Source organism: Cibotium barometz, chromosome 19 (genome assembly GCF_041138505.1).
Source record: "Cibotium barometz isolate CiBa-2024 chromosome 19, ASM4113850v1, whole genome shotgun sequence".
Lineage (NCBI taxonomy): Eukaryota > Viridiplantae > Streptophyta > Polypodiopsida > Cyatheales > Cibotiaceae > Cibotium > Cibotium barometz.
Window position 1 is genome coordinate 4,336,439 of NC_141064.1, and position 72,089 is coordinate 4,408,527.

At 43.6% G+C, this 72,089-nt stretch overlaps 2 protein-coding genes across 3 annotated transcripts; one reads left to right on the forward strand and one right to left on the reverse strand.

The window, feature by feature from the left end:
• Positions 1-10,420: 10,420 nt before the first annotated feature.
• Positions 10,421-54,954, forward strand: LOC147628120 (Mitochondrial import inner membrane translocase subunit Tim17/Tim22/Tim23 family protein). Of its 2 annotated transcripts, XM_086813142.1 has the most exons (4): positions 10,421-10,760; positions 52,847-52,960; positions 54,014-54,118; positions 54,333-54,954. In XM_086813142.1, exons 1-4 carry the CDS (start codon positions 10,613-10,615, stop codon positions 54,659-54,661), a joined length of 696 nt encoding a protein of 231 aa, XP_086669268.1. In that variant the 5' UTR covers positions 10,421-10,612; the 3' UTR covers positions 54,662-54,954. The 2 variants fall into 2 exon arrangements, with proteins under 2 accessions (XP_086669268.1, XP_086669269.1); XM_086813143.1 differs by lacking the exon at positions 52,847-52,960.
• On the reverse strand, positions 16,497-22,765 carry LOC147628121 (uncharacterized). The gene has a single exon (XM_086813141.1). The coding sequence runs from the start codon at positions 21,854-21,856 to the stop codon at positions 19,898-19,900; it is 1,959 nt and encodes a 652-aa protein (XP_086669267.1). The 5' UTR covers positions 21,857-22,765; the 3' UTR covers positions 16,497-19,897.
• Positions 54,955-72,089: the final 17,135 nt, after the last annotated feature.

Sequence of the window (72,089 nt, forward strand, 5' to 3'; positions counted from 1 at the left end):
CTCACAACAAAGAGAGCAGTAGACCTTGTAGACAAGAACATGCTAGGGGTGAAAGCAGCAACAACCATTGGGATATGGAGAGATTTTGTCCTCATTGAAGAGGCAAAAGAGGCTCCTCTTCATGGAGAAGTTGCCATCTTCATTGCAAATTTAGGGTAGACAAAGAAGGCCAAGATGATAGTTGAGGCCCAAAATGCTTTCATATATTGCTGCATGTGTTCAACATCTTGTAGGTGTTTGTTGAAATATGTTATATTATTGCAATTTTTTTTGAAATATAACAGAAGTTTCATCTCTCTATGGTGTATTTGTGAAGAAGTAGCAATGATAGTGGCCCATGGAAGTAAAGAACATTGTGCACACACATGCTTTCATGCATTGTTGCGTGTGTTCAACATCTCGGCCAGAGTTTGTCATGTAATGATGTGGTCTTGTAAATTTTCTTTGGAATACAATGGAAGTTTTAGATCATAATATGGTGTCTTTGTAAATGAGTTGCAATGATAGTGATCCATGGAAGTAAAGAACATTGTGTACACACATGCTTTCATGTATTGTTGTGTGCATTCAACATCTCGTAGGTGTCTCATGTAATGTTGTGGTCTTGTAAATTTGCTTTGGAATATAATGAAAGTTTTAGATCATAATATGGTGTCTTTGTAAATGAGTTGCAATGATAGTGGCACATGGTGTCTAGTGCTTAATATCTCATAGAGGGAGAGGAGTAGATGGACACAAGAAGGATCTAGAGAAAAACCGCTTGACTTAACACCAAAAAGCGCTCACTAAAAAATGCTACCAAAAAAATACACCCCACCCCAATGTTCATGCCCCATCTAGTAGATCCAAAATGCCTAGATAACTAGGTTTTATCAAAGAACGTCTTCTCACATACCAAAGCTATAGCATCTCTCATCCAAAAACATTGAGATGAGGCCAAGTAAAGAATGTCCCATGAGAAGCCATACAATAAATGTACTAATCCGTGAAGTGAAAGACCATTTGTTATCTATTGTAAACCTAGGTTGAACATACATGTGAGCCAAAGGTATCCTTGAAATAAGATAAGGGTCACCATGTCATAAAGACCATCCTCATCACCGTAAAAAAGCTTGGTATACTCATTAAACCAACCACATCATAAGGTTCATTCATGGTCATGCGATCATGGAGAGGGATATCTATTCTATTAAACTTGAACTTGCACATTTCAAAATAACCACACAAATACTAGAAAAACTAGTATACCTCAAGGAAAATCAATTGGACAAAGATCCATCCTCTACATTCAGATAACTATAAAGCTATCGCATATGACTATAAAGAAATCACATCAATGTATCAAATCACATACATGAATCAGTCTTGGTTGTAGTCAAGACTTATGTGGGATCCCCATGGCTTTGACTTATGTGAGCCACAAAATTACCACTATACTTGGAGCCCCACTAAAACCCTAGCAATGTAAATGTGTAACCTCTACCAAAGGATGCTCAAAAAGTACCTCCAAGGGTATCATACAATAGAAACGTGCCCAATCTCCTCCATGATCCCTCTTTATTAAAGGATGGTCAAAAAGTACCTCCAAAGGTATCGTACAATAGAAATGTGCCCAATCTCCTCCATGACCCCTCTGTACAATAAATAAGACCTCAGGACTAGATTGTAAAACCAAGGTTCCCTAATCAGTAGTGCCAAAACATGCAAGATCAATAATCGTATATGAAAATAATAGCAACTACGAATAATCACTATGCAACTAGTTATTCATCAGCACTCAGCTATGACAAACATGGATTGCAGATTGAAGTGAAAACCCTGACAAAATTTTTGCTACAAAGTTCCATGATCATTATCCCAAGAATCATCTATGTCTCTAGTTTGCCATAGTCAAAAAATAGATGTGTTTGAAGTGTCTCACCAAGGTAACATTTTCTAAGCAACAAGCTGATGAAGATGCTCAAGGTGAATGCTATCATGTCTTCCTCTATCAAAAGTCCAAGGAATCTAGATAGGTACTGGTCCATTTGAAAGAGAAATTCCGTAAAATACTATAAGTTTTAGGTCACAAACCATGAGACAAAGTTATATCCAAATATCGTATGCTAAATTGCAAACTTGGCTCAGCTTTGACACTAGTTGCTGCTGTGAGACCTCTACCCTCTAACTATACAATAATTTGGCATCAAGAATTATACTAAGGATAGAGTGACTCACTCGGGGTCTCATATCACAATATCTTGACTCTTGGCAATCTCATCAACTCTCCTTAGTTTGACTAGAATAATCGTTACATAAGGAAAGATGAATAATTCCACTGGGTGTTTTCCCTTCATAATTCTCACAAGCAAGTTTCATCGAGCAACTCCCCTCCTCAAGGCTCAACAAGATGTCTTGACTCCTCGATTATGAAGGCAATTCCTCTATGTTTTTTCATGACTTCTAGTCTAGACTACTCTTCCCAAGTTTTGCACTATAAAATAAAATTTGGTTTCGTTTTGGAAGCTTGGTCCACCCTACCACCTACTTACCAATGTTTGATACTTTTACTACTTAGACCAAATCCATAGACTCAGCTTAGCCTAGCCCCACCAATACCATGGGTCTAGCCTCCTATGCTGCCTGACCATTAAGCCTATGGTGTGAACTCACACACCCATAGTTGAAATTATCTTTTTAACTCACACACACTACTTCACAAAGTTTACACACACACACACACAGTCCTCTAAAAACATTTCTTTACATAAAAACATAACATCATCATCATACAAAACTCACACACACTCCTCTAAAAACATTTCTTTGTAGCATAAAAACATAACATCATCATTATATAAAACTTTCACATAAGCAACCTGGTCGGAGAGACCTTTGGGTTTAGCAAGCCTTAAACTTGTTAGGTAAAGAAAAAACTCCAGGTTGGATGGGTTATATGTGGAGTTTTTTCTAGCCTTCAAGGATATTCTAATGTATAACTTTAATAGGGTTTCTTTCAGGGCTTAGGGATTTAAAGCAAGGGGCGATTAAACTTATCCCTACGTAGATTGCGTGTGACACTTTTTCTCATTAGAGCTATAACTCTATTACCTGTCGAGTATAAAATTTTGGCCAAGACCATTACACTCAGATTAGCCCCCACTCTACAAGAAGTGGTATGTAAAAGGCAACATGGATTTATCAAAGGGCGATCCAATTATGACAATATCCTAGCTGCCTTGGTTGGAAAGGAGTTAGCTATCACTTCTAAGCAAAAGTGTATTATGCTTCAATTGGGCCTTGAGAAGGCTTATGATAGAGTGCATTGGTCATTTATCTCTAGGGTAATGGAGAAGATGGGGTTTAGTTTCAAGATGGCCATTTGTCTATACACTCTCACATTTAGTACCTTTTCTCACTTGCTTTGAGGTTAGGAGATCTGCTAGACAAGGGTGCCCCCCTAGCCTCCTTATTGTTTGCTGTGGCTAATCATCCTCTAACCTTGGCCCTTGAAGTGGCTGCTAAGGAAAGGAAAATTGTGGGTCTATAACTTTAGGTAGGGGAACAAATTCTCATCCAATATTTTGTTGATGATTCTCTTCTTTTCTTGCAAGCTGATAATGATAATGTCAAGATTGTTTTGGCTATTGTTCAAATGTTTACAGATGCTTCAGGGTTTGAATGTAATATATTCAAATTCAAAATAATTAATCTGATTAAAGATGATTCTTTTAACATAACTAGATGGGGTTGCCAAGTGATCAACAACGGGAAAATATTTAGACATTTGGGGGCTCCTCTCGGAGTTAGGGTTTATGCCAAGGACTTGGTCAAATGGGTGTGCTTGACAAGGCTATTCTTAAAATAAGGAAGTGGGAGGGGTTGTTTTATCATTTCATTCTAGAGTGGACTGAATTAAATCCTTTCTTAAAGCCTATATTTTGTTTTTATGTCTAGTAATTGAGTTTAGGAGGAGTGTATATTAGAATTGTTTTATGCCTCACATTATGAGGTTTTCATGGAAAAAATCAAAAAAGTCAAAAGAAGTATACTTCTGGGTGGCATGAAAAAGGTTGTGCATGCCTAAGGAATTGGGGGGATTAGGGATTTTATTCTTATCCACTCATGCTAAGGCTATGCTATGTTTGCTACTCTCTTGCCTAAGTTTTTGAACCAAAGTGAAAGCTAGTTCAGGATGTTGAAGCAGATAGTGGAAGGGATCAGTGTAAAATGCGAAGGGGCTTGGAAGAGCCTTTCATGGATCGATAAGTTATTTTCTCATGCTCCTCTCAAGTGGGTGGTTTCCCCTTTTGTAATTTCTTACGGAAGGCCTAAAAGAGGCATTGGGGCTTCTCTCTTGGAATGGATCTACCAGAGTGAGTGGAAATTCCATTTTTCATTTACACCTATGGTGGTCTCACATGTTTACTCCTCCCTAGGCTAAATTGGATGTTGCAATTGCCAAAAGGCTGAATAACAAGGGAATCAAATACATTGGAGATTTGTGTGATGGACCCTTGCTAGGATGGCGGGATGAAAAATAGCTAGGGTACATGTACAACATTAATTCAATCTACCTGCTGTTAGTCAAACATGTGCTAGACCTTGTAAGGAGACTTGAAGTCTCCATTGCCATCAATAAGAATGATTGGTTAAAGGATTGGTGCTAGAAGAATGGTGCCCCTTTGGATCATCCAACAACCAAATTTATATATAGGGAGTGTAGTGCCTCTGGCAAGAATGTTTCTTATTGTAATCAAATTTAGCAGGTAAAGTGGGGGTTGTATACTTGGAGGAAAAGGTGGCAACTATTGGGAAAACTGTGAATCCCCAAAAGATGCATAATATTTCTTTGGGAAGATAATAATTTGGGCCCTTACTTTGGGGTGGAAACTTGAGAAGAGAGGAATTTTACCTTTGGGGCATGTCCTATATGTAGTGTTTCAGTGGAAGATGGGTGGTCTGCCTTTTGGAGTTGCCCTGAAATAAGGGGGTTCTGGTCATTAATGACTGGATGGATCAGAACCATGTGATACATCTCACTTGGTGCAACTGGCTAAATAGAGATAGGGGTTGAGTTGACACTTATGATTACCATGATTACGATATTCAAGGCTATGGGAAATTTGGACCTTAAGAAAGGCCAGGGTTTTTCAATATGCGTTGACCAATGGGTGGATTTTGAGCATGTGCCAAAGTAAGCAAGGCTAATTGTGTTGATGTATTGAGTATTGAATGCTAAGGCTGAATTGTTCAGAGGTTGTAATAAAGGGTAGATAGAATAATATGAGGTATGGGGGAACTTTGGCACATACAAAGGGGGTAACCCTGTTCTCCTATTGGTAGTTTTGTTAAACTTAAGATATTGCACTGATAGTTGTGCATAAGAAGAGTATGTATATACTATTGGTTTTATATATATATATATATATATATATATATATATATATAAGAATCTTTGACATTATTTAATTGAACATATGATTAAAATGATTGTAGGGAACATAATGACTAGGATCCAAACTTGCTAGTTACAAGGCTTAGGGTATGGATCATTTTGGCAGCCTTAAAACGTTTATCTATTTACATATTTACACTAATAAGGCACCCAAATCCTTTATCCTTTTTGCAATATTTTATTTTCTTGGGGCAAGCTAAAGTCGGAAAGTGAACTATGGTTGATGAACTATAGTTCGCTCGCTTTGTTTTTTTTTGGTGATTTCTTTCTACTTCTCAAACTCTAGTTCATGGCTTTCCCTCCTATTTGCATGGTTCGCTTGGAGGTGGCCTTCCCCTTAACTTTTAGTCATGTGGCAACGTTATGTCTCTGATTTTCTGGGATCGAGGCTGCCATTTTGTGTTTGTGGTCGCGGATTTTGTTCCGTCGTCTCGTGGGGCATCCTGTGCGATCTTGCCCACCTCAGTTGTTGCTGGTTTGTTCTCTATGTTCCTCATGATGTTCATCATTTCTCCTTGTGGTTGACATGGCCGATTTCTTCTCCCTTGAGATTTGTAGGCATGCAGGAGGCGTGGTCATTTTTTTGGGGTATATTGTTACTTCCTCCTTAATCTGTGTGCTCCAGCTTCTACCGAATTATTGGTCGCTTTGTGTCGCCATCCCTTACACTTATGACTTGGGAGTTTATAGCCGATTGACAGTGCATGCATGCATTGTCGTCCATACAGTATCGTTCTAGTGTATGCTTCGCCTGTTACGTGTTCTTGCGAGCTTGTCGTAGGCCTGAAGCTTCTGGAAGTGTCGCCCTATTGCGCTGCATGACAATCCTTCATTTGATTGTATGGAGTTCACATGTATATTACAACGTTACGTGGTGTGTCTATCCGTCCTTTCAGAGTGGTGGTTCTTTATACATATACCCTCATGTGCGCGGTTTGTTCTACACGACATTACCAGTACTGCACCACGTCGTGTTTCCACTTCTCTTATAACGGAACCCACTGCCACTCCTATTCCCCTGCAGCTGGACGGATATTGACCCCTCCTGAGGGTCGTGTATGCGTTTGTAATCGCAAGGTGCTTGTTCTTTTTTTTTTTGTCGTACACACCCGGGCCCACTCAAGTGGGTGGAGCCGATTTCCCCTTCCAACAATTAGCCAATTATCATGGTCGAACTCGGAGCCTCTCGATGGAGTGCGTGAAGGGAATGTTTGCACTAGAGACAAGCGGGATCCTCGCTCATCTTCACTTTTAAATGGTCGTTTCTATCTATCATATAAGTATTGGAAAACTTATTAAGAGATATATGCATTGGGATTTGTTTATGAGGTTTAGTTATGGTGTAGAGGATTACGTCAAGTGCGCATGCACACTTTTTGAAGGCATGCTCGGGTACTGTAAGAAAGACTTACATAAAAATCACTTTAAGTTTTTCTGCCACAATGTATCATCACAAGAAATAACTCGTGTGTTGGAGTTATATCCTCTCTATGGTTAGTGTGATCTAAAGAATAAGGTTTGTTTGGGTCAATCTTATTGAGCGCACCTATGTGTTCATGGAAAATTATATTCTAAATAAATTTGGAGCAACATTGGAGAGCACCCTTCCTCGAATGATCCAAACAGGGAAATACTATCTTGATGATCTTGGATAATACCCAAAACTAGAAATAGTATGGATAGGAAAAGAGCTTCTGCAATTTGGAGGGTTATGAAGATTCCACATTTGATCACACTATCTTCTACATGGATACACAGGAGAGAAGGTACTTCTATTTTTGGGAGGTTGATCTGTTATAAAAAGGCTCAGAGCCTGAGTCTTCCTTGCGGGTGCAGGAAGGGAGGGAGGAGAGATGCAAAGGAGGGGGGTGTAATTTAAGTATGTATTAATCAATGCCACATTTGTGTAACGTGTACACACACACACACACACATATAATTCACCCCTTACGAAATGTGATTTTTTTTCGATGGTGCTTATTCACTCTAACACATTCATTAATATTTTTCGATGGTGCTTATTCGATTTCAAAAAAAAAAGGTGTAGACTTCCTAAGGTCATAAACATTAGTTTTGAACCTTAGAAAATTCCAAAAATAAATATCAAGGTTATTTGCAAACTTAAAACTCATTTTTCAACAATGGTATAAAATAAGAGTGGGTCTACATGTCAATGGTGAAAAAAATTACACATGTTATTTATAAAGGTTTGAACCAAGATAAGAGGGCATACAGACAAGGAAAGCCAAGTGTACAAATGAAACCTGGAGGAAACAAGCTTCTTCCTCACTAAGACCAACAAATTTACAAACTTTTGGCAAGAGTGGCACAAATTCATCTCCATCGACAATGGCTTTTTTGAATTTCTGTGTTCTCTCCCATATAGAAAGATAAAATGTGTTGTAGTCGTGTGGTGATTGGGCCTCTTGATCATCATCAATGACGATGGGATTCCCATGACTCCCTAGCTCTGTAGTGTGGTTGCCATGCACGTTTTGTACGCCATCACGATCTTCACTTTCATCATCATCATCTTCTCTGTCTTGGGACTGGATTGAAATATCTCACACAAGGAGTATCTGCAAAGAAAATGTCTTCTATGTCTATGCACTGGGTGAGGTGAGGAAGCTTCATAACTTTCCATATTCCAGTAGCAAATCTTTTCCTGCTCATACTTGAGCCAATCTTTGGAATTATCCATGATGCTGCTAGGTAGTATTTTCCAGTGTGGACCATTTTCAGGAGAGTGCTCTGGAGTGAAGCACCAAGTTTGTTGGCTATATAATTGTCCATGTATATATAAGCTCGCTTAAAAAGATTGATAGACGACAAGCACACGTTATTCTTTCAGTTAGCCTGGCCATATAGAGCGTACAGCTAATGCCCTCTTATTATCTCCTCACTAGAGATATTGTGCGAGAAGAACTTGAAATGCAGCTTGTGTAAGTCTTTCATGATGCAATACCCTGTCATGCCTTAGAATGTATGCATTTTGATTTGTCTAAGACCTCTACACATCACTAAAGGAACCCTCTGGTTTGAAAAAGTCCTACCCTAAATATCGTTTTATGGTTTTGCCTATACCTATGAGGTATGGAGCCATTAAACTCATGACCATTGGAAAATGCAAGTGGTTCAAAGTACCACCTTTCTCTAGTGCAAAGAGCCCTTTTAAACAATCCATTCTTATAAACTCTTCTGGTGGCTCCCATAACATGACATTTTTATGTCTCCATTATCGATAGCCACGGTCATTAATACTTTGAAGAGATTTTTTTTCTTCTCTGGGGGGGGAATCCAGGCATCTTGTGGACAGAAGACTCCGACTTTGCATTTCTCTCACTTGTCAATGGGTTGTTTGCCTTTGCTGTCACGCTATCTGGATCTTACACAAAAGAGGGAATAAGCAATGTAATGTACAACTAATAAGCACCCACAACGTTTTTTTAGGTTGTAGACTAATATATGACTAACAAGCAATGAAATAAAGTATCATTCGTCAATTATTTATATCGACGACTATACAGAATGCAACGATGAGTACTACAGTAAGCAAATGCTTATGTTGCATGTGGTTTTTATGCTTATTAATTAATCACATTATTCACTGTTTATGAGTTATCTACACCGAGTACTACAGTAAGTGCCCAATACTATAGTAAGCGCATGCTTATGTTGCATGTTATTCTTATGCTTTTTAATAAGAAAAAACGTTGTGTTTGCTTGTGCATGCTTATTATTATTATTTACTGTTGTATTTAATGAATCTTAGCAACGCCCAATAATCAATATTAATTAAAAAACGTTATTAACAGTGCAAATAATCTATCAATAAGCACCCACAAGCAAATGCGTCCACATTGTTTAATCAACGAACATGCTAACATTTAATTTATCCAATGTGCGTAAAGAGAAGGACTATTGTTTTTTAACGACAATAGACCAGAAGATCGAGCTCTCTCCTTGATCGCATGCAAATTATGAATTGTGGAAGGCCCTTCAGGAGGAGACAGAACGTGACTCGGCACACAACCACCTTGTTGTTTGGGCACAATGGATGTCGATGGGCACTGCAAAACTGTTGTAGGTCGTATGGATTGGAGGTCGATGGACCAGCTTTATCACAGGGGAAAGATGAAGGACGGCGATCGACTTGCATGATATTCATGATGTTAATATGCATGGCTTTTCTTTTAGGAGCCATAAGACTCACGAGCAAGACAACAAAAAAACACAAAGTAGATAGAAAAGCACACGAACAAGACAACCCGCACTATCATTAAATAGGTGAGCAGACCATAACTTGCCATACAATAGAAAGCATCGAGAAGGCACGACTGTTGATGATAGAGCTCTAGAAGCCGAAATTGCATCCGATATACACATGCACTTCTAGAACGAAGCCACAAACCATCACGACTAGAAGGTGTTTGAAGCAATGTGCCCACCAAAACGGGAACTAACCAGAAAGAAGTCGCATGCACTTCGAGAATAAACCCGCCAACCATAAAAAATGCCTTAGAAGGACCATGGCCACGAAAACAAGACGAATATAAGGCGTTCGAAGTGTTGTGCCAATAACCATAGCATAAGCACGAGGGTAGCCTTAGAAGGACCATGGCCACGAAACAAAGAAGCATCACACGGCATGGGAAGAAGATGCAAAGAATTAGGGCCTGGGCACCACATCATGGGAAGAACACGACATTCGCACGAAAGACGAACAAAAAGAAAAACCATCGACAGAAAATACGGAAGAAAAAAGGGGCAGCATACAGAGACACGTGCCAAATATTACCTTAGACGCTTATCACTGAATAATTGATAACCCAAAAAACATTGTGGGCTCCACGTGTCAAATATTACCTTAGATACTATCAGTGAATAATAAATTAATAACAACCCAAAAAACGTTGTGGGGGCTTATTTATTCACCCTTACTAAAGGCACCAAAATGCTGGTTTGCTATTAATTAATCCTTTACAAAGGTGAATATATAAACCCTTACCTATTTACACTGCTACATTATTTTAAGAAACTCTGTTGTTTCCATTCTGCGATGTTTTGGGATTTCCGGAATTGGCTTCCATTAAAATTCTAAGGGTTTTACACACATACATATACACAGATGTCATGCTTGTGATTCCTCGCAAGTGATGCAGGCCGTTGTAGGTAATGGCAGCAGATGATCAGGGCGATCGCGGGCTGCGCAGGAGAAGGTTTCCACAACAGAGAGAAGGATTTAGTCCCGGGGGTAGGCCACTAGATTATCAGGGGAGCCGAGGTTGGGCAGCTCGAATCACCACTCGCACCCTCTGTGCAGGTTGTTGATCTCTCTTAAAATCTCTTTTGTTTTTATACAAGGAAGTCTTTGTTAAGAGACCTTGGCTATGGCATGCAATTTACATGCTAGGAAATGAAATCTGAGATTGCTTTTCATCCCCCATCAAAGAGTTGCATGGCTTTTGTCAATCAAAATTAGGGAATTGGTGTTGGGCTTAGTACTTACCACTCTTGCACCTAATTCTGCCCTATGCAAACCGAACTTAACCTCACAGTCAGCTCAACGGCCGTTGAGATACTGCCCGGCTGTCTTGTCCCTTGCTTAAACTATTGGCTTTGAGATAAAGAATTACTAGATCCGGTTGATTCTCCTCACTGCCGCAGCAATATGGGGTTGGAGGTGATAGACATTTTTTCTCCACGTGCTTCAACTTCTATCAGGATGTCCCAGTCACCTATCTTCAACTTAACATCTTTTCTATGTTTGTTTCCCTTGTACGTGTAACTAGTGTGGTAGTCAATAATACATTGCTTTACGGACTAATACCTCTTCATAGTTTTCGGTGACCACTTACTCTATTAGACACATGAGCTAAGAATCACCTACGAAATGCTACTTTATACAGTGTGCAGCATGAAAATCACCTACGAAATGCTACTTTACACAGTGTGCAGCACGTAGTGGATGAGATGGTATCATTTAGAGTTGCTTGGAGTAATACTTACCATCTATTCCGTTATACAGTTTCCAGGTGGGTTTTCTTTGTTTTCTTGTATGAGGCATGTTGCTATTTGATAGCAATCGCATTTTTAATAAAAGAAAAAAATGGAGCTGAAAAAAGAGGTATAAAACGTCCAAAACGTTTCATACTTTTCCCAGGGCACGAAAGCCGTTTTGTGGGAACTCTGTGGCAACACTAAGGGGGTGCACATTAGTGCTACCTAATTTCTGTACAATGGGAACGCTCTATCAATAACACCGCTCTTGGTCATATAGGTGTGCGGGGTTGTTGAGGTGAAGCAAAATGTTATGTAGCTTACTGGGAAGTGCAAGGCAGCAACCATGCTTTTCCTTTCGTGGTAGGGGTGTGTGTTATTTGGAGGAGAAGCTCCCTTTCATACACTATATAATCAGCCAAAAAGTGCTAATCAGATGCATGAATCCTCAAAGCGCCATGGCTTCATGAGGACATGTACATTGTATACATAGGCTTAGGGGTAGCTTTATGGTTCTGTAGAGAAGCAGCCCATGTTGTGTGCTCTAATCCATAAAGGGATAAAAGAAGCTATGTGTGAATACAATTAGCTCAAAATGCTAATGTGACTAAGTTAGCCCATTAATGGGCAGACTTCGTTGGCCTACTTTTTCTCGAATCCCTCTCTCCATTCAACACATATTCTACAAGCCTTTTGGTAGCAGCTGTTGTGAAGAGTAGTACATTCAGCTTGAACAACCACAATCAATGCAAATCACTCCAAGGGTTCCAATTCAGTAGACTGGGAGAAGTGTAGAACACTCGTGCCTCTGTGATAGGTTTTTCAGAGGTAGACAGAGTGCAGCAGAATCACACGTACAACATGCGAAGAGACCTAAACTATTGATATGTATCACGTAAACGAATTAATGTAATACAACTAAATATAAAAGATCACTGAGAATGAAGACGTCCGTTCTCAGTCCACACATTGCCAGCTTGTACCACAGAGATGCTCTGTATGCCCTGTCGCTGATAGGAATGTTTTTGCCCATTTTCCTTGGCAGGCACTCTCTCTCTCTCTCTCTCTCTATATATATATATATATATATGTATATATATATATATGTATATATATATATATATGTATATATATATATGTATATATATATATATGTATATATATACATATATACATATATCTGTATATATGTATATATAGATCATGTATATATATATATACATATATATATATATATGTATATATGTATATATATACATATATATATATATACATATATATATATACATATATATATATATATATATATATATATATATATATATATATATACATATATCTGTATATATGTATATATAGATCATGTATATATATATATATATATATACACATATATACATATATACATATATCTGTATATATGTATATATAGATCTTGTATCTCATGTACAAATTAAGAAAGTAATGAAAAAGAATATTTTTGCGTACTTGATTTTTGTACGAGATCCTGTTGAGGAAAATAATGTACATGTAAACACTCTTTGTAATGATAGGCTGAAATTTTTGTAAGAGCACAATGATTGTTTTGCTGATGAGTTATCAAATGAGTTACCACCTGTACTACCGGAAGATCATCGCATTGATCTTGTGCCGGGTAGCTCACCACCTAATAGGCCAGCCTATCGTGTAAGTGTATCCCAAAAAGAGGAGATCATGAAGCAAGTAAAGGAGCTTCTTGAGAAGGGTTTGGTTCAGCCAAGCTCTTCCCCATATTGTTCACCCGTCCTCTTGGTTCAAAAGAAGGATGGATCCTTTCGTATGTGTGTGGATTATAGAGCTTTGAATAAGCTTACCATCAAGAATCGGTTTTCAATTCCACGCATAGACGACATCCTTGACAAGTTGGATGGATCGGCATGCTTTAGCCGAATTGATCTCAAGAGTGGATATCGTCAAGTGCGTGTAGTGCCTCAGGATGTACACAAAACTGCTTTCAGGACAGCATTTGGGCTTTATGAGTATCTTGTTATGTCTTTTGGTCTTACAAATGCCCCGGCTACATTCAATAGAATGATGGATCGCATATTCCGTGGGTACAGGAAATTTACAGGTGTCTTCTTTGATGACATCCTAGTCTTCTCGAAGACCGAAGAAGAGCATAAAGCTCATTTCGCTATTGTTTTTGAAGAGCTCCATAAGCATAAACTCTTCATAAATGCAAAGAAGAGTGAGTTCTTCTTGTCAGAGATACATTATCTTGGGCATATTGTGTCCAAAGATGAAGTGCGGATGGATCCTGCAAAGATTGATGCAATTCGGAATTGGCCCGAATTGAGTTCGGTGCATGAGATCCGTAGTTTTCTTGGATTATGCTCTTACGACCGCAGGTTCATTCGGCACTTTGCATGGATTGCTTCTCCTTTGCATGATTTGACAAAGAAGAAGACCGTGTTCAAATGGACTAATGTAGAGAGAGATGCATTCCTCAAATTGAAAGATGCAACTACTCATGGTCCAGTGTTGATCGTTCCGGATTTGCAAAAACCTTTTTATGTGGAATGTGATGCATCTGGAAATTGCATAGGGGTTGTCCTTAATCAAGAGGGTTGCCGTGGCTTATGAGAGTCGTAGATTGTATGATGCAGAGCTATCTCTTGGCATTTATGAGAAAGAGCTCTTGGCTGTAATTCATGCACTTACTATGTGGAAACATTACCTTCTTGGGACTGATTTCACTGTGAAGACAGATCACCAGAGTTTGAGGTATTTTCTTACTCAAACTAAGTTGTCAGAGAAGCATATGAGGATGGCCAATTTCCTCTCTATGTTTCATTTTCAGATCTTGCACACCCCGGGAAAGAAGAATGTAGTGGCCGATGCATTGTCACGAAAGCCGTATGTAGCTGCTATCTCGGTTCCCTCTCATGGGGACTTGTCTACCATGCGTGATTTGTATCATACAGATGCTGATTTTGCCACTAATTGGGCTGATTTGATGGCTGGTCATGCACATGCCTCATATGTGATCAAAGAGGGTTATCTCATGAAAGATAATTGCCTATGTGTGGTGTCGGACATGAGGCAAAAGGTTTTGGATGAGTGCCATGCTCCTCCATATGCTGGTCATAGAGGCATAATGCCTACTACGCACATGATTGAGCGGTATTTCTTTTGGCCAGGTATGCGGAAGGACATAGAGGCACATGTACGTGCATGTATCACCTGTCAAAAGGTCAAATTTGATAGGCAAAAGGCACGAGGTTTGCTTCAGCCATTATCTATTCCCACACAGCCATGGAAAAGTATTACAATGGATTTCATTATGGACTTGCCACGTACCCAACAGGGTAATGATGCAATTTGGACAATTGTGGACAGGTTTAGCAAGCAAGCTCATTTCTTGCCGGTCAAAAAGACCATCAAAGCTGAGCATATGGTTAAAATATATCTTGCACAAGTGTTCAAACATCATGGAATGCCGAAGTCCATTGTGGGGGATAGAGATCCAAGGACTACAAGTCTCTTTTGGCGGGCCTTATTTGATAATATGGGCACCAAATTGGACTTCTCATCAGCTTATCACCCTCAAACGGATGGGCAAAGTGAGGCTGCAAATTCAACCGTGTTGGATCTCTTGAAATGTTATGTGGCGGATCAGAAGTCTTCTTGGGAGAAGTACTTACCGCGTGTGGAATTTGCATATAACAACACAGTGCATGCATCTACGGGAAAGGCCCCGTTTGAGATTGTTTATGGTAAAGTGGTTTTGCCACCCATTCTTCGCACAAAGGATGAGATAGGCCCCGTTTGAGATTGTTTATGGTAAAGTGGTTTTGCCACCCATTCTTCGCACAAAGGATGAGTATGTAAGAGACTTGGATATTGCTTTTGCTCAGGTGTGGACAGCCATTGCAAGGTCACAAGACAAACATAAAAAGGCTGCCGACAAGCATAGAAGGCAATTGGATGTTAAAGAGAATGATTGGGTATTGCTGAAATTTGAGAAAGCAAGACTTGCAAAGAGGCCTGGCAAAGAGGGTGCATATCCTAAGCTTGCAACTAGGTACTATGGGCCTTTTCGAGTGATCGAGAAGATCAGCATTACCTAGTCATTGGCACATACACAATGCTTTTCATGTAAGTCTCCTTCGCAAGTATGTAGGGCCGGAGCCCAGTGAAATGGTCATTGAGGATCCACCACAAGTGGATGAGCTTGAGGAGATCTTGCAGCTAGAGCAGATTGTGTATCACAAGGAACGCAAGCTTGCTGCTGCAGGCAAAGTTGTGAGGCGTTATCTTGTGAAGTTTAAGAACTATCTTTCCATTGATGCTAAATGGGTAGATGAAGAGTTCTTCAAAGATTGCCCGCATGTGCTTCAGACATATTTGGATGCATTTCAGTTGCGGACAACTGTTTAGAAGCGCGGGGGGGGGGGGGGGGGGGGAGGGGGGGATGTCACCATTTGGCCACCTGAATGGTTCACTCTTGCTTTCACACTATGTACATATTGGATTGGTGTCCATGGCTTATGGAATGTGCCTATGCATGTGAGTGACACGTGTCATGCTGTATAGTTGGAAATGATATTCCGCTGGGACTTGACGTTATCATGCCCGGAATATCTGGAGGACTTGGCTTTCCGCTGGGACTTGTGCCTTTGTGTACATGCCCGGAAACGCCTGGAGGATTGGCTTTCCATTGGGTCTGGTATCTCATATACTTGCCTGGAAACGCCTGGTCTTATATGGTTTCATGAACGGAAATTGCTCATGCCAATGCTGCATTGCATAGCATCTTTATGTGCTTGCCTGCAAATGAAATTGCATGCTGTTTTCATGCCTGCATGACCTATGTGTAGTAGGGGACGCCCGCCCGTGAACCGTGTGTGTGAAACTGTCTGCTGACATGGTTGTGTGGCATGTGAACAGGTGGTAAGTATTACCCAATCGGCTCAAATAGCCCTTAGGACTTAGCCAATATTTATAAGTGAGTGCGTTCCCACTTCATTAAAGTTTGGGCGCCCAAAAGTCACTTATAAATTATGACCGCTTCCACTGAAGTCCCGAGGCGGACAAGACTCAATGTCCAGGACCTGATCCTCCCTTTTTACTTATAAATGGGCATCTCCTCATGTCCCCTCACCTGATTGGACCCCAATTCACTTACTTATTAAGAGAAAATTCGTGTTTTCTCTTCATGAGGATTTTTGGAGGCTGAAAACTCTGTTTTTCCACCATTTCTCTCCATTTCCAAGCTCTCCATAGCCATACCCAACTTGCTAGGGTGTTTTCCAAGCTTCCAAGTGCTAATCACTCTCCTACTCACTCCCAATGACTGAAATTCAGCAAAACAGCTCTCATTTTTGCTGTAATTTCTGGTCTTTTTGCTGAAAACCCTAATTTCAGCCTTCCTTTCTCAAATTGAACCATAGGGGAAGCTTTCCCAAGGTTCCCTTCATCCTCTTGAAGACTTTTGTCGCGAAGAATTGCAGCAAATCGAAGATATAAACACTTCTAAAGCTTCCAATGTGAAGGCTTCCGCTTACAACAACTTCTATGAAGACTAGTAAGTTAATTGGACAATGTGTTGTCATTACTTATTCAGTAGAAGGGCAGGACTCCTTGTTTAGCCGCCCTGTGTAGTATTTCTCTTGTCCTATGTGCTCTTGAAGATGTTGCTACCTTGCTTGGTAGAACATAGAGCCAATGGTAGAGAATATGGGCACTGAATTCGGGCGGGGTATCAAGGCAGCTCCTTGGTGATCTACATTGACATACCATTGTTTTCTAAATGCTGAATTTCATATGCATTGGCATGGAGGATTTGGCAATGGATGCCCGTGAAGCTATGTATTGAATTTCTCCAATAGTAATACAATTTACTCAAGGGAGGGGTTGGCCGTTCCGGCTCATTGTGTGTCTCTTGTCAATTCAGCAATTTACTTCTTGTATTTGAGCAAGTGTCCTTAAATCTTAGTGTATTTAAGTGTATTGATTAGCATTGTGTTCAACCAAGTTACACTACATGCTCCTGCAAAGAAATCGATGATCTAGATTCTAGCATGTAAGCATGTTTATGAAAGGTACTGCTGTCCATTGGTTGCTTATTGAGAAGCTCTCACCAAATCGTGTTAGATCACGGGAAGAGTTCAAGGAGAGGTTCTATGCCTTGTTCTTTACTCGCAATGCATTAAATGAGAACAATGAAGTGGAATTGGGTGAATGAGACCTCCCGGTATTGGGTTGAGCACAATCTTGCCTTACAGTTAAGCAATTAACACAATTAAACAAGTTGAAAATGGCACCACAAAATGAAGCTTAACAAAACTGAAAATTTAAATCACTTGGACAGTGCACTAGGGCTAGAAAGGGTTGTATTATCAAGGTTCCTGTTACAAGCTTCATGGACATTCACATGCCAAACTGTCCATAGGCATTCATGCAAATGAAAACAGCATTGCAAACATGGTTGTTGATGCGGTTGATTGCTTCCATAGCTTCCATTTGATTTCACAGTCTCACTCCTCAATCCCTCATAGCTAATCAAATGCAACTATGCCCCATTAGCATCCATACACAAACATTGTGTGTGCGAAGACTGAGACATAGGACCATAATGACTAGTATTCGGATCTTGAGTAAGTGATAGAGAGCTTAAATTAGCTCTTACCGCAATTTTGCTTGTTGCCTTTGTACAACCATCGTATGGTTGATGTCCACGCTTCCAGGGCTCCATTTCCACTCCTGGCTGAAATTAGGGTTTTTGCAAATTATGGTTTTCAGCAGGTATTTGGACTCCAAAACTGGGGCTTTTGGGTGCAAAAGATGCCCAAAGTAGAGAGCTATAAATGTACTTTGGTTGCCCTAAAATTAGGGTTTACAAAAAATTTGGGGGCAATAGAATAACACAAAAGCAGAGGGCTGTAGATGTACTATGGTTGCCCCAAAATTAGGTTTTCTGACAAAATTAGGGTTTCTATAAATTAGGGTTTACAAAAAATTTGGGGGCAATAGAATAACATAAAAAGCAACACCTCACCATCTCCCCTTCTTGGTCTTTGTGGGCTGATCCACCAAGCTCCATCTTGGCTAGAGGCCATAGATGAGTATCCCAGTCAATAATATCTCAGGTGTGTGCTTTTTAGGTCCAGAAGGGGCGCTCGCTGTCTACATGGAGATGCACCCCTCAGTAAGGTGATGCTCCTGGAGGAAAAGAATGTCGATAGGTCCTCCCACCATAGCTCGTTGAAGCTCTCCTCTAAGGACGCCTGGTCTCTGAAAACACTGAGGTCTCCCTAAACCCTGAATGTTCCATGAGACAATCCTCATATCAATCTCTGTGTGAGGCGGAACTCTTTCATGGCCGTGGGAATCATGAAATCAGCTTTTCCATAAGTGTGTGTGTGCAAAAGTGAAAAAAGTAGTTTCCCATACGGTTTGCATCCATTTCTAGAGAGAGGAGAGAGAGGGAAGTAAAGCTTTCCCAACATGTAGAGGATGAGTGGGGGGTGCCTATCCACCCGTCCAAACCATCCCTCCTCTTGACATGTGGGAGGTTGCCCAAAGCTCATAACATACAGAAAAGGACGCCTGAATATGTGCCTGGTTGACTGGGAGTGGAAACTGGTCCAACCTCTTTATGAATTGTCTGCTCAAACTTTTATGAAGTGTGGACGCCCAAACTCACTTGTAACTTAGGTGGACACACTTATTAAAGTGTGGACCTGCAATACAGAAAAATTTACCATTTGCTCATAAAATAAGCAACATAGAGTAAAGTAGTATACTTACCACCTGTCTACATCCCACAAGTGAGGTCAGAAGACAGTTTCACTTGCACGGTTCACAAGAGGGCGTCCCCAACTCATGAACTACACGCACAATTCACGCATGCAACAAAACAGTTCATGCGAAAATAGGTTCAAAACCTTACATGCATAAATGTAATGCAAGAATGCACCATGGAACAATTTCCCATTTCATTTAGCTAGTAACCCATGGTACCATATTCTGGATATGGGTGCATATCAATATCCCCAACCTACTGGCTCTTGGTTTTGACAACAAGTCCTCGACCATGCCAGTCCATCTTATGGAACTTGTCCATAAGTTTGAAGTGCAGAGAATGCCCAAATAGTGACATCCTCCCTTGCTTCTAAACAGTTGACCACAACTAAAATGCTTCCAGGTATGCTCGAAGGAGCTGCAGATACTCCTGAAAGTAAGCTTCATCCATCCACTTTGCATCCATGGGAGAATAATTCTTGAATTTCACAAGATAGCTAAGTCACACGAAACGTTTCTGGCAAGGAAACGTCGAACGTCGAAACGGCAAAGGAAACGGTGAGCATAGGTAGTAGGAAACGTCGGGGGTAGGATGAGTTTTAACATGACATTAAAGAACATTATATTGAAAATTGACATAGGCAAAAAGAATAAAGAAAACTCAAATTTCATAGATCAAGACATTGGAGTCAAGTCTTCTACATCAACTTGTTGCTCAGACCATTCATCTATGGGATCTTCTTCTATGACATCCCATTGATGACATGGACCCATCTTATATGATGAATCTTTTCGAGAGGTTAACCTGAGGTTACTATGGACATATACCAAATCCTCTGCCATCTTATGGCCAAGGCGATTGCGCTTGATGGAGTGTATGAAGCCATATGTAGACCAATTCCGCTCACAAGCGGATGCACTCGAAACTTGAGACAAGAGAGTTATAGCTAATCTTTGCAATTGAGGAGTACCTACACCATACATTTGCCACCACGCAACAGGAGATAACTTTAGCATGTCCCCAGGAGCGTCAATGTCTGCAAAATCATCCTGCTTCCCAATGTACCTTGCCAATTGAGCCTTGTAGATAGTCCTTTCATTGGCATTCTGACATATCCTGTCCAAGGTATACCTCCATCCTCTCATGATTTCCTTATCCTTATGTGCATTCTTTAAGAACAACATAGGATTGAGAAGAAAGGCAGTGGCATGAAGGGGAGAATGAAGCATATTCCACCTGTATTCTGCAATTGCACGAATTTCTTCGTGCATTGCTTCACCACTTGTATACTCCAAGAGCGTCTCCTTGATTTTCTCAAGTGCCTGGTCAATGCCCTCATACACAAAGCCCATGCATGGCTCGTCTCTGTCAACAATGCGAAGCATGGCCATAATTGGCCAACAAATCTTTACATATTTTTCAATCCCCTCCCAAAATGAAGCTGAAAGAATTTGATCCTCTACCTCCTGAGCAGCATTTCTTTGGCTCTTCCATTTCTCCCACTCCTGACTTGTGACAAGATGCTTCAAGGGTTCCTTCACCTTGGCAAGTCGATGGAGCATAAGGAAGTTTGAGGCAAACCTGGTATCGCCTGCTCTTATGAGCTTAAGCTTGGAATGCTTGCTAAACATTGCCCTCGTAGCATCATGATTGGCTATGAATTGCTGCACATTCTTACCGTTGTTTATAGCTGTGTTCATCCACTCAATTATAGATAAGTCTTTGAGTAAAAGATTCAAGCAATGAGTTGCACAAGGAGTCCAGAAGATGTGCTGGAATTCCTCTTCGATGAGTTGACCGGCCAACTTGCAATTTGCTGCACTGTCTGTGATCACTTGAACCACGTTTTTAGGGCCAACCTCCATAATAATCTCCTTGAGAAGCTGAGCTATGAATTCTGCTGTCTTCTGGTTCCCACTTGTGTCCACGGACTTCTTGAACAATACTCCATGAGAGTTTGACACCATGAAATTAAGCAAAGGCCTCTTCGCTGTATCTGTCCACCCATCTGAAATGATGGAGCAGCCATACTCCGCCCAACTTGCCTCCACTGGACAGAGGGAAGTAGCCACTCTTTCTCGCTCCTTCTCCAAGAGTGTGGTCCGCGATTTCTCATAGTTTGGGGCTTTATAACCCTTCCCAAAAGAAGAAATAGCAGAAACCATGGAGTGAAAGTATGGAGAACGGGCAAGAGTAAGGGACAAACCATTAGCATAGAAACAGCGAGCCACTGCCTCGTCCACTTCTTCTCTAGACGCATTTTGAAACATACTTTCCACCGAAGGCTGCGACAAGGATTGCTTCCCGGACGCATGTGTAGCATGAGTGATCTTCTGCTTCTTTTTGCTAGCACTTTCATGCTCTTCTCTAGCCATACGTGCCTTGTCTTCTGGTGAAACCTTCGAACAAAGTTGGATCCCCTCCTTTGTGATCCCCAACAAATGTGCGCGCACACGAGGATAGGATCCTCCAAACTCTCGATTACAAAATGAGCAAGCCCATTTTTTGGTCCCACCTTTACCAAATGCACCTTTCTCTGTCACGTACTTCCATAAAGGCTCCGGGGAATGTGGTGTTTTTACCCGAAACCCTATTGGTGGAGGACCTTGTGAAGCAGATGGTGAGGAAAACATATTGTGGCGAGGATCAAGAAAATAGCGGTGCTCTCCTTCGGGTGATTGGTGGAAAAGCAGTGTCCTGTTTGTTAGCACACAACCACTCTGGTAAGAGTATGATGCTCGGACACTTGCACTTGCGGGCTCTCTCTCGGATGGCGTGGTCAAGGGATAGATAGCCTCTAATGATAAGTGGACACTTGCAATGCTCAAAGATCACAGTACGTGGCGCACAATCAAAGCAGAAGCACTCTTTCCTAGGATTTCTACCCTCAGACTGTTTCTCCAGTGACATTGGAGGCAGACATGGTGATGGAGAGAGAGAGAGAGAGAGAGAAAGAGAGTACAAATGCTGAAGTGGTCTGCCCATTTATGTAGACAATGCTTGGTCCAAGTCTTGCTTCGCATTGTTGACAGACGACGATGGCGCCAGACGACACAACGCGCAGAGAACACGCAATTTTTATTTCTACGCGTTAAAAACCTAACGCGTCACTTACGCGAAACGAAAAAGCATTAAAAAAAATTTAATTTGCTGAGGCGATTTGACACGTGGCAGAGAATTAACGTGTCCCGTTTCTTGCACGTTTCCGCGTATCGGAAACGTTCGCCGCTGCAGGAAACGCTGAAACGGCGTTTCCGCCTGCGACGCTGGCGTTTCCTGCAACCCTGCAAGATAGCGCGTCTTTGTAGTTTGCCGCTTGCAAGTTTACGCTCTTTATGAAAGACAATTTGTTCGGGTTGCAAAACCTTTTTGAGCTCATACACTTCCGATGGATCCTCTACGACTGGTTCCACAGGTCAAGGTCCCACATACTTGCGCAAGAGGCTCACACGGAATGCATTGTGTATCTTCCAATGATCCGGTAAAGCAAGCCGAAAAGCCACATCATTTATCTTTTTGATCACTTTGAAGGGTCCATAATACCTGGTAGAGAGCTTAGGGCATGCTCCCTCCTTACCAGGTCTCTTACTAAGCCTGGCTTTCTCAAATTTCAGCAATACTAAATCCAATTGCCTTCTATGCTTGTCGTCAGCCTTCTTATGCTTTGCTTGAGAATGTTCAATGGGTGTCCGAACCTATGCAAAGGCAATATCAAGGTCCCTTACGTACTCATCGGCATCAAAAATCTCATCCTTAGTGCATAGGATGGGTGGCAATACCACTTTGCATACATGATCTCAAAAGGAGCCTTGTCTGTAGAAGCATTTATCGTATTACTGTATGCAAATTCCACAATTGGTAGATCTTTTCCCAAGAAGATTTTTGATCTGCCACATAGCATCTAAGCAAATCCAATATAGCTGAATTTGCGGCTTCACTTTGTCCATCTGTTTGAGGATGATAAGCAGATGAAAAATTCAGCTTGGTATCCATGTTATCAAATAGAGAGGCTCGTTGTTTTGGGATCTCTATCCCCCACAATTGACTCAGGCATGCCATGATGCTTAAACACCTGTGACATAAAGAGTTTGACCATATGCTTAGCTTTTATGGTCTTCTTGACAGGTATGAAATGTGTCTGCTTGCTAAACCTGTCCACAATGGTCTAAATTGCATCATCACCATATTGTGTACGAGGAAGATCCATAATGAAATCCATTGTGATGCTTTCCCATGGTTGGTTAGGAATAGGCAAAGGCTGAAGTAAACTAGGGGCCTTTTGCCTATCAAACTTTACCTTTTGACATGTGATACATGCATGAACAAAAGTTTCTCTCTCTTTCCTCATGCCTGGCCAAAAGAAATATTTTTCAATCATTTGTGTAGTGGGAAATTTATCCCCTATGTCATGCATACGGAGGTGCATGACATCCATCCAAAACTTTTGGCCTTAAGTCATTTACCATGCATAGGCAATTATCCTTCGTAAGATAGCTATCTTTAACCATATAAGATGGATTTGCATGACCAGCCATCAAATCAGTCCATATATCTCTAAAATCAGGATCCAAATGATAACATTTCACGCATACTAGACAAGTCTTGATGAGAGGCAATCAAAATTGCAGCCACACATGGCTTTCTTGATAATGCATCGGCCACCACATTTTTCTTGCCAGGAGTATGCCATTCAAACACACCATGTCAAGCTCCACCAACCATACATGTATGTCATGTCAAGCTCCATATGCCACACATGAACAGTAGAAAACAAAAGCTATGAGGAATTTTGTGACAATGGTTCATTTCGTATGTGTGTGGATTAAAGGGCATTAAACAAGATAACCATCAAAAATTAGTTTCCAATTCCGAGGATAGATGATATCTTGGACAAATTGGATGGATCATGATGTTTTAGTCGCATTGATCTAAAGAGCGTAATACTTATTGGGAGCTGAATTTGTGTTCAAAACCGACCATCAAAGTTTGCGATACTTTCTTACGCAAACTAAACTCTCCGAAAAGCAAATGAGAATGGCCAATTTCCTCTCAATATTCCATTTTCAGATTTTGTATATGGAGCCTGACATGAAAATACATGTATGGCTCATGGAGCCTGACATGATGTGATTCCCTGGGACTATCTATCCTGCTGATCTTCTGTATTTACGTTCTGGGAAGGTTTCGGAAGGATCATGAACCATGGACATTTTACCTGATATACAGCTGAGCAGATGGCTGTTTTCCCTAGGACTAGCTATCCTGGTGATCTTCTGTATTTATGTTTTGGGAAGGTTTCAGAAGGATCATGAACCGTGGACATTTTACCTGATACAAATGAGCAGATGGGTGTTTCTTCTAGTCTAGCTGTACTCATGTGTGTGCATGACTTTGATTTTATATTTGGATGACTTGTTTTGTTTGTCTGGACAATGTCTGAGATTACTGCCTCTGTTGTCCATGGGCCGTGGACGCCTGGGCACTCTGTGTACATGAATGTGCACACCTGTGTGGGACTGAGAGGTGGTCTACATGTGTTTTGCAGGTGGTAAGTGTCTTTAAAAACCCAATTTACAGCTTTATGATTTCACATACTAATAATTATGGGTGCAGGTCCACACTCACTTATAAGTGACCGAACAACTTATAAGTTATTTACACTAGGCAGGACCAATGTAATACACGTGGCGGCCAATAGATGGGCACTGGACAAAATTTGGGCCAACTGCTTGTAGGCGCCTCCTTTCGGACCAGAAAAGCACAAGATTAAGCTATTTTCAGTGGGGAGACTCATTAGTGGAGGGAACTTTAGTTTTGGATAGGCGCCTGCTTTTTGGTGCATGGGAGGAGCTGGTCGACTAATTCTACAAATTCCTACAGCCATCTACCACTACCTACTGCGACGGAATTCAACCAAGGGTGTGGCCAAGGCTAGTCGACTTCATCTGGTGGCAGGACATCCTCTATTGATCGGAGACCATCTGGCTTGTGAACTGCTGTTGGTCGACTTCTCTTGTGGCTTCTGAGAGCTGGTCAACTTGCTTTGTGAGCTGGTCGACTTGCTCTGTGAGCCAGACATGAGGAAGATGAAGATGCAGGGCTGTCCTGGGTTGATGTGGGAGTGCTATGAGCTGTCCATGGTTGTCCTACATGTGCTTAATGCCGGGAATGCCCTCTGGTGTTGAAGATTGACATCAAAATTCAGCATATGTTCTGTTTTGTTTTCGTACTGCACTGCAAGATATGGGTGCTAGCCAGTGGAGAATCCTTGGGCACCCACAAAGTTGTATTCGGAATCAGATTTCTTTTTGATAATCTAACCATAAAAAAGGGGGGGGGGGGTCAGCCTATCTTCTGGCTCCTAGTGTGGTGTATTGTGCAGAACTGACATCTTTCTTTTCTCTGGCATGCTTGTGTGTTTATTTAGTTTTCATGATTGATAAGATTTCCGTGGTATGCCTACCCTTCCGTTACATTGGTAACAGAGAAGGTTGGGATTCTGAGGTAGCCCTCCTCTTACTGTTGCGCCTCGAAAGAGGTTGCTTTTGGTTTAAGCGGCAGTGAGCGTGTGGAAAGACTTTGTGGCCCTCTTGTTTGTGTTGGGGCATTGTTGCACCCTTAGAGTCTAGTATCATACTTGGGAAGCTGGTAGAGATTGATTCTGGGGCATGGAAATTCTTTTCTTTCTGAAAATATGGTAGATACATTATGGCTAGCTAGTCAAATCATTATGTGGAGGACTCTATCACCTGTATTCACCGCATGCGGAAAGAGGATAGAGACAGGGACATGTTGGGGCTTTGGCAGGTAACGATCCATCGTTGTTTGCCAGGGCTGAGGATTGGCAGGATCTTGATGCTTTGATGAATGAGCTTGACGAGCTCCGTGCTTTGCAAAGGGACCCGGATGTACGGAGGGTTATTGAATCAAATTCTCAAGTTAAGGCTGATGTGGTCACTTTTGATGCAATTGTCCAACAGATGGGTATTGACAAACCTCGAGAGTTGGCTGTTGCTTATTTGAAAAGCCGTGGCAATGTTGTTTCCGATGATGAGGGCAAGTGGGTCTTCACATAGCAACTTTGCAGGTTATCCCGTGAAGGGAATTTTGATGATGTTGTGAGAGGGCATGCAACCCGCACCAGTGATGTGAGGGCATGCAGCCCGAGCAAGTGATTTAAGTGGGCATGCAGCCTAGACAGATGTTATAAGGGGCATGCAGCCCATGCAATTGAGGTGAGAGGGCATGCAGCCCGAGGAGATGATGTACATCGACATGCAGCTCGAGCGGATGGTGAGGGGTTTTCAGCCCATATGAGAGATGCAGAAGATCTTCATGCACTATCGGTGATATCTCCACCTTCTAGGTATGTTCTTGGTCCCAGAGTTCCATCCAGAGTGGAGGGTGTTGCATGGGAAATCAGCCCTAGACCTAGGCACCGTCACCATCGTAGACATGACGAAGAGGATGATGTTTTAGATCGTCGGGATGCTTGTCACAGCAAGAAGGCCAAAGGGTTCAAGTCAGGGAACAAGGACATCAAATTCGAGAGCTATAATGGAAAGCTAGATACCACCAAGGCACTGCTTTCATAAGGCAATTTGAAATAGCCTTTTGCACTGAGAACTTCACCGAGAAATCTATGCTCAGGCATGGGGTATGCATCTTAAAGATACTGCAAGTGATTGGTGGATGGCAAAGCTCTTGGATAGAACAACTGCTCGTCCATGGGGTGCTTTCAAAGAGCAATTCTATGATCAGTTCCTTCCTCCTCACTTCGAAAAGGATGTACGAAAGGAATGGGATTGGCTAACACAGGATGAAGGCGAGTCCGTTTCCTCTTATGTCTTAAAGTTTTGGCGGATTCTTCTCAAGGTCACATCTTTCATGACGATTATAGTGAGGATGAGAAGAAAAGAAAGTTTGAGTCAGGGCTGTAAAGAATCATTCAAAAGAGCCTTGCAGTGTATCCCCACAACACTTTACAGGAGCTCATATATTCAGCTACTATTTTTGAGGAGCTACATGGAAGGGAGCATCAAAAAGACAAGAATTCAGCTCATATAAGGGAAAATTTAGAGCTGGAAATGTGCAGAAAAAGGGTGGACAGCCACCTAAGATTATGCCCAATGAGTCCAAGAATGTAAAAGGGGGCTTGGAAAAGAAGCCAGGGGTAAAAAGGATGATTCTAAGCTGTCCAGACAGCACATTTTTGATTGCATAATGAGAGAGGTTAAGTGTTTCTTATGTGGAAGCAAGGATCACATGAAATCTTAATGCCTCTAGAATCCCAAAGAGAATAATGTGCAGGATGCGAAACCGAGTCTGAATGTTATATCCGATGTACAGGGTAATACTACACATGTGCCAACGAGTAGATATTATGCAAAGCTTAGGACAAGCTAAAGGATCAAACAGCTTTATTCCTTTTTGATAATGCCTCTACAGATAACTTTATATCCATTTAGATGGCTGTTGCTCTTGGGCTAAGGAATTGGGCATGGACTTTCATGCAGATGTTGCCTTTGAGAGCAAGGACGTCAAGGTCACTGGGAAGAAATTTAGGGATATTTGGATCATGAAGACTTCCTCGTAGCACCACTTACGGGATGTAATGTGATACTTGGGATGCCATGGCATTATCGTTTGGATCCCAAGATTTTGCACAAAGAGAAGAAAGTTATGTTTACTCGTAGGGGTAGGAAGTTTGTATGGATGCAGGTGCTAGTGGAAATACCATACCCGTTCTAAGCCACATTTCTATTTCCAAGGCAATAAAGAAATCAGCTTGTTCTTAGTTGGTCTTTGTACTTGTCTATTCTAGAGGGCAATCTTACTTTATCTCATCACATGATGCGTCCGAGACAAGGGAAAGTGCAGAAGCACTCTTCCAAGAGTGGTCAGCAACCGTACAAGTGGTGGGTGAAGAGAAAGTGATCCAGTTTGTAGCTGATGGAGAGAATGCGAACAAGGCAGTCGACAGATTGTTGTGTGACAAGTTTTCTCATATCACATTTTCTGTATGCATGGCGCACTGCCTCAACAATCTTCTCAAGGACATTGGGAAGTTGGACTGGATTGCTCCCATCATAGAGCAAGCCACCCAGATTGTATCCTTCATTTACAGGCACACTTTCTTGCTAGCTGAGTTCAGGAACAAGTCATCTAGAGATTTGCCCAAGTATTCAGACACTCGCTTCGGATACAACTTCCTCATGTTGGGGTCCCTTAACAAGTGTTCTAGTATCCTAAAGGAGTTGATTGTTTACGACCTTGTGTTTTTCCCTCTGGACAACAAGCAGGTGGGCATGGGCATGGGCATGGGCATGGGCACGAGATGGACAGTTTGGTCAGGCATCAGTTAATATAAAAAGGAAAACTCATAAGTGTGGCCAGCCTAAGTTTATAAGGTTTAATAACCTTTGATGCTTAAAATATTACTATTATATTTTTGAAAAGCATGCGTTTTTTAAACCTTTGCTTTTGGCGTTTTTGAGGAAAAAAATGCATCGCCTCTTTAAAAGGGGAAGGGTGGCGAGCTGAAGAGGAAGGTCGCTGTGTGGGGGTGGCCGGATGGTTTATACCAGGTGCTGCTACGCATGGGGTGCTGTTGTTGCTCCCGCCGCGGCCAGGTGTTACTGCTGCTGCTAGGTATGGACTACAGTCGGGCAGCAATTGGCAGTATAGGGCAGCCAAGCAGGCAACCAGACGGGCAGCCAGGCAGGCGTTAGGCAGGAGTTTCTCTACAGCCAGTCGGGCAGCCAGACGGGTGTCAGATGGGAGGCCCTCTACGCCAGGTGGCTGCATGTGTGGAAGCAGTCAGCGCGTCTCTCTCTCTCTCTCTCTCTCTCTCTCTCTCTCTCTCGCTCTCTCAGGTGAGCTGAACGAGGTACCGAGGGGCTAACAGCCAAGGGGTCTCTCTCTCTCTCTCTCTCTCTTCGCAAGCAGGTTTTTATTTTACGAGATTGGGATGCAGAGGATCAAGTTAAGAAGCACATGATGATGTTCTTGGAAGAGATGTGTGTTGCGCTTCGACCTGGACCTATGTGTATTCAGGGATTGCTTGACACGTCCTCTATCTTTCTATCTCTAGGTTTTTGGCACCGTGATTGGATGGTGCATATGTGGGTTATCTGTCATGGAAATAGGACATTGGTTTTCGAGAGGAAACCAATGTGGGTTATCTGTCATGGAAACAGGACATTGGTTTTCGAGAGGAAACAGGACTTTGGTATCGAGGAAACAGGCCTATGGCTATGGGATATAGGTCTTTGGTTTATCAAATACAGGTCTTTGGTTTCATGTGGAAAACATGTCTTTGGATTCATGTGGACATGTTCTAGTTTTCTTGAGGTTACATGCAAGCTGTGACTATAGGAAGGACATGTGGTTTGGTACAACCCTACTGCTGTTTGGGAAAGGGCTTGTGGGATCCATGGTAGAGATGGAGAAGACCTTTACATTCTCTTCTTCATGCTCCACATACACATATTGTCTTGCATTTACATCCCGTATGGTATCTGTCTGGCTTGCCATATTATCTAACAATGCTAAATGCTAGTGTTTACAAGATTTTGAATCGTGTTCCTTGTAATAAGAAGAGAAGATCCTAGGCTCTGATACCAATGAGGGTTGAGCACAATCTTGCCTTACACTTAAGCAATTAACACAATTAAACAAGTTGAAAATGGCACACAAAATAAAGCTTAACAAAACTGAAAATTGAAATCACTTGGATACTGCACTAGGGCTAGAAAGGGTCGACCCCTCTTGTAATAGATTGTATTATTAAGGTTCCTGTTACAAGCTTCACGGGCATTCACATGCCAAATTGTCCATAGGCATTCATGCAAATAAAAACAACATTGCAAACATGGTTGTTGATGCGGTTGATTGCTTCCATAGCTTCCATTTGATTTCACAGTCTCACTCCTCGATCTCTCATAACTAATCAAATGCAACTATGCTCCGTTGGCATCCATACACAAACATTGTTTGTGCCAAGACCGAGACATAGGACCATAATGACTAGTATTCGGATCTTGAGTAGGTGAAAGAGAGCTTAAATGAGCTCTTACTGCAATTCTGCTTCTTGTCTTTGAGTACAACCATCGTATGGTTGATGTCCACGCTTCCAGGACTCCATTTCCACTCCTGGCTGAAATTAGGGTTTTCAACAGGTATTCGGCTCCAAAATTGGGGCTTTTGGGTGCAAACGATGCCCAAAGCAGAGAGCTATAGATGTACTATGGTTGCCCAAAAATTAGGGTTTCTGTAAATTAGGGTTTACAGAAAATTTGGGGACGACAGAATACTTAGGAGGCTCTATATTCATGAATAGAAGAGTAACTTTACAAATTGGTGATCATATGGAGATTATATAAGTAGAAGACAAGATTTCTCAAGCTTTCATGGCTATGGGAATCATGAAAAAGAAGAAAATCGGCTTTTCCATAAGTGTGTGTGTGCAAAAGTGGAAAAAAGAAGCGCATATGGGTTGCGCCTACTTCTAGAGAGAGGAGAGAGAGGAAAGTTAAGCTTTCCCAACATGTAGAGGATGAGTGAGAGGGTGCCTATTGGGCCACCCATCCAAACCATCCTCCCTTTTCTTGGAGATGGAGGCAGTGAAATCATTTTGCATGACAGACCACCTGTGTGGTTGTTTCCCCCCCTCCTCCCCTGTATGAGATAGCCTTCTCCTCACAGAGCGGCTAGCTGGAGGAGAAGCATCTCTTTCTCTTATGATCACTTGTTTCTCGTCCTTTTTTTTTTTTTTTTCCGAGAAAAGATCCTTTCATTAATTATGTAAAAAACGCCCGAAGGGCTACAAAAGAGATCTCTCCTGCTCCTAACAGAGAGAAGAGCAGTGAATACATCATGGCAGCCCGGGAGACTCTCCCTAGGTGCTGCAAAATACAAGCATCAGTCTAAAGGACTGAACGGCTAAATCATACAATGGGGGGGGGGAAGAGCCAAACAGGTGGCCTGTAGTGCCAACGGGGGGATCCCGTGTGTAGGGTGTAGAACGGGCCGCAGCGCCAAAAGTGGTATGAAAGGCCTGGCGCCGTAAGATCGCCTCATCCGAGTCTCCTCGGATGCGGTCGTACTGTCCTCGCAGGGTGTGGATCAACTCCTGCCAAATCCCCCGAACAGTCTCTGCTGGTGGCTCCAATCTCCCCTCAAAGGCCGTGAAGCACCGGGCCCTCCAGGTGAACCAGATGGTGAGGCTGCTGAGGAGCTCCCATCGTAAATCCCTCTCCTGTGTCCAGCTGGCGGACGAGAAATCCGGTGCCGGAACCAGGCGAGGCTGGCCCCTAATAAATCTGATGGCCTGACTGCCCTGCTCCATCTCATAGCCCATAGCAGGCCCTGACAAAGTCGACCAAGCAGCGGCACCCCACGTAAATATACCCTCTGGAGAGAGGGGGGCCAGAATACGCAGCATCCGCAGCCAAATCTGCTGTGCCTGAGGGCAGTCCCAAAGGCAATGTCTCTGTGTCTCCATAGGGTGGCCGCATCGGACGCAGGCCGTCGGAAGACCGCTGTAAACAAGCCAAGTGCCAACTGCTGAGCCCCTGTGGGCAACCAGCCACTGAAAAGCCGAGATCCTGCGGGCCTGTCGACTAGCCCAGAGCCGAGCCCAGAAATCTTCCAGGAACTCCTGTGATAGTCCCTGCAATCGCCAATGCCCCGCTGCCGCTGGAGAAACCGTCCTCCTCGCCGTCAAGATATGCCGTCCCAGCCTGACAGTATACTGGAAAAATGTGATCTCTGTGGCCTCAAGGGATGCATAAGGATCATGCCACTCGTACTCTCCGGGGTCCCACTGCAGCCGGGCCAAGGGGCGCGCTGCATATGCCCATATGCGCCAATCCGGGAGCACGTCAGCAGGGTCGGGGTCTATATGCCACTTCCGAGAAGCGGCAGCCACCACCCGAATCCTCTGAAAGGTGCACTCTGTAACCAAAGGCGACTCCACCTCCACTCTCTGGAGTCTGCCCTCATCCTGAATCTCATAATAGAGGCATCTGCCATCCTCAGTGCTAGCTCTGACAGCAATCAGGATCTCCAACTGTGTAAAGGCTCCCATCCACCGTGGGGCCACTGGCTCGAGAGGTGTGAACCACTCCTCTGAAAGCGCCTCCTGAATATCATCCCTCATAATCAATCCCCCTCTGAAGTGACTCAGTCTCTCCACCTGGGTCTCCTCTGGTAGACTGCAGAAAGCCTGCCAGTCTCCAAAACTACGAGCTGGGCCTGCCGCTAAAGGTCCCCAGGCTAGACGAGGCCGAGAACCCAGCATATGACCCTGCTCTGTACGAACCGCTGGGCTCCAGATGAGCGGCTGCCTGGCCCGCTCCTCAACACAAGAAGGAGGCCGCTGAGAGAGCCCCGGTCTCAGCAGCTCCCAAGCTCTCAGGATACTCAAAGCAAATCTGTCCTCCCATCCTCTACTGAGGCCTGTCCTCCTCATCTCTATGAAGATCCAGCGAATCTCTGGTGCCCAAGTACCCCCTGCAGGAGGCGCCCGGGCCTGCAGTCGCTGCAAGAGGAGCTCTTTCCAAGGCTCAGCGCCTGGAAGCAACCCCCGAACAATAAGCTTCCCCAATAAGGCTCTACTCTGATCGACTGGATCTATAATGCCCAAACCGCCCTGAGCCAGCGGAAGTGTAATAACTGCCCATGCAACCTTTGCCCGAGCTGGCTGACCGTCCCGCCCAGACCACAGAAAGTTCCTGATCAGCCTCTGTACCTGGCTGATGCAAGAGCTCGAGAAAATCCAGCAAGACGTAATGTACCACATAGTCGCTAACAGCACCTGATTTGCCACCACCACCCTCCCAGCCAAGGATAGTCGAGCTGTACTCCAATACAATAGCTTCTTCCGAATACTCAGAAGAAGCGGGGCAATCTGCTGCTCAGGTGACAAATCGAGGCCAATCTGGCATCCCAAATACCGCACTGCTGTGCCGGGAGGAATCCATCTAAAACCGGGGTCCGGACTCCATGCCGGAGTGGGAGCACTACTGATCCAAAAGGCCACTGTCTTGCGCCAATTGATCAATGCTCCCGAAGCTGCACTAAAAACCTGGAGCGACTGCTCTGCCCGAATAAGATTGGCCTCTTGGCCATGCAAAAATAAGCCCGTGTCGTCTGCAAACTCAGCATCAAGCAAATCCTCCCCCCGGACTGGGAGCTGAAGTCCTCTCAAACCAACCTCCTCTGCTGACAAATACATACTCATAGCCTCCGCAAAGAAGAGAAAAAGGAAAGGGGCGAGAGGATACCCCTGACGGACTGATCTGGTCAGCTCAAAACTCGGCCCCCGACCTCCTGCAATCAGCACCTGGCTGCGAGCTGTGGAATACAAAGCTGCCACCCCTCTGATCCATCCTGGCTCAAAGCCCAGGCGTAGCATAGTGCCCTCTAAGAATCCCCAATCAACTCTATCGTATGCCTTCTCAAAATCGAGAAGCATCACGACCAAGTCCTCGCCAAGAAACCTAGCTCGGGCCGTCGCCTCCCAGAAAGTAAAGATGTTGTCAAGGATACTGCGCTCCTTGACAAATCCTGTCTGAGTAGCATGAATCAACTCCCCCAGGAAGGGCTGGATCCTCAAACTCAAGGCCTTTGCCAAGACCTTGTAGACAGTATTGAGGATCGTAATAGGCCTCCAATGCCGGATATCATCTGATACTCCCTCTCCCTTGGGGATAAGATAGATCAAGCCCTCTGAAAAGCTCTGCGGCATCACCCCAGTGTCCAAAACATGCTGAAAGCCCCTGCGGAGGCCTGGCCCGAAAAGGTCCCAATAGCGCATAAAAAAGGCCGGCGTCAGTCCGTCCTCCCCTGGGCAACTATGTCGCGGCAGGACCCTCAAGGCCTCGGCAAGCTCAGTCTCTGACAGAGGCGCACCTAAAACTGTGCGCATATGGTCTGTGACCCTCCTCTGCACATGGGCCCACACAGTCTGTCTGCATACATCTCGATCCTCAGTGGCTGGCTCCGCTGAAAGCAAGTCACTATAAAAAGCAGTGGCAATGTCTCTGATCTCCCCGAGCTCAGTAGCTATCGATCCATCCGGTCTACCAAGCTGGCGAACCCCTGCTCGCGCATGACGGGGTCCAGTGATCTCAAAAAACTCCCCAGTCACTCTATCACCAAGCTGCGTCCACTGAGAGGCCTGACGACGATAGTAAAACTCATGTCTCTGCTCCTCTGCCTCTCTAACCTCATGGCGGGCCTGGCTCAGCTGGGACGCCACCCACTCACAGGCTGGCTGCTGCTCCTGAAGGCGCTGTAGCGAAGCAAGGCTGCGTCTCAGCCGTTGCTCCCGCTCTCGAATCTCTCCCAGTCGTGTCAGAGCTGCAGCGTGCAGAAAAGAGCTAAGATCAATGAGTCCCTGGGCACACTGGCCCGCTGCATCCTGGTCAGAGCACTGACTATCATGCCAGATCCTCTCAATGTCCTCAGCGAGACTGGGGTCTGCAAGTACCCGCTCTGGGATCCTCAACTGCAAGCTGGGCTCCCGTGTCCCCTCCTCCAAAGTCAATATAACTGGCGCATGATCTGAAAATGAGGTGCCAGCAAGAATGCCGACGGAGCCCCCTCGCTCCCCCAACCAATCGCCCACATAAAAGCGATCAATCCGAGATAGATTAGTCCCTCCCTGCCGGCGATCCGACCGAGAGAAACTAAGACTGTCCTGAGACCGGGAGAAAGCCCCATGCTGCCATGCATCAGTGATCCTCAGTGACATGCAAAACCGGTCCCAAGCTGCAAGCTCCGTGCCGTGCACTGTAACATGACTGCCTCCCACCCTATCTGCCGGGTCCTCAAGCATGTTGAAGTCTCCCCCAACACACCAATGTGCGGCCTCTGGCAATGCATCTGTAACCTGAGTCCAAAACTCTGCTCTGGCACTAGCATGATTGGGCGCATAGATGTTGAGCACACCCAATAGCTCATCATGCATCCTCAGAATGACATACTGTGCTCTACCAGGCACAATGATCCCTCGATCCACAATGGCCTGCCGCCATGCATCTGCAATAACCATGCATACTCCTCCCTGTCCACCCAAAGGACCAAACCCTGCAGACCAGAAAGTGTCCCATCTACCAGGCATCACCGAACCATATCTCCGGATCCTGCTCTCACCCAAGTGGTGCTCCTGCATCATCAGAATGTCAATGCTGCCACCAACCAGGCATCTCTGTAGCTCCTGCCTCAAGCAGCCTCGATAGCGTATAAAGTGTGCTCCGCCAAGGCCCTGTACATTCCATGAGATGATCCTCATGGATGTCATACTGAGGTGGATGCTGTCTCAGCCGTGCGGCGAGCCTTCGCAAGCGGCTTGGATGGAGAGTAGTCCCCATCCGAACGGCTGCGAGTCTGCCCACCCGGTGTACTGCAAGAATCCCGGATCAGGCGCCAGTGGCTGTGACCCATGGCGACTGCCTCCTGCTCTGACATAGTAACCTCGTGTATACTCACATATCCTGGGTCGCGTGCCAAATCTGCAACTATGCGCACGACCAAATGCCGAATCCCGGATGTATCCACACTCCCGGGATCCAAGAAAAAATGAGCCAACTCCCAAAGTCGGCCTATCACATCTGTAACCTCCAAATCGCTCATGTGATGAGAAAACTCAACTGCCTGAGTCTTCAACGTGCTGAGAGCGAGCTCTAGAGTCCACTCCCGGTCACAAGGTCCACATAGAGGGAACGAGAAGGCCACCGCTGAGTCTAGTGCCTCCTCCCCGCGGGCCGGAGGTATCACTACATGCACTCGGATGGGTGCTGGCTCATGGGGGCCCTCGGCTCCAAAAAGCCGTGTAAAGGTATAATCAAACGCCTCCGAGCGCTGACGAATGCCGAGGCGACTCAGCCGACTGCGGATAGATGAAATCCGTGAGGCCCTAATCGGCATAGGTCTCCTCTGTGACGCTCGAGCGAGGTCAGTGCTCAGCGCCCTCCGGACTGCAGGTGAGCGCCAGGGAACTGCCAGGACCTCCCGGGAAGGCGAGGCGGGCGGAGGGGGAGGAGGGGGAGGCGAGGGAGGAGGAGAGGGAGCCGCTGCCGAGACCGGAGCGGGGGCGGGAGGAGGCGATGGTGGACGCGAGGCGGTGGGAGGGGATGGGTGTGGGGGAGGTGAAGGAGGGGGAGCTGGCATCTCCTGGTCCTCGGTCGCTGCAGGGGTCTCCTCCTGAAGGGGAGCAAATCTGTTCCTCACGGGAACCCAGTGAGGCTGAGACTGTGGCTGCTGCTGCAACGGTATCTGGGCGCGCTGCTGTGGCTGTCTCCCTCGACGGCGCCCCTGTCCAGGCTGCCACTCCGAGGTCTCTGTGGCCTGAGCAGGTGTCCCTGAGGCTGCCTGCCGAGCCGAATCTGTGGGCGGGCCATCCGTGGCCTGCTGCTGTGGGGGTGAGGGCCGAGGTCTCCTGCGAGGGCAGGCCTTGGCCAAATGACCGACCTGCCTGCAAATGAAGCACTAGTTCGGGAGCCCCGAGAACTCCACTCTCTGATCTATCCACCCCCCCCCTATCCTAGGTAGCTGAATGACCTTAGGAAGGGAGGAGATGTCAGATACCAACACTCTGACCGAAGGTAGCCCAGCTGCTCTGGCCACCACTGAAGCTGCTGAGGGGCCCGTCTCAAGAACCGAGCCCACCAATGCTCCGAGCCTGGAGAGGAGCGGAAGATACTCCCGGCGGAGACCAGGGAAACAAACTGTAATATGGAAGAGGCGCTCTCCCTGCTCCGCCGCTGCTGGGTCAAATCCATGCTGCCAAGGCCTGAAGAAAGCCCGAGCACCCCTGATATCCAGAGGACTCATGGCAAGGACCTTGGCAACGCTCTGGGCGGTCTCGAACTCGATCTGATAATGTCCCCGGCCCAAGAGCTGTACATCCAGGATCTTGCCCACATCAGCAAGAAGGCGGGCCTGAAGAAGATCCCTGATCTCCCCTCTGCTGGGGCGAGTGCCGACTATACGGCAGATGGTGGAGTGAGCCTGAAGGCGCTCCACCTCTGCGGTGAGGCTCGCTTCCTCTTCCGGCGAAAGAGAAAGCCTGATGGGGATGACCTCGGGGGCGGGCGAGGGGGCTGCAGAAGAGTCCCTCTGAGGCGAGGCGGGAGGAGTCTCCATCAGAGTCTGAAGCTCAAGCGAAGGCGAGGCGAAAGCGGAAAACCTGCAAGAAGCGGGCTGCACACCAAGAGGCGGAAGGACGGAAGACCATGAAAAAAAACAAAAACCCCAAAGGGGAGAAAAGCAGCACGACAGAGGAGGGAGGGGGGGGGGGGGGCGAAAAACGGAGGAGAGGCCCAGAGGGGGGGGCGGCGACAACGCGAGAAGGAAGGGGGCGGGGCACTGCTGCAGGGCGGCGGGAGTGAAGAAGCGAAGAGGCGGGGGGGGGGGGGGGGGGGGGGGGGCGAACTGGCGGCAGCGGGGATGGAGGGCGAAAAGGCGGCAGCGGGGAGGGAGGGCGAAATGGCGAAGAGGGGAGGGGGGCGAACTGGCGAAGAGGGGGGGGGAGGCGCAGCAGCGAGGAAGGAGGGGGGGCGGCGCAGCAGCGAGGAAGGAGGGGGGGGGGGCGCAGCGGCGAGCAGAGGGGACAAGCGGGGGGCGGAAGGAGAGAAGGAACGCGAGGAGGGGGGGGGGAGCGAAGGCGCGCAGAGCAGGGGGGAGTCGGGAGCTTCAGCGAACGAGCGACTTTGTTTCTCGTCCTTATATGAGGCGAGTTTGTATTTAGTCCTTCGTGGTTGTACTTAGCCCTTTGTGGCTTTTTTTTCGGTGAAAAATAAACAAGTCCAAGTTTCAATCCAAGTTCTAGTCCAAATCCAAATTCAAGTTCAAGTATCACTTGCTCATCCCATGAATAATGTAGTTTTTAGGGTTTTGGAGCAGTTTTAGGGTTTTGAAATTTTCAATCCGTACAGCTCTGCACATGTCCGTACAATTCTGTATGGATCCATACAGTTGTACAGACAGATGGTGATGCGGCACTGAAGACGATGAAGGTGATCTGAATCAACGAGCAACGATGAAAAACTCCATGATTTGGTTCATGAAGAAGATGATGGAGAAGATCATCTCCATCCTTCAACGAAGATGGCGATGACTTAAAGGTGAAGAGGTTGTTCTCTAACTTGATGCTCAAGAGAGACTTATGCTTCTTTTATACTTGAAGACGGCCGTGCTTTTTACCAAAAGCTTATCCATGCTTTGCTTTTGTAGATAAAAGAAGGCATGGGGACAAGGACCATAAGGTTTGCTCATGAAAAAGCACCAATTTTGGTCAAAAACCAGAGATAAGCAAAAAGTCAAACTGAGTTGACTGTGAGCCAGGAGCACCACTGGCAAGAGGAGATTGAGCCGGACCAAAAAGCGAAAAGTCGCTTTTTCAAAAAGCAGCTCTAGGGCCAAAAAGCAAGGCCATAAAGCCAGAAAAAAGCAAAGCACAAGAACTTTGGCCATATTTAAGTAATATTTAATTATTAAAAGTTAAAAGAGGAAAAGCAAAGTGCCAATGAGGTGATAGCTGAAGTGGTGAAGGTGTTTGCCTAGAACCAAGAGGTCCTGGGTTCAAAACCCCCTTTTGTGCTTCCTCGGCGGCATCGCCTACAGGTGGATAAATAAGGGCCTACGAGGGGTCGTCTATGGACGGTGAAATTTGGTAACTATGGGGGGATCTTGGGCCAAAGGCCAGTTGAAAAAAGAAGAAGAGGAAAAGCAAAGTGAAAAAAAGAAAACCAAAAGCCTTACTAGCTTTTGGCAAAAGACAGGACTTCCCTCGGGTATAAAATAGGGGTGAACCTCTCTTGAGCTTCATGAACGAGATCATTGAAGCATGTGGAGCTTATCATCATCACCATCTTTAGTGTGAAACTCATTATCTTCAACATCACCGAAGTGTGGGGATTCAAATCACCGCCGACTGTTGTAGTCCGTACTGCCTTACCACCTATGTGCCATCTAGCCACTATTGCTGCCACTTGGATGCTGCTGTACGATTGGAGCGCCGCCTGATCTCTGCTATGCGCCGCCTGTGTTGGTCCAGTATCACCTCAAGGCTGCGCGCTGCTGTGCAGCCTGACCTGCCGCCTATCTGCCATCTGTACAGGCCATTGCTGCTGCCGCCGGCGCCAGTTGTCCCCTAGCGCCTGGCTGCTGCCAACAGAACTGCCACCTGGTTGCGCCACCTGTAGCCAACGTTGCCTGTTACTGCTGCCTACTGTGCGCTAGCCACCGCTTGAGCCAATAGCGCAGATCTGAACCAGGGCAGCCACGCGTCGCCGCTACCGGCGGCTGCCTCTTGGCCGCTACTTGTAGCCTTGTACTTGTTGCTGCTCTGTGCCACCACCGGTTATTTATACCGTACAGCCACATAGACTTACCTTGGTTCATACGCCTTTCTACAAGCCTATTGAGGGTTGTTTCTATTCCGGTTTTGTGCAACAGAATCATCTGCTGGTCAACATATACTTCATCATCTACATGTGTCACTTGTGTTACGTGTACCTCTTATGCAAACTTGAGGTTCCTTGGACTTGGATCTTAACTTGGAACTGGACTTGCATCTGAACTTGGATTTGGACTAGGATTTGAACTAGGATTTGGACTTGGATTTGAACTTGGATTTGGACTTGGAATTGGGCTTGGATCCCGGTGAGAGATTCTTGCGGATCATCTCCGTGCTGTGCTCGGCATCCGGATCTCGTGCCTTGACATTGACATCGACTTGGACTTGGACATTCCACATCGGCGTATTTGTTTGTTTTGTATTCATTGTTGTATTGATCCTGGCTTGTGAGCCCGTGGATTGTTTTTGAATAAATTCCTGAAAGGGGGTGGGGCTTGTGCCCATTCAGTGTGTGTGTATTGTGCAAAGTTCCCTAAACCCTTCTCTCTATCCCTCTCTCTATATTTCTCTCTTGGATACGTGGTGGAATGTGTCACGGCACGCCCCACTGGGCTTACAGTGGTATGAGAGCATGATTTCTCTTGAGGAATCTTTCTTGGGGTGAAAGAGCCATGTCAAGAGTAGAAGGCAACCAAGGGTCTAATGAAGGGAACAACTATGAGGCCGATCAAGGACTTGAGGATGGGAACCAAGGTCGTCGATCCACTCATGAGATTGCGGCCATATCATTAGATGAGTACCATGATTTTCAGCAATTCAGGCGTTGGCTCAGAGAAGAAGAATTCCTTGCTTGGAGAGCCAAGAGGGAACATGACAAAAGAAGGGCTCAAATGTTTGGAGATTTCATCAAAGATAGAGCCACTGAAGCCGGAGGAGTTAAAGCTGCTAAAGCTTATCTTTGTGCCAAAGGAGTCACAATTGCAGAACCTAGAGCCACCAGGTCGTCTGTTTCCCGTGGAGGAGACAAGGAGGCTACCCATAGACCTTCTATCTCAGATGTAGCCTCTTTGGGACAAGTAAGAGAAAGGAAGGTCGTTTGTTTCCCGTGGAGGAGACAGGGAGGCTACCCATAGACCTTCTATCTCAGATGTAGTCTCTTCGGGACAAGTAAGAGAAAGGAAGGTAAAGGAGCCTACAACAACTTGCAAAATGAAATTCAAGCCAGAAGAGAAGAGTGTCAAGTTCGATGCCTTCTATGAAAATTGGGATACACAAAAAGCTTTATCATTTATCAAGCAATTTGATGCTGCTTTTGGAGGAGAGGACCTCACCAAAAAGTCAAAGCTTCGCATGGTTTGCATGCACTTGAAGGATGCCGCCTTGAATTGGTGACTAAAAGTAGTACAAGAAGGAACCGAGCCAAAGCTATGGACCGAATTTAAGACTATGTTCAACAAGAAGTTTCTACCCGTAAACTTTGATGCGGATGTGCAAAAAGAATGGGACGAGGTAAAACAGAAAGTCGGTGAGAATGTGGCAACCTATCTTAACAACTTTTCAGCTGTTTCATTGAAGTTTACTGCTTATACTCCTATTCCATCACTAATGGAAATGCGTAAATTTGTGAATGGATTACAACCCAAGCTTATACAAGCTATATGGCTGGTCCGAAAACTTTGGAGGAAGCCCAAGACAAAGCTTTGCAAGCCTAGGCTTTGTGCATGCCTTGGATGGAGGGCAAGACAAAGAACGACAATTGGGATCCACCTCAAAAGAAGAAGTTTAAAGATCGATCCCCATCAAGAGCCGAGCCTCAAGGGAAGAAGGATATGAGTGAGGACAAACCTCCACTCTTTCAAAGAAAATTGCCCCTCAAGCAACGTGAAGAATATGCCAAAAAAGGAAAGTGTTTCCAATGTGGAAAGAAGGGGTTTGGCTGCAAATTGTCTCGACAAGCTAGAGCAAGAAGCCAGAGGGACCGGAAGATCATCGGATTGACAACATGCCAAGAAGTTCGTCAAGTGGTTTGTAGTTGTAAGCTCAGCGGGGTGTGCCGTGACAGACTCAACCACGTGTCCAAGAGATAGAGATATAGAGAGAGAGGGGAGAGAGAGGAGGGAATAGGGATCTTGCACAGTACACCACATTGAGCGGGGAATAGGTCCCGCCCCCTTTCAGGAATTTATTCATGAACAATCCACGGGCATGCTGGCCAAGATCAATACAATCAATGAATACAAAACAAATATCGATGTCGATGTTGATGTCGATGTCGATATCGAGGCATGAGATCTCTGATGCCGAGCACACCACAGGGATGACCCACAAGTATCTCTCACTGGACTAGTACCAAATCTAATATCCAAATCCAAATCCAATGAATCCATATCCAAGTCCAAGTCCAGATCCAAGTCTAAGCTATATGTCTTAAGTTCCATGCCCAAGCTCTATGTCCAAGTTCTCCATTTCTATGCTCCATGTCCAAGCTCTATGTTCCATATCCAAGCTCTATGTCCAAGTTCATATCCAAGTTCAAGTAGTCCAAGTTCCCATGAGTAATCTCCACAACCTCAATAACCATGTCGATAAAGAAAACCATGGAAAAGCTCTTTCTGGCAAGAAAACTGATATAAAATTTGTTGTAATGGTTTCTTGGCAATAAAAACACCCAAAAAGCAATTTTTAGGGTTTTTGAAATTTGTCCATACATGTCCGTACAGCTCCATACACGCGTCCATATCTCCCATACAGTTGATCGTACATTTGAAAAGCAAGTTGGAGAAGGTGTTGATGGTGAAGAAGAAGCTCTCCATGATCATAATGATGCCCACACACACTCCACGATCTCCTTCAGTCTTCAATGATCTTGTTCATGGTACTACAAGAGAAGTCCAATCCTTTTTATACTTTTAAGAACATTGTTTTTTGCCAAAAAGCCTTCATGCTTTTGCTTAGTTTTTTTATGCTTTGCTTTTGGTTTTTTTAATAGTAAAATATTACTTAACTTTAGTCAAAAGTTCTTGTTTTGCTTTTCTAGCTTCAGGGCCTTGCTTTTTGGCCCCAGAACTGCTTTTTGAAAAAGTGGCTTCTATCTTTTTGATCCGGCTCAGTCTCCTCTTTCCAATGGTGCCCTTGGCTCGCGGTCAATCTTGTTTGACTTTTTGTTTTTCCTGCTTTTTGACCAAGAATGGTGCTTTTTCATAATCAAACTTTATGGACCCTGTCCACGTGTCTTCTTCCATGTGTCTGGTGTCCGGGCATGGGTTTCATCATGTGAAATAGAGCTAGGAGGGCCAAACAGTTACATTCCCTCCCTCTTATATCGCAGTTATTCTCAACTGTGGACTGCAAGTGTTCCAAACACATCCATATGTTCCAGGTATATCCATATGTTCTTGGTACATCCATATGTTTCAAGGTACATCAAATATATCCATATGTTTCAACGTACTAGCCCCATCTGGTGAGCTTGTGCATGTGGTGTTTTCCCATATCCGTGGCGTCATCTGCTTATCTGGCAACATCTCAATGCGTTTTCTTTGACCGATGTCCTTGTTTTTTATGGTACATCTTCATGGCCTGTCATATGTGTTAGATATAATAAATGCATACTTACCTCCTACAAAAACTAGACACAAGCTAGTCAACAAACAAGTATGCATCATTTGCGTCTACTAGGTACTCCAGGTACTGGCTAGGTAGTCTGGAGCCGGGGAGACTATCACATGCCTTAAATCCAAGCATTGTCCACACATCAAAAACAGTACACAAAGTCAAAGAAATTCAAATATACATCAGCATGCAATGCCCAAGTAATGATCCTCCTGTTCATGGATTGTCCTGTTTGGTTTCATCGAATCCGTGTTGAGCCATTTGGCCACTAGGACCGCTCAGACTATCCTCAAGGCCATCTGGTCACTAGGACCACCCGAGAGTTCATCAATAGTCATCTGGGCCATTTGGTCACACTGACCGCCCAACTGCGAAATCCAATACAGTCATTTGGGCCATGTGGTCACAATGACCGCCGGACTGCGAAATCCAAATCAGTCATCTGGGCCATTTGGCCGCAATGACCGCTGGACTGCGAAATCCAAATCAGTCATCTGGGCCATCTGGTCGCAATGACTGCCCGATTGCGGAATCCAATACAGTCATCTGGGCCATCTGGTCGGAATGGCCGCCCGACTGCGAATTCTAATACAGTCATCTGGGCCATCTGGTCGCAATAAGTGCCTGATTGCAAAATCCAATACAGTCATTTGGGCCATCTGGTCGCAATGACCGTTTGACTACGAAATCCAATACAGTCATCTGGGCCATCTGGTCGCAATGACCGCCTGACTACGAAATCCAATACAGTCATCTGGGCCATCTGGTCGCAATGACCGCGCGACTACGAAGTTCAAGATATCTGGCATCGTTGCCGTCCAATGGGTCATCTGGCATTGTTGCCTCCCATATACAAATCTCGTTCGGGCATCGTTGCCGTCCAATGGATCATCTGGCATCATTGCCTTCCATATACAAATCTTGCTCCTTGGGCTATCCGGCATCATTGCCACCCAACTAGAGCATGTTCAAGTAACCGTTACAAGCATAGTAACGGTCAGTTCCAGTCCAATATATATACAATGAAGAGAGCTAGAGACACAATCCCTCCCTCTTGAATCTGTCTTGATCGCAAGACGTCCATATCTGTACTTCAAATATATCTGGACCAAACACTTCCTTATAAGCTCAAAGTATATCTGGATAATCCTAACAGTACTTCTCTGGCATGATGTCAATCTGATGATCTTCCGATCTCTCTAGCGTCTTTGCCTTCCTTTCCCTTACCTGTCCCGAGGAAATTGCATCTGAAAGAGTAGGCCTAGGAGTGGCTTCCTTGTCTCCTCCATAAGAAATAGAACGGGTAGCTCATGATCCTTCTTGTGAGGATTATGTTGTTAATCCTGCATATTGTGTACTAATTACTACTTAAGTAATTATCTTAGAACAAGAACCTTCAAGAGAACACTTGAGACAAGATTGAATTGACTTGTTGTTATTAAACTGAGTACAATAGGTCTCTTATATAAGAGATGAAGAGACACATTTGAAGAGGCATGTCCTTTGATGAAAGGACATGACCTTAGACGAAAGGGTACAACTTTTAGGCTAAGGGATGTGTCTAGTCGATGTAGAGGCACAACCATTCATTAAGGGGTACAACCATTCGTCGAAGAGATGTGGCTATTCGATGAAGAGGTACATCCTTTGACGAAGAGATGTGGCTATTCGATGAAGAGGTACATCCTTTGACGAAGAGTCGCAACCAGTCGAGGGTAGGGGTTCCCTTTGGTTGGTAACTCTTTGCATCTGCAACAATAATCAGCAATGAAGAGAGAATCTGATGTATAAACACGTCACAATCGTGACATTCCCTCCCATTTAAAATAAAACCCATGTGTCAAATGATAGACATCCGTTTGTCGAAGAACTCCTGAAGAAGGTTAGGGTACTGCTGCATTTCTTCATCTGTTTGCCAAGTGGAATCAGACTCATCCAAGTCCATCCACTTCACAAGAAATTCTGTAGTCAACTTTCTTCTTGTTTCCTTCTGTCTTACGTCAAGTATTACTTCTGGAACAAGGATAATATGGTCATCTTCAATTTCTGGTACATAAGAAGATAAGTCTGGAACAGGCGAATCTCCTTGAATATACTGTTTGAGCCAAGAGATGTGAAAAGTCGGATGAATCTTTCCCCATGACGGTGGAAGTTCCAACTTATAACTGACAGTTGAATTTTTCTTAAGAATTTTGAAAGGCCCATAGAAGCGAGGTCGTAACTTTGGAAAAACTGACTTCACTGTTTTGTAGCGGTGAGGTGCCACATATAATAAGACCAAGTCTCCTTCTTGAAATTCTGCATGTCGACGATGCTTGTTGGCCTGTTTTTGATATTTTTGTTGCACATGGATCAATTTATCTCGAACTTGTACAAGCACATCTTGCATCTCCTGAACCAACTGATCTGCCAACGCCACTTTGTGTTGTAAAACAAAGTTTGTAGGCACAAGAGGAGTATGTCTATATGCTGCTTGAAATGGAGTTAATCCAATTGCTGAATGATGGGAGTTATTATAAGCAAATTCCACGAGTGGTAAATAATCTTCCCATGATGCCAGACGGAATTGAATGTAATGTCGAATCATTTCTTCCAAAATCTGATTGACTCTTTCAGTCTGTCCATCTGTTTGAGGATGATAGGCTGAACTGAATAACAAATTTGTGCCAAGAGATTTGAACAAAGACGTCCAAAAATGTCCAGTGAACTTTGGATCTCTGTCAGAGATGATGGTCTTTGGTAAACCATGCAATTTGAAGACATGTTGTACGAATAATGATGCCACGTCTGGGGCTGAAGCAGCTTTCTTGCAAGGAATGAAATGTGCCATTTTGGAAAATCGATCAACCACCACAAGAATCTGAGCATTGCCTTTGGATGAACGAGGCAAGGTGGTGATAAAATCCATACTGATACTTTCCCATCTCTCATTGGGAACTGTCAATGGTTGAAGTAACCCTTGAGGAAGTTGTCGAGAGGCTTTCATTGTTTGACATGAATGACAAGCTTTGACAAATTTGATAACATCTTGCTGCATCTGAGGCCAGAAGTATGTAGCAGACAAAAGTCGATATGTCTTGTTGATACCAGGGTGAGCAGCATAAGGGACTTCATGATGTTCTTGAATAAGAATCTTCCGCAATGAAGTATTGTGAGGCACACAAATGCGGTCAGAGAAGAACAGCAACTCATCTATGATAATATAGGCTGCAAACATGTTCATTTCTGCAGGACTGGGATTAGAAGATTTGAGAGCACGAAACGCATCTCCAAAATCTCTATCCGTCAAATATTCATTTTTGAAACAAGCAGGGATTTCCATTTGCACATCTGTAATGGCAAAATTAATGGCTCGAGGCATGCGACTTAAGGCATCTGCAACCACATTCTGAAGACCAGGAACATACTGAATAATCATGTGGAAATTAGCCAAGAATTCAACCCATCTGCCTTGTCGAGAGTTCATAACAGGCTGAGTGAAAATATACGTCAGAGATTGATGATCTGTACGTACAACTGAATCTGCTCCAAGAAGATAATGTCTCCATGTTCGATAAGCATGCACGATTGCCAAAAACTCCTTATCATACACAGGATACCTGCTTTGAATGGCTGAAAACTTTCTGCTGTCAAAAGCAATGACACGATCATTCTGCATCATACGGATACGAATTTGATGATAGCCGGATTTTAAATCAATCTTAGAAAACACCTTAGCACCAAGCAGTTGGTCGAACAACTCATCGATGCGAGGTAAAGGAAATTTGTTCTTGATTGTCAGCTTGTTGAGAGCTCGGTAATCAATGCAAAGCCGCATTGATCCATCCTTCTTCTTGACAAGTAAAACCGGGGCTCCGAAAGGACTTTTGCTGGGACGGATGTGACCCTTGTCCAGCAACTCCTGTAATTGCTTTTGTATCTCCTGAGATTCAGAGTAAGAAACACGGTAAGGAGCTCGGGTTGGAGGAGGTTGACCTGGGATAAGATCAATCGGGTGATCCACAGGACGAGGAGGAGGCAATGTCGTCGGAAGATCATTCGGAAACAAATCCTGAAAAGGCCTGAAGAAGGGTTGCTCCAAGTAAGCAGTAGTTGATGACGAGGCTTGAGATTGCTCACTGGTTTCTGCTTCAATCTCCCGTAACATGACCAAGGATGTTGCACTGTCACGTTTGCGAACGAGACGTTTGACTTGCAGGGCAGAAACAATGGTGATGGGTTTGGCACTGAAAAGGCCATGAAGTTCCAGCTCGCGACCATTATGATATAATTGGATTGCATGGGAACGAAAGCTGATCACCAGATCATATCAATACAGCCAAGATTGTCCCAATATCATGTCATAATGTGACAATGGCATTACTGAAAAATTAAGGTGATCCTGGTAATCTTGAATCTGGAACTGAAGCTGTTGCACCTTTTGGTTACAATTAAGGAAGGAACCATCAGCAAGCTCCACTTGAAAAACATCCACAAAATGTCGGGTCTGTAGGCGAAGCTTATGAACCAAAGAAGTGCCCACAAAATTAGTGGAACAGCCACTGTCCACCAGCACATTGATGGGATGGTCGCCAATGAAGCCAAGAAGACTAAGGACCTGTTTGGAAAGATTCACCGGAGCAGGGTTGGTACTTTGGCCATTAAGCATCAGGGTACTGACAAACTCCGAAACGCGAACAGAACAAGCCATCTGTTTGTTCTTGTCTTTCACAGGAGGCGGGTCATGATCAGCATGGTGACAACTGTCCACCTGAGAATTGCGCCGAGTGTTGGAGGGTTTAGGACGCTGAGGGCATTCATACCACCGATGATCGCCAGAACAAATTGTGCAGAGGCCTGGGCGACCAGGTTGGGATGAAGGGGCAGTTGATGAAGAGGTTTGCTGTCCTGAAGAGGGTTCTCGCTTGAAATTGCGCCGATCATTGTTGCGACGGTCCTGTCGAGACCGATCTCGGTTTCTGCTGCTGCCAGAGGATTCGGTCTGAGAGGATCCTGCATTTGACGCGGAAGTTTGCCCGGAAAAGCGCGGCCGGAAGGACTGTTGTCCAGAATATGGTCGCCGAGAGTTGGGTTGTCCAGAATTAGGACGCTGGGGTTGGCTAGTCCCATTAGATCGATTCCGCTGGAAGGAACGGGCGCCAGAGGAAAGGTTCCTGGGAGGACGCCGGTAATCACTGATGCGCTCGACATACGAGATTGCTTCATCCAGGGTGGCAGGATTATACTTATGGACTTCGTCTTGGATTGTGGGTTCAAGCCCGTCAATGAAACTGTGAAGCTGGTCAGAGGGGCTGAGTGTCTCTATCTCCAGAGCCAATTTTTGAAACTCTGAGATGTACGCAGCCACGGAGCCAGTTTGACTCAGGCGGCGGAGAGAAGACCTGGCATGAAAATTCGCATTTGCAGGCTCAAAAGCCTTGCGAAGAGCACGCTGGAATTTATCCCACGTTGGAGTAGACTTGCCATCTGCAATCCTGCGTCGCCACCAGAGGAAGGCGGTATCCTTCAAAAGGGTACTGGCCAATGCTACTTTTTTGTTCTCGGGCAATTCAGTATTCGAGAAGTAAACCTCCATTTTGTAGAGCCAATGATCGATTAACCGCTTATCACGGCGGCCATTGTAGGGCTCAGGTAACTTGATGTCCATCTTCCGTGTTTGTGCTGTGGTCATTAATTTATATAAAAGTTTAAGTTCAGCATTGTCTACCTCGGCAGTCGGATCGGGAGGAGGTAAGGGATCGTCCTGCTGGCCCACCGAGGATGATGATGATGACTGTGGAGAATGCGAACGATGCGCTCGCTGGGACTTCCGGGATCCCTCGCGCTGATGTTGGTGCCGCTGCTGCATGTCTTCCATCTGGGATCTCATTGATGCCATTCCGTCGAAAAATGCCTTTTGCAAATCCTCCATCTGTTGTTGGAGAGTAGTCATCAGCAAGGCTTCCACCTGAGGATCGGCGGGTGGCACGTTGTCGTGCGACGTCGACATCTGGAGCACTCAGAGAGAGTACTGTGGTGAAGCAGGAAAGGTCCACCCGAAATGGAGAATGGAAGGTACAGCTGCTGGAGAGGCAGTAATAGGGTCCTCGTACGCGAAGTCGGGATCTTCCACTTCGTCGGGATCGTCCTCCGAAGTTACCGCATTGGCTTCCTCCAAAGAACTGGGTACTGGAGATAATGGAGTATAGTCGGGGACGAAGATCTCGCAGTAAAATGTCACAGGAGGGCGCGTGGAGGAGACATTGCGTAAGCCATCCACACTGCACTCTGGGAGAAAGTGTGCCAACTGCGGGTACCGTGATAAAAAATACTCGAAATGAGTAAGATGTAGTGGCTCGCAGGTGAGGAAAATAGTCCAAATCGCCCAAATATCGGGTTCGGTCACATGCGGGCTGCTGACATGAATGCGGTACACCTGAGATTCCGAGGATGCTGGGATAGGAGAGGCTGAAAGACTTGGAATCCACCCAACATCGGCGGGTAGTGGCACTGAATCCGGAGTGAGGGCACGAGGAGGGCTGTGTTCGGGAAGAACAGCCTCGGGGATATCGTCGATGTAACTTAGGTAAGAGATGTGCATGTCGGGTTCCTCCGGGAAGTTTTCCATGAAGCATGCACGTAAAGGGCAGGAGCACACCGAGTATGTGGTGCGGGCAAAGCCAGGAAAACACACGAACAGCCAGGAAGCAGGGCGCCTATTCGCTGGAGAGAAGGAAGCGAACAAGAACTAGGCGCCATCCTGACAGCCGGGTGGTGGTTTTCGAGTCGCCCACCGTAGCTGTTCACACCAGAAAATCCCAAACGGGCGGCCAGCGCACGCCCAGCCGATTACGCTCGTTTGTTTGGGTTTTTTTTTTTTGAATTCCACGTGGCAGTACACTTATTAATGTTGTGTATTGGTGTTTTGTTTTTTTTTTTTGAAGGTTGACGCTTCGAAGGCCGTCGCCGGGTGGAGGTGACGCTTCGAAAGCTGAATCGCTGCGTGGAGGTGACGCTTCGAAGCTGATCGCCGAATGGGTTGCTGCGAACAGTGTTAAACGTGCTGCGAACAATGTTAAACCAGTAGCACACAAGGTATGAGTGGAGGTGACGCTTCGCCACGCTCAGCATATAGTAGGCAGCCACGCTCAGCAAACAAGAGCGCCGGTTGGCAGCAACCAAGGCGAAGAGAGGGGAGCTCCATAGTCAGCAGAAGGGGGCAGTTCCTGCCATGTTGCGAACGCCACCGGCAGCAGCAGGGAGGGAGGGCATTCCGGAAATACTGCAGGGGGTCCCTCTCTGCTATGCACACAATACGTGTATATGGGTGTGAGACCTTGTGTACTTGTTTACATTACTACAAGCAAGGATTCACGCCAAGTCCACCATCGCTCTGCTTCTTCTATACAACACCGAGAGGAGAGTAGAGCGGAGAGGGTGAGAGGCTCACAACCGTAGGCCCGGGAAAAAATTTTGCTCTGATACCACTGTGAGGATTATGTTGTTAATCCTGCATATTGTGTACTAATTACTACTTAAGTAATTATCTTAGAACAAGAACCTTCAAGAGAACACTTGAGACAAGATTGAATTGACTTGTTGTTATTAAACTGAGTACAATAGGTCTCTTATATAAGAGATGAAGAGACACATTTGAAGAGGCATGTCCTTTGATGAAAGGACATGACCTTAGACGAAAGGGTACAACTTTTAGGCTAAGGGATGTGTCTAGTCGATGTAGAGGCACAACCATTCATTAAGGGGTACAACCATTCGTCGAAGAGATGTGGCTATTCGATGAAGAGGTACATCCTTTGACGAAGAGATGTGGCTATTCGATGAAGAGGTACATCCTTTGACGAAGAGTCGCAACCAGTCGAGGGTAGGGGTTCCCTTTGGCTGGTAACTCTTTGCATCTGCAACAATAATCAGCAATGAAGAGAGAATCTGATGTATAAACACGTCACAATCGTGACACTTCTGCAATGGTGACTCGAAGATAGGCTTTAGCAGCTTCAACTCCTTCGGCTTCAGTGGCTCAATCCCTAATGAAATCTCCAAACATTTGAGCCCTTCTTTGGTCCTGTACTCTCTTGGTTCTCCAAGAAAAAAATTCTTGGTCTCTGAGAGGTCGTCTGAACTGCTGAAAGTCATGATACTCTTTTGATGTCATGGCCGCGGTTTCATGATAAATAGATTGACGGTCTTGGGTCCAATTTTGAAGTCTTGTATTGGCCTTATAGTTTTTCCCTTCATTAGGCCCTTGGTCTACCTCTGCTTTCGACATGACAATCCACGGGTACGCTGGCCAGGATCAATACAATCAATGAATACAAAACAAACAGATATGCCAATGTAGGATATCCAAGTCGATGTGGATGTCGAGGCATGAGATCTCTGATGTCGAGCACACCACAGGGATGACCCACAAGTATCTCTCATTGGGCTAGTACCAAATCTAATATCCAAATCCAAATCCAAATCCAAGTCCGAGTCCATGTCCAGATCCAAGTCCAAGCTATATGTCTAAGTTCCATGTTCATGTCCAAGTTCCATGCCCAAGCTCTATGTCTAAGTTCTCCATGTCTATGCTCCATGTCCAAGCTCTATGTTCCATATCCAAGCTCTATGTCCAAGTTCATATCCAAGTTCAAGTAGTCCAAGTGCCCATGAGTAATTAGCACAACCTCTACAACCTTGTTGATGAAGAAAAGCATGGAAAAGCTCTTTCTGGCAAGAAAACTGATATAAATCTTGTTTTAATGATTTTTGGGCGATAAAAACATCCAAAAATAAGTTTTAAGGATTTTTGATTGTATCTCTAGATCTCTTCATTATATATATATATATATATATAGGAATGAAATTGATCATTATTTTGCTTATATAATGGTTATTTTGGACATGCTCTAGTTTGGGTGGCAACGATGCCAGATAGCCCAAGGAGCAAGACTTGTATTTGGGTGGCAATGATGCTAGATGATCCATTGGATAGCCCTCGAGCGGTCAATGCAACTAGATGTTGGAATTATTCGCATTATTTGGAATTTATGGATTTATTTGATGGATATTTATTTTATGTGCAAGCGAGACTGATCACCTCTAACTTGTCACATATTTTGAGCTTATATTGTGAATGTCAATGCAGATCAGTGGTGGCAGGGATCCATTGGGCTTGCATAAGTCTAAATACAAAAATGTGAACACTCTATAAGATTCACTCATTAAATAGAACTAATGTATATCAAAATGTTGCACATAAAATATCACTGTCATTGGATATTTATTTCATGTGCAAGCGAGACTGATCACCTCTAAACTTGTTTCCCGCCCTTCTATGAGGCGAGTTTGTATTTAGTCCTTCGTGGTTGTACTTAGCCCTTTGTGGCTGTTTTCTCTTTAACTAATTGAAGGATCTTTTTCCCGGAAAAAAAAGCTCTATTGGTAGGGGCCAGACATTTGTTTTCAAAAGGCTGGAAACTAGAAGAAAATTGAGAATTGAGAATGAAAAACATCGACCTATTTTTTGGAAAAAAATAAATTGAAGCTGATGAATTTTCTCTATTTTGAGTTTGTTATTATGGTGAGTTACGTTGAGACCTGAATAATGCTTTTTACCAGATATCCAGCAAATAACATTTCTAGTTTCTTTGAATGCCCTCAGCTACTGTTGGAGCAGTTACTGGATTAGGGATCGGAATATGTAAAAGGCAAAATCCTTTTCGATGGCTCACATCGATGGGAGCAAATTGTGCTATAGCAACATGCTGTTTTTGTGGTACAGATTTTAAAACTTTGTTAAAACTTTTCCTTTTATTGCTATGTTTATTCTTTTCATTTATCGAAGCATGCGTGCATGCAACTCTATTGGTTGACGTCATTGGCTCAACCCCTGTTGGACGCAGCTTTTACCTTGACAACATTGTGATAGGGGTGTCGAGGATGGACAGTTTCTGCCTAAGGTTGCCCGTGACCTGGACCCTGGTGGGTTTGGTGGGCCTCCAATACTGCTTGTGTGCGGACTGTGTGAACTTGATTTACTGCGTGCAATGAATGTTTTTTTCCAAGTTGGCTGGGAACTGTGTCTGGTGGATGCTTGTGAATCACCCCTTAGCTAGCCTTAATTTTAGCAGCCTTTTGAGTGTCAATGTCCATTTTCTCTTTTGTCTTGTCTGCTGTCATTGCCCAAAGCACACATGTGCCTCTTTGCCCAGCCACCATGTCGCCTATAGAGGCAGCCAACAGAACCTTCTTAACGCTACTGCTCTGACCGCCCCCCCATACACACAGAAGCGCGGCCAACAGAAGGCCTTCCAGCCCCAAGCCCCTACTGTCTCCATCTCCACATGGCCACCACAGAGAGAAGCGTAGCACAGTAGGCTGCCGACCAGCAGCAGAAAGAAGAACGCTACCTTCGTATTCATGTCACTCAGCGCTGTCCAGCACTCATCCCATGAGCCGAGGTCCCTTTGCCAAAGATTCCGTATTGTAAGAATCCCTTTGCAGAAGATTCCACTACAACTGCGAGATTCATATTTGCTACACATGTAACAAAAAGATGGAAGAAGTGTGAAAGTTTGGAATTTGCTCCAATCCTAGAGTTAGAAGACTGAGAGAATTGGAAGCATATTGTGGCAACTATGGACATTCTTCCAAAGCAGACTAGAACAGATATGCCATGGCAGACGGCAACGAGATAACCTCCATTTACATGCTAAGCGCTACATCCATTCTGAAGGTTATTCAGTTGCTGAAATGTTTTTTTAACATAAGTGTTCTGATCTCTTATATCTATTATTGTTGATAATGGCTATATCAAAATTTCATGAAGGCTTCCAAGAGTTTGTACGTGAACTTCGAGCTGCTGATCCTGATGATTGGGCCAATTGTTTTCTTGGTGGACTTGCAAGTGGAGCTCTTCTTGGTAGGCTCCATGGTAAGCAAAAGGACATTCACAGGAACTCTCTTTTTTTTTTCATACTGGCTAAAACCATCCTTAGGCTGGTTGCAGAAATTTCCAGCCTGTGAGACGGACAGGGAGCTGGAAGGACCATCCGTGAAATGGGCGACCTGGAAGGATCTCCCACTGAACATTTCTGTAACCAGCTTTAGTCACTCAAGTAGTTGACAAGAAAAGTGTTTGCATGCAGGAGGACCTGCCAGAGCTCTCCCAACTGCACTGTTGTTTGCTTCTATGGGTACAGGAATACACATTGGTGCACTTCAGCTAACTGAATACAGATTGCAACGTTTTCTTGCCTCTCTACCTCATGAAGGAGCTGATGATGGATCAGGAGCTGGTCTTCTCAAAAGCGAAACGAACCTGAAGACCTGGTTAGATTTTGAACTGCCTGAGTGGTTTCCCATCAAAAAACTCGACGAGGAGGCAGCAAAGAAAAGGGCTTTACAGAGAGAACGCCAACGCCAGAAGACACTGGAGAGCTTGCACACGGGGAATATCCCTGTAGAGGACCATTGAAGAGATAAGAGTGTAATCTCATTCATGCTCATGCAATGCCAGAAGGTACAACTACCCATGCAGTTGTCCAAGGCGATGTTTTGAAGGAAGACGTTGGTTGATCTAGAATTCTGGATGTCAGCAGTTGCAGATGGATATAATTAAGTAAAATTGATTGGCAAACAGTATAGGCATACATGGAGCAATAACCGTTTATTCTCTCTCTCTCTCTTGTAGCTGTTTGAATTTAAGGTTTGCATGATATATTGCCCATGGTTTTATTCAACAGCAAGGAGTATGAGATGGGCCAAGATGTGTCGAGCATTTCAGGTTAGTGAGCTGTATGGGTCTTTCTTAATTTAGCAGTTGCTAACATTTGAAGCTTTGAAACTCTCCAGGTTATCACGCCATTCACAACCTACATATGTTTCTTCTAGTGGGAAGTTGGGTTATTGATTCAGTAGAAATAGTTGGTGGAGTTTTAAGGTCCGCATGAATCTATGCCATTTAGACAGATCAAAATATCTATTTTAGCCAAGATGACTCCATTTATACAAGGATATATTGGAGATCACTCCATTTAATCCAGCTACAAGGATATATCCAGAGGCATACACAGATAACCCAAAGAAACAACCATGGATGCCATTCCTATCAGAACATAAAAGGCCTAAATGGATAGAGTTAATCCCCATGGCAAGACAAGGGACCTCCAAGGACATTAAGTTAGCCAACCCTCAATAGTAAGACTTGTTGGAAATTCGGTTGGTCACATATATTATTGTGCGCCCTATTTCTTTTCTGCCTTTTTTTTTTGAAGAAAAATTAAAAACGCGCACACAACAAAAATCCTCCCCTATTTGCCATAATAATCAGAATCCATAGATAAGGGTTCTGGAAAAATTAATGGCGATGTTGATTTTTAGTTATGTAAAGTAGGTGCTATTCCGTCTTATTAGCAACCTATGCTAATTGATCAATGAGTGATATTTGTAGAGGCAATCTACGACGACGGCTCCTTGTTATTCTACTAATTAATTTATCCTTGTTGTTTTGTGTGGCTATGGTGGGTTTGTTTAGGTATGTGTTGTTACTCGTGAAAAAACCTTTGTATTAGTAAGGTTATTATTATTATTTTATAATCAATGGAATAAACCATGAATAGGGCACCAAAATGTGTTTTGCATTTCCATTGAATACATTGAGTTTTTCAAGAATAAGAGTGTTTTTCTAAGGTTTTATTTTAGTATGTAATGATTAATGCTTGAAAAAATCAATGTAATCATGTCACTCCTTGCCATTCTATTTGCATGCATTCACCCATATTTTTTCTATTTAAGTTCTCACAATTTATTTAGCATGTAATGATTAATGCGTGAAAAAGTCAATGAAATGATGATTGTCATTTTTATTTACATGCATTCATCCATCAATGGCCTTCTAGGGTATATACAATTCCTTACACAGCTAAGACTGATGTGTTAAGGTCGGAGAGAGACTGACTTCACCAGGAGAGTGATCATTTGAAGGGCTTGAATGCAAAATATATGCAAAAACTTAAGGAAAGTATGGAAACAATCAAAGACATAGACATAGAGAAACGATTGGTTGTAGCAAGGAGAAAAAACATAGCATTAGGGTTTCGAGAAAGAGCAAGAAAAATCAAGAATATAGAATGCCTCAAGTTTCACGGTGTTGGATCCTACAAAAGAATTCAAGCTATCAGGTAAACATGTCCTTCCTCTTCTTAACAAAATTGCACGAGGATTGTTGCGAGGTAGTTTTTTAGATGTTCAATGTTTGTTACAGGTCACTTCTTCAACTAGACATTGACCTCGTCGAGCAACTCAAAACTACAGCAAGCTCTGCAATAGAGCTTAGAGCAGCATGTCCTTTGTAGTTGGAGCACAGAGGATCAGGGTCATTCATCACGTAATGATCACGACCATTGCTTAAGAATGAATCTAGGCCGTTGTTCTAGAAAGATCTGCAACCTTCAAGATCTTTTCAGGCCGGCCATTTGTAAAGGTTGAATCTCCATCATTGAGTACTGAGGGAATTTGGAGATATGGGTAGTCGCCTACAATAACAGACGGCACTGCTTCTGGGCGTGCTTTGAATTCTTTGTCACAGAGTTACTTTTTCTTGACAATATGTGATTCACCATCAACAAATGAGGGTGGAGCTGCTTCTTGCCATCCACTATTGCATGGCGATAACCTTGTGTATGATGAGGAGGGCCATCCGCAGAGCTGCATCTGGGCCGTTAGAATCTTGCAGATTTGAGCCGTTGATTTCATGTAGATATTGGCCGTGGAATTGGCTTGCATCAGTTTGAAGGGCCAGCAGGGCCATTGCCATTATCTACACTGGTGCGTGGCGGCTGATAAGGTAACAATCACTTATTGTAGAGACGAGGATTGATCAGACCCGTATCCTTGAGGCTAGCATCTGTATCAATTGCCAGAACGTGACAGGATTCTGTGCCCTAGGGTGCTTGATTGAGAGATTTTGTCACGTCATTCGGATTTTCTGCAAAGTAAGATGCTAGGGTTGAATCGGCTGCACGCTTAGGCACCAGTGGAAGAGAGTGTAAGCTCTTGAATAGGGCCATTGATTCTTTTTGTGTCTCATGGAAGAGAGGTTCATTGCATGCATGCGACAACAATATGGGTGTTGAGCCTGACATTGGAGGCACCCATAGCTAACGGCATCTCTATGAAGTGAAATAGAATCTTCTACTTCTACATGAACGACAGCCTGCGGGGAGGGCTTGAGAAACCTTCAAATAGAGCAGGCAGCGTCTCTGGAGTAAAAGTCATTGCAAGGTGGACTCGCATAGGCCCGAGGCCCGTGTTCACCACCATGTAAAAATGAGAGGAAAGGCTAGGGGGCCTCAGTAGATTGCAAGAAACATTGAGGGAGACTCATAGAGAGATGCACGATTAGGTATAGGTGAAGAGAATAACTGATTAGTTAATTAGTTGGTGGTTACATTCATATAGAAGCAAAGAGGACAGTTACCCGTCCTTTCAAACAATTTGGGCTACAAGATAACAGCTTCTCACATTCTTTGGATCCAGCAGTGATGGGGGTAGAGAAGAGGGCATGGGTGGTGTGGTGGTCATGGAGGCAAATCAAAGATGATGTTTTTCAGTAATTCATGGGCAAGGTTGATAGCTCGATCTTTGTTATCTTTACAGTCATTCTTTTAGGAGTCTCCTCACTATCATCACCTTTTATCTTCTTTCTAGACTAGCTTCGATGGTGGTGGGAGCATATATTTAAAGAATTTCACCACCTTCATCTTCTCCTCTTTATGTGGTGTCATAGGGATAGGTGTTCAAAGTGTAAGCTTTGTGAATGGTGTCTACTAAGAGGTAAGCCTGATGCTCTACCATTAATATCACGTGCTTCCAAAGCCTATGGTAGAATGTCATGCATGATAGGTTGTGCTTTTCTCACCCATCAAACCAATATGGGTGTTTTGGACAGAGATAGGGCTCGAGGCCTGTTATGAGGGCACAAACACAAGGGACCAAACATAGACGAATAGGGTGGGTATTGTAGTGAAGAGCTTAATAGTCCATTACATTGATATAGTTGAAAGGGGTGATTGCATGTGAACACACTTACATTTCCCCTCTCCTAAACTGAGTAGGCGTGTGTTTATTAGTATCTAAGTGAAGGTGTGAGTCTACCATGGGGCCACCTTCAGGCTAGTGTGAAGAGGCAACGCTCTATTTTCACACGATCCTAGCTTTGCGTATATTGAGATTACAAATTCGTGATGATCAATGGGGAGAGAGATTATGTAAAACTTGTTGAGGAGCATAGTTAGTGTTGCCATCGGCTTTGCCTTCACCTTTACACGCCCAAGAAGCACTTGGGCTTGAACTTTGGAGAAATCTTCGACCATCTTCATGTTCAACTTCTCGAGCTTGATGTCTTCGTCGTGTATATCTTCATCAAATGTCCAAGGACTGTATCAGCAGCAACACCTGCATCATATTCATATTTCCGCCCTTCTTCTTTTGTCACTGCTTGTTGACCATGGGCAACTAGGAAAGCAGAGATTTGAGCACTACGCTATTATAAAAGGCACAAAAGAGTGCACAACCCTCAATTTTCCCTCAAAGAGTCATATTAGTAGGTTGCTTTGAGGGATCACTAAAACCATCAACAACGACTTTCACACTGTGCAGATTAGTATGATCAAGGAATGCAACATCTGGATCAAGAGCATAAGCACCATCATATTTCTATAGCTGTTCGCCAAGAACTTTGTCAATGGTCATGCATGTGCTGGAGAGATAGAAGCCTTCAGAAATTGCAGTAGACAAGAGGTTGTTTGGAATAGCAGCATGAGTTTCAACCTCATCTGGACTGTAGTTCATGATGCAAGTTCATCAGAGTGACAAGGAAGAGCTTAGGGACCCACACATGCAGGTTGCTTGTAATTAAGTAGGAACAACATGATGAGGGTCTGCATAAAATCTACTCAGAGGGCGCTAGCTAAAGACGCAGGGACCACGATGTGATGGCCTAAAACTTTGGAAAAATTAACGGTGCCATCATATGGTCGTGATGTCCTCACAAACAGCCGTGATGACATTGGCGCAGAAGAGTCGTTGCTGTAGAGTGAATCGCCACCGTCAGTCTCAGTCGTTTGTAGGAGTGCCATGGCCCAGCTGTTGTGGAACTCCATAACCTTCACCATTGTACCATTGTGTGCGAAGGTCTAATGAAGCTGAGATATGGGACAAATCACCATGGATGCTTGCATCATAGCTTTGTATCCCTGATACTTAAAGTGGTTCAGCCTCTCACCACTAGGATGGAAATAGCTTTCCATAAACCAAATGTAAGTCAAGAGAGTCAACATAATAAATGTCATGTAAAGTTAATGACCGTAATCAAAGGTATACAAAGGTACAATATGCAAAGAACACATTTAAGGCTTTTATTTTAGTCCTTTATCCTTATTAAAAGACATAAAAGGTCTATCTTCCACTTGCCTATTTTCCTCCTAAATCCTCTCATCTTCCTTGATTCTATCCACCATTTTCCTTCAATCAATGCCACGATGCTAGTATTGCTACACTGTTATGTTTGCTAGCTTCATATTTTATTATAGTTTAATCATGGGGCTAACCTTGTATTATAAAGTATGTACTCAGAGCATGCCTCCAAGAGAATACTCCCTCAGAGACAATTGACAGTATGGCTATGTGGGCACAGCAAGAGAATACTCCCTCAGAGACAATCGACAGTATGGCTATGTGCCTGCACGTGGGCAGGACCAGGAGCCCTACTTTGATACCAGTTAATGGAAATCTATGGGGGCTCAAAGACTACATACTTCATAATATAAGGTTAGCCATGATTAAACTATAATAAATATGAAGCTAACAAACAGAACAACGTAACAATACTAGCGATAGATCATGGACATGAAGCAAAATGACTTGATCTAATTCCATTAATAATTGAGCCTTTTTATAGGCTTTAGGTACAAAAGCTAGCCCACAATCGTGGCCTTGATTGAAGAAAAACTGTAGAGAGAAAATCAATAAAGATGGATAGGATTTAGGAGGAAAATAGGCAAGTGGAAGATGCGCCTCTTGTGTCTTTTAATAAGGATAAAGAACTAAAATAAAAGCCTTAAATGTGCCCCATCATTTGGCTCTTACTAATGAGATAAAGTGAGAACAACCTTAGGAGAATAAGCACATGTTTGGGGCATTATTCTAACACCCTCCCATGAACCAAACATGGGTAAAGATATAAAAGGCTAAGATGACCTACTATGGTGCTTATTTTGTCAAAGGGCAAACCTCATCCTCAAAAGCCACTCCTCAAACCAAGGAGACCTCATGTGCACATTTTGTGGCAAACAAGGACATCTTGAAGAGTTTTGTTTTGCAAAGAAAAAGGCCCAAAAAGTCTACCTTGATGAAGAAAAGAAAGAAGAAGACTCTCCATCGAAGACCGCCAATGATGCCAACCTTTGCTTTGATGACTGTGATTATGCCTTTTGATGGTCATGGACTTGGCCCATTCTATCCTCACTCACATCTTTTTTATTTCTTTAAGCTTAGTCATGCTTTTTCATGGCATTGTAAACCAAGAGCTTTTGTCTGATGTACCATCTTTTATATGGGCATCTAGCTTAGTGAGATAGCCACTTTTGTGTATGGAAAACTCACCTTGGTCATCATAACCATTGTATCTCAAGCTTTGTACCTACCTTTGATTATGGAGGGCATTTACGTTTAGGTTGTCTTAGCCTTTTTTAATCTTTACCCATGTTTGATCCATGGGAGGGTGTTAGAAATAATACCCCAAACATGTGCTTATTCTCGTAATGTTGTTCTCACTTTATCTTATTAGTAAGAGCCAAATGATGGGGCACATTTAAGGGTTTTAATTTAGTCCTTTATCCTTATTAAAAGAAGGAAGAGGCGCATCCTTCACTTGCCTATATTCTCTCCTAAGGTGGTTCTCACTTTATCTTGTTAGTAGGAGCCAAATGATGGAGCAAATTTAAGGCTTTTATTTTAGTCCTTTATCCTTATTAAAAGACACAAGAGCTACATCTTCCACTCGCCTATTTTCCTCCTAACTTCCTTGATTCTCTCGACCGTTTTCCTTCCTTCAATCAAGGCCATGATTATGGGGATAGATTTTGTACCTAAAGCCTAAAAAAAGGCTCAATGATCAATGAAAAGATATTGACTCATTTTGCTTCATCTCCATGATCTAGCACTAGTATTGCTACGCTGTTCTGTTTGCTAGCTTCATATTTTATTACTGTTTAAAGCCTCTGAAGATTTCCATTAACTGGTATCAGAGCATGCTCCTGGCCCTGCCCACGTGTAGGCACATAGCCATAGTGTCGATTGTTGCACGCTTCTTGAGGGAGTATTCCATTGCCGCACCCACTTATCGTGATTGTTGCACGTACCTGTGATGCTCATAAGTGCCACTCTCAGCACTGTGACACCTGAGTGCTAACATTTGGCTCTCAAGCTAAGGAGGCACAAAGCTAGTCTCTCTACAACTAGTTTAGCTCTGACCCGATGATTCCCTCTCGCTGCTCAACCTACTATTGACACCAGAGGCCCTATCATTGTGCTTGTGAAGTGTGTCCTTTGTCCACCATTTTTAAGCACGTGTGCTATCTCTGCACAACAGCACTTATGCTTCGCTTACTGTCTCTGCAATAGCTCTAACCAGTCTATGCTTCACCTACTATCTATATAGCATCACCAATCTGCCTTTGCTATATCTCTTCACCTGCAGCCCCTTCATCATTGCCACCTGTGCATCATTGTAGCCAAGCCGACATCATTGCTTCTACAAGCCCGATGGGCATGCTAAACGACCATTGGTAGAAGTCACATTTTTAAAAAGGGGTTTATTAAAGTCTTTTTTTACTTGTTGTAAAAGAGCCTACATTAGGAGCTATTCACATGGAAGGTAAAGTGAAAGACGTTTTGGGCTTCTCTCCTTTACGTTGTGCTACATCAAATGTGTCATCAACTCCATGGCCTTGCCATTTGTGATGCCAGCTCCAACATCCAATTCCATAAGGCTTATAAGTCTTTCTTACTTCATGACTTATAGCTATGTCCACTCGTAGCAACAGTGTGGTTGAAATCATTAATATTCCGCCTTTTAGGAGTTAAAACTCAACATTTTTTAGTCAATCAACCCTCCAAATCTTCACATGAAGTAACCTCTACTCCACCAAGCACCTCTAGAAGAGAAGCTACCCATTAGAAGAAGAATTAATAGAGCACCTAGAAAATTGTGGAATCCAAAGAAACCCTGGTATTATAAAGAAGTCATTAAAATGGGTCTTAGTCCTTATCTTGCATAAAACCTTCATTTGTATGAGAAAGGATATGAAAGAAGACATGGGTTATTAACTTTCTTGCGGGGGATTACTTTAACTAGTTATAATTATTTGGTTCAGTACTTGTCTTATTTTTCACTATCAAAGTAATTTGAGCCAAACTTGTGAAGCATTAGACATTGCCCTTGCTCTTGTAAGAGGTAAGACCTTGCCATGGCTCCTAGTGAGGTGTGAGAAAATTTTAGAGGGGAGAACTTTCACACTTTTAGCAAACCAAGGTGAAGTTTAATCTCATGAAAAAAGGCTTGTGGAATATTGTTCAAGGGAAAGAGGAACGGCTTACTACTAGAGAGAGTAGTGTAGAATGAGATTTAAAAAAATGAGGCATTATAGGGGAACACTTGACTGACACTTTTGTACATCACATTTACACTTGTGATATATCTCAAGATGCATGGGAAACCCTAGACAAATTATTTGGTGCTACATGTAAACATTCCAAGATTAGTCTCCTAGTGAAGTTCTTTGGGCTTCAAAAGGACTCCACAACTACTATGCCTGTCCACATTAATGATTTTAAAAGCCTCTTAACACAACTCACAGGAATCAAGAAGGAAATAGAAGATGATGATAAAATTGTTGTGTTGATTAAGAGTGTGTCACATCTTGATGAATATTCAACACTTGTCACAACTCTTTTAAATCTTCCTACTCCATCTCTCATCAACATTGAAGCTTCTCTCTTGGAAGAAGAGAAGAGGATTCTAAAGAAGGGTGAGTACCATATTGATGGTGCTTATTTTGTCAAGGGGCAAACCTTATCCTCAAAAGCCACTCCTCAAACTAAGAATACCTTCAAGTGCACATTTTGTGGCAACCAAGGACATCTTGAGGAGTTTTTTTTTTGTAAAGAAAAAGGCCCAAAAATCCTATCTTTCTGAAGAGAAGAAAGAAGAAGACTCTCATCAAAGACTACCCATGAGGCCAACCTTTGCTTTGATGACTGTGATTATGCCTTTTGATGGTCATGGACTTGGCCCATTCTACTCTCACATCTTTTTCATTTATTTAAGCTCAGTTAATATTTTTCATGGCATTGTAAACCAAGAGTTTTTGTTTGATGTACCATCTTTTATATGGGCATCTAGCTTAGTGAGATAGCCACTTTTGTGTACGAAAAACTCACCTTGGTCATGATAACCATTGTATCTCAAGCTTTGTACCTAACTTTGATTGTGGGAGGGCATTCAAGTTTAGGTCATCTTAGCCTTTTTTAATCTTTACCCATGTTTGGTTCATGGGAGGGTGTTAGAAATAATGCCCCAAACATGTGTTGTTCTCTCCTAAGGTTTTTCTCACTTTATCTCAGTAGCAAGAGCCAAATGATTGGGCACGTTTAAGGCTTTTGTTTGAGTCCTTTATTGTTATTAAAAGACACAAGAGGCGCTTCTTCCACTTGCCTATTTTCCTCCTAAATCAAGCTCTTAAATGAACTCCAACATGTAAACAAGGCCCGATAATGCACACAATGTCACACCACGTGAGAACGGTCACCAAAGAATGGTCACATGTGCATAATCTCCAAAATATATGAAGCGCATGAACACCCCTCACAAATACCCCAGGTGTGTGAATACCAATATCTAAAAAAGAATAAGGAGTAGTTTCCAAAAACATGCATCCCAGTGTGTGTGAAATTGGGGTTTGAGGAGTGTGAAATGGACATTAGTTAGGTTATAGCATAAATGGGCAATTTTTTTAACTTATTCTTCCTCATGTTGGTGTCACACTCTCTCGTCCTATTGGCCTTCCCTCTCTCAGTGCTGCTAGGGATGGTGACCACACCTCTAGTAGGTTTTGCTTGCGATGGCGATCATGCCTTCTCTCACTCTTTTAGATAGATCTTGAGCTGCTAGAAATGGCAACCAGCTTCCTTCTTTGGTGTGAAGTGCTCGCTCTCCTTTTAAAAAAAAATTGTTTGGTAAACTGTTTATTATGCTGCACTGCACTAGTGAGCTGATCTCTCTACTGTCGCGTCTTTCTTTAGTGTGCTGAGCCTTGAAGGCAATGACACTACAAGAGCTTGAGGGCATACCGACGCTAAAATACAGACGCAAATGTCGAACGTCGGTATGCCCGTCGTAATGTTGGAGGCGACAAGTCGGGCGGGGTTTTTTCAAATTTTCGTATACCGACGCGTATACCGACGCATATACCGACGCTTATTCCGAAGCATATACCGACGCACATTCCGCAGTATATACCGACGCATATTCCGTAGCATATACCGACGCTCGTAAGTTTTTTACAGCCGAGAGCGTATTTTTTGATTTTTTTGCAGGCAACGCGTTGCAGAGAAGGTCTCTTTCTCTCCCTCTCCTCTTTTTTCCTCTCTCCTCTTTTCTCCTTCTTTCTTCTTTTCTCCTCTTCTCCTTCTCCTAATATGTTCTTGCTTTTACTTTTTAATTTAAGAATTAGGACGTTTAGGGTTTTGTGTTTTTTTGGCTCTCTATGCATGTTGAGAGCTCTCTATGTATGCATAGATCTCCTAATGCATGCATAGAGATTTTAGGATTTTGTATTAGTTCTTATTCTTGTGTTTAATTTACTAATTATTTTGTTTAATATTTTGTTTTGCAGCTCTTTCACCTCACCAATCTTTCACCAATCCTCTCCTTCAGCTTCGCAAAAAAGAGGTAGATCCTCTTTCGATTTTTCTTGTTTATGCTATTTTCTATGAATTATTGCATCCCTGTTTTATGGTTTAGGGTTAGTTTTGGGTTCTTGTAAGCTTATACATAGGATTAATTTAATATCTATGCATAAAACCTATCATAAGCTTGCAATCTCTATGCATAGCCTTCTTGCAAGCTTTATGCATAAGCTCTATTCATAGAGCTTGCGAGCTTGCATTGTGAAATCTCTATGCATAAGCTCTATGCATAGGCTTTATGCATAGAGTTTGCAAGCTTATAAAATCTCTATGCATAGGTTTCTTGAAAGCTTGCATGGACATTGTACATAGAGCTTGCATAGCCTTTATGTTGAAAGCTCTATGCATAGCCTTCTTGTAAAAGCTCAATGCATATGCTCTATGTATAGGCTTTATACATAGAGGTTGTAAGATTATGAAAGCTCTATACATAGGGCTTGTAAGCTTATGCAAGCTCTATACATAGAGTTTATGCATAGAGCTATATGAATCTAGCTGAATGCATGAATTAAGATCTATGCATAAAGCTTAATACAAAATGTTTTATGTATAAATCTTATGGATGAGCTTTATGCATAAGGCTTCACATGCGTTATGTTTTTTTGCATAAACCTTTTTTTGATGTAGAGTGTCTTGCATGGATGGAAAGCATAAGCTTTTTGAATGTTTATACTCTCTTATACATATAACATATAAGTCTTATGCTCTGTTTTTCTATGCATAAGGTATTCTCTTTATTCATAGAGTTTATATATGTTATCAAGGTAAGATCTCTTATCCATGTAAAACAAGATCTTGTTTATTACACCATTGGGTGATGGGATTAAGGGTTAGCATAGTGCATAAGGCTTATAGCATAGAACTTATGCATAGAGCTTATGCATAAGTCTTGCATAGAGCTTATGCATAAGACTTATGCATAGAGCGTATGCATAAGACTTATGCATATGGCTTATGCATAGAGCTTATGCATAAGACTTATGCATATGGCTTATGCATAGAGCGTATGCATAAGACTTATGCATAGAGCTTATGCATAAGACTTATGCATATGGCTTATGCATAGAGCGTATGCATAAGGCTTATGCATAGAGCGTATGCATATGGCTTATGCATAGAGCGTATGCATATGGCTTATGCATAGAGCTTATGCATAAGGCTTATGCATAGACTTATGCATAGAGCTTATGCATAAGTCTTGCAGCCTTATTATGCAAGCTTATACTTATGGCTTACAAGCCTTACTATGCATACGATTGCATAAACCTTATTCATAAAGCTTGCATAAGACTTACGTATAGAGCTCAATGTGTAGGCTCTATTTACAGAATCTATGCATTTAGATTTTTGCATAAGGCCTTTATAAATAGCTATTTATGAATAGAGATAGCTTCTCTCTCCATCCTTGTTCAAATTCAAGTTAATTTTGTATGGAGAGGAGATAAGCTAATGTATAAGTTATTTTTAAAATCTCCCTCAACGGCTGGGGAAAAGAAGCCCGTTTGACGCTTTTTTAAATATTTTTAAAGTCTCCCTCAACGGCTGGGGAAAAGAAGCCCGTTTGACGCTTTAAATGTTATTTTTTAAAATCTCCCTCACGGCGGCTGGGGAAAAGAAGCCCTGTTTTATGGTTTACATAGTGCTTTGTGTAATGCATAATGATTTGTGTTTAATGAGCTGCATATACATGTTATCCTGCTAGATGGAGCCTCTCAATCTTGAAGAGAGAATAGCGTGTCCATGCATGTGATATAAGTACCAAATCTTTCGAAAACGAAGGATTTGCAACCAGCATGTTCATGACGCTGGCATATTTCCAATGGAGCGCTTGCAAAATTTACGGTTTCAATTGTACAACCAAGCAAGTGTGCAGCCGCATCTTGATAACATTGCACCTGTGAATTCTCGTCCCCAACAAAGGATGAGGATATCGCAGGAGGGAGTGATAGATGGAGCTCAATTAACAGCACCCAAGGGAATGGAAGAAGGTCAGGAAATGGAAGAAGGTCCAATGGAAGAAATGTTGGATGCCTTCATCGAGCAACAAGAAGCTCTCTTCGAGGAGCATGAACATGAAGATCATCAACCACGACATTCTCAACGGTCAAATTATGAACCAGAGGAAGAGGCCATGCGTAAACTTGTACGCCTTCCATTATACAATGGTGCCAACATATCTGTATTGCGTGCATCTCTTACGATGCTAAATTTGCTTAAAAGGTTTACGATGACCTCGAAACCTCGAAACCTTCCATTATACAATGGTGCCAACATATCTGTATTGCGTGCATCTCTTACGGCTTTTAAGGCGAGTCATTGGTGAGGAACCTCAAGGCCAAGGCATTAAGAGAAAGATGGATAACAATTTGAGGGAAAAAATCAACAAATTTTGCATCTTGAACTCTCATGTAATGGAGAAGTGGATTGAGACATATGAAGCTCTCAAGCGACAGCGAGTACAAGATCGTTTAAGTTTCAGAAAGAATCGCACTACAAGAAATCTCCCATATCCAGAAGGTATGCAAGCTCTTCTGGACTTTCCCACAGGTTAGATGGCTAGAAGCTACAATTTTAGAAGCCAAACGTGCTGGTTTAACTATAACAGAGGAGGAGGAGGAGCTTACAAAAGGATGCGATTGGCATGTAAGTGTTTAAGTTCTACATGTCTCTCTTTTTTTTCTCTACATGTCTCAGTGTGTTTGATTCTCCATCAACAATCTTTTTGTGCTATTTGTAGTATCACAAATATGGGGCGTTTTGGTCACATGGACGTCATTTTTGAGTAGAACGAATAGACCAAAGAATAGCAACCTTTGATTGTGGTGTCATAGCACAGTTTGTTCAAGAAAGTCGTGCAAGTGCAAGTGATGATAACACAATTACTAGAATGCTTGATTACTTTGGAACCATTCAAGATATATTAAAGGTTGGCTTCAGAAGTTTTGAGTTGTTTATCTTTGATGTGAAGTGGTTCAAGGTAATCATGAATGGGCCACATGCAATTGTACGTAGAGACAAGAGTGGCCTCATCCAAGTGGACTCCACAAAGGTATGGACCGATCAGCAAGATACTTTTGTGCGCCCAGAGCATTGTGATGAGCAGGTTGTCTTTAAAGCGGATCCAAAAGATCCACGCTGGCTGTTTGTGGTTCAAGTCGCCCCCCGCAGTAAGCAAATTTTTGAAGAATTTGAGCTACAACAAGGTGATGTGGATGCACAGGGTAATGGAGAGCAGCAAGAACAAGCCGATATCAGCAATGAAGAGGAGCAAGCAATTGAAGAGGAGCAACTAGAGCAAGATCCAAATGAAGAGGTGCAAACCAAGGAAGCTGAAAAACATGTTGAGGAAGAAGACATAGATGATGAAGACATCCTTCATCAAGGGACTTTTAATGATGAGGATGCTGAAATGTATATAGACATAGATCTCTTTGGGGCTACTGATCTTAATGAGGATGATAGAATAGATAATGATTTTTAAAATGATGTATCTTAATGATTATGCAAATAGTTATGACATATTTGTAATGGTTTTATGACATTGAAGGTCCTTTCAGAAGGTCCTTTCATTGTTTACCAATGTTGATGTTTATCATTGATATAGTTTTACCAATGTTGTTTATCATTGTTAATGTTTGTCATATGGTTATTTCATTGTTTACCGTGTAATTTTCATTTCGCACAAGTTTGTCATATGGTTTTTTGTCCAACAGGCCATGGGTGACTCACCGCCCTACGCCCTACGACTACAGTCCAGATTTCTCATTTAATCCTACACCGCAGGGCATGAGTCCCCAGCAGTTATATGGTTTTCTTTCGTCCATGACTCGAGAGCAGAGAGCCATGGCTCAGAGTTATTGGGGTTCTGGAGCAGGGACATCTGCCTCACCATCTGGCTTCCCGACGATAGTTCCCACACTCGTGGGTATGACAGCAGCTCCCACACCTCATACCACGCAGCCTTCCACTCCTCTTACAGCTCGATCTACCACCTCTTCACATAGACGGCGCTCACGTAGTAGGTCTTCAGGGGGAGGTTGTTGTGGTGGTAGTGCCACAGATGCTGTGACACCACCACCACGTGAGCGTCGTCCTTCGCTCTCATCTGTTGATAGCACACCCATAGGGTCACCTTCCACTCCCTGGGGTGCACATGACCATGACAACAGCAAGATTTACACAATTAGGGATGGGGCACCAATAATGGATAGTGCAGGGAAGGCAATGAAGACACGCATTCGACAATTGTGTCGACAATTGTGCACTATACAGTTTCACGACTCTGTCATGACTAAATGGGATCAGCAAGATAAGGGGAAGAAAAATTATATAAATACAAAGATAAAGCAAGAGTTTCAGCCATCTGACCCTATGAATGTGGTCTCTAATGAGTGGATACAGTATACAGCTCGCATTTTGATGGGGCATCGTAGGTCAGAGGCGAGGGATGCATTTAGAGAGGGGAAAGAGAAACCTGTTTGGCTAGATGACAGGGAGTGGGCAGCCATTGCTCAGGAGCTCACCGAGACACCAGAGAGGTTTCAACAACAAAGAGAGGCGGCAAGGGCAAGACTCCAAACAGTAGGGGCTTCTCATCTTGGGAGTGGTGGTTACGAAACCATGCGCCATGAATTCGTAAGTATTTGTAGCAATTTTATTTATGTAAATGTATGTATGTGGGCTAAATGTTGATTTTTAAAAGTTATAATTGTTAATCGTTTGTGCAAGAGTTGGCCATGAATCGTCCACCAAGTAGGCGAGAGGAGAAGTACGCTCACAAACATGGCCTTGTGGCCTTGTTTGAGATGCTTGAAGAAGAAGGAGAGACCGTCAATTGGGAGGCATTACCATGATGTAAGATGACCTTCAAACTAATGAAATATGATAAAAACATTCTTGAGTATTAATGTTTAATTTAATTTCTTTTTTGTCGATCAGGAAAATAAAAAACGAGCACGGTTGTTTTTGTGCTCTATTTTAGACAGAATGGTGCTGTTTGTTTGCTGTTGTTGATCCTGTTCATTGCAGGCAGCCAGGCAACAGCCAGGCAGCACTATTCTGCCCAAAAAAAATTTTCTGGTACAGCGTCGGTATATTCCCCGGTACCGGCGTCGGTATATGCGTCGGTATAAGCATCGGTATTGGTGTCGGTATACGCGTCGGTATTGGTGTCGGTATAAAACCCTGTATACACCTTGGTATACAATCCAGTATATGCACTGGTATAGACGCCGGTTTACCCGTCGGTATTATCCCCGGTGAGCGTCGGTATAGACAACGGTATAGGCGCCAGTATTGTTACCCGACGCTTATACCGACGCTGTGGTTCCGGCGCTTATACCGGCGTTTATACCGATGACGGGGCTTTTTTAGACCCCGTTAAATGACGTCGGTATAAGCGTCGGTATTAGGCTAACATCACAACTCTTTTAAATCTTCCTACTCCATCTCTCATCAACATTGAAGCTTCTCTCTTGGAAGAAGAGAAGAGGATTCTAAAGAAGGGTGAGTACCATATTGATGGTGCTTATTTTGTCAAGGGGCAAACCTTATCCTCAAAAGCCACTCCTCAAACTAAGAATACCTTCAAGTGCACATTTTGTGGCAACCAAGGACATCTTGAGGAGTTTTCTTTTTGTAAAGAAAAAGGCCCAAAAATCCTATCTTTCTGAAGAGAAGAAAGAAGAAGACTCTCATCAAAGACTACCCATGAGGCCAACCTTTGCTTTGATGACTGTGATTATGCCTTTTGATGGTCATGGACTTGGCCCATTCTACTCTCACATCTTTTTTATTTATTTAAGCTCAGTTAATATTTTTCATGGCATTGTAAACCAAGAGTTTTTGTTTGATGTACCATCTTTTATATGGGCATCTAGCTTAGTGAGATAGCCACTTTTGTGTACGAAAAACTCACCTTGGTCATGATAACCATTGTATCTCAAGCTTTGTACCTAACTTTGATTGTGGGAGGGCATTCAAGTTTAGGTCATCTTAGCCTTTTTTAATCTTTACCCATGTTTGGTTCATGGGAGGGTGTTAGAAATAATGCCCCAAACATGTGTTGTTCTCTCCTAAGGTTTTTCTCACTTTATCTCGGTAGCAAGAGCCAAACGATTGGGCACGTTTAAGGCTTTTGTTTGAGTCCTTTATTGTTATTAAAAGACACAAGAGGCGCTTCTTCCACTTGCCTATTTTCCTCCTAAATCAAGCTCTTAAATGAACTCCAACATGTAAACAAGGCCCGATAATGCACACAATGTCACACCACGTGAGAACGGTCACCAAAGAATGGTCACATGTGCATAATCTCCAAAATATATGAAGCGCATGAACACCCCTCACAAATACCCCAGGTGTGTGAATACCAATATCTAAAAAAGAATAAGGAGTAGTTTCCAAAAACATGCATCCCAGTGTGTGTGAAATTGGGGTTTGAGGAGTGTGAAATGGACATTAGTTAGGTTATAGCATAAATGGGCAATTTTTTTAACTTATTCTTTCTCATGTTGGTGTCACACTTTCTCGTCCTATTGGCCTTCCCTCTCTCAGTGCTGCTAGGGATGGTGACCACACCTCTAGTAGGTTTTGCTTGCGATGGCGATCATGCCTTCTCTCACTCTTTTAGATAGATCTTGAGCTGCTAGAAATGGCAACCAGCTTCCTTCTTTGGTGTGAAGTGCTCGCTCTCCTTTTTAAAAAAAATTGTTTGGTAAACTGTTTATTATGCTGCACTGCACTAGTGAGCTGATCTCTCTACTGTCACGTCTTTCTTTAGTGTGCTGAGCCTTGAAGGCAATGAAGCACTCACTCTTTAAAAAAAAAACTTTTTGCACAAAGTGATGAAACGCTTTTTTGCACACAAGGTGACGATG

Coding starts and splice junctions, on each gene's coding strand:
- LOC147628120 (XM_086813142.1), top strand. CDS start 10,613: ATGGCAGCAGATGATCAGGGCGATCGCGGGCTGCGCAGGAGAAGGTTT. Junction 10,761..52,846: donor CACTCGCACCCTCTGTGCAG/GTTGTTGATCTC, acceptor GAATGCCCTCAG/CTACTGTTGGAGCAGTTACT. Junction 52,961..54,013: donor AGCAACATGCTGTTTTTGTG/GTACAGATTTTA, acceptor AATTTCATGAAG/GCTTCCAAGAGTTTGTACGT.
- LOC147628121 (XM_086813141.1), bottom strand. CDS start 21,856: ATGTTTTCCTCACCATCTGCTTCACAAGGTCCTCCACCAATAGGGTTT.